General features: G+C 41.5%; 2 protein-coding genes across 4 annotated transcripts; one reads left to right on the top strand and one right to left on the bottom strand.

Moving 5' to 3' along the window:
• Positions 1–5,800: 5,800 nt before the first annotated feature.
• On the bottom strand, positions 5,801–32,197 carry g3bp1.S (GTPase activating protein (SH3 domain) binding protein 1 S homeolog). Of its 3 annotated transcripts, none has more exons than XM_018254243.2 (12): positions 32,058–32,197; positions 13,977–14,090; positions 13,323–13,404; positions 13,071–13,244; positions 12,804–12,894; positions 11,588–11,681; positions 11,260–11,476; positions 11,074–11,175; positions 8,892–9,006; positions 7,334–7,456; positions 7,101–7,210; positions 5,801–6,833 (listed from the first exon to the last, which is right to left on the bottom strand). In XM_018254243.2, exons 1-12 carry the CDS (start codon positions 32,135–32,137, stop codon positions 6,624–6,626), a joined length of 1,512 nt encoding a protein of 503 aa, XP_018109732.1. In that variant the 5' UTR covers positions 32,138–32,197; the 3' UTR covers positions 5,801–6,623. The 3 variants fall into 3 exon arrangements, with proteins under 3 accessions (XP_018109732.1, XP_018109734.1, XP_041443936.1); XM_018254245.2 differs by lacking the exon at positions 32,058–32,197 and adding an exon at positions 21,007–21,167; XM_041588002.1 differs by lacking the exon at positions 32,058–32,197 and adding an exon at positions 20,746–20,888.
• Positions 32,194–55,201, top strand: atox1.S (antioxidant 1 copper chaperone S homeolog). The gene is made up of 4 exons (XM_018254899.2): positions 32,194–32,315; positions 37,102–37,177; positions 39,581–39,732; positions 55,009–55,201. The coding sequence occupies exons 1-3, from the start codon at positions 32,217–32,219 to the stop codon at positions 39,703–39,705; spliced, it is 300 nt and encodes a 99-aa protein (XP_018110388.1). The 5' UTR covers positions 32,194–32,216; the 3' UTR covers positions 39,706–39,732; positions 55,009–55,201.
• Positions 55,202–66,253: the final 11,052 nt, after the last annotated feature.

Genomic DNA, 66,253 nt, shown 5'->3' with positions numbered 1-66,253 from the left:
GGTTCTGGGGAAAGCACATACATTTGATAGTCTTGTCCCACAACTGGCCGTCTGCAAGTAAAAATTCTATCAATGACTTCTCTCATCCCCAAATGTGAGGCAACCATTAGTAAGTGGCCAGACCGGTCTATCATTTTATTTTCACTCCTGCTCTCGTATCTTCTACTTTGACTTTTTTCCAAGCAGTAGGTAAAGGAACACAAATGAAACGGTTGTTAGGGTGAAACCTGTTCTTTTCTCCCCATGGGAAGGGTGTGCCATGTCAATGTTAGGCAGCTTGAACCCCACATTCTAAATACCAACTGCTGGCCCATGACAGATGTTTTCAACATGTGAAGGAACATCTTACAGGGGGCAATTTAGCAATATGACAGTTGGAAGTGCCCTACTAAAAACAAGACTGATATCTAACACGCCAGAATTGGGCAACATGTACAGATTAGAGTTCATTAATCAGCAGCAAGATGGCCCCAGCAACATCTTTATCACTGAGGGGGCAAACCTTTAGACTCAAGCTCCTGTTCTAGGGTCTGATTGGATGAAGATGAAACAGATATGCTAAAGTCAAGAACCCAAGTCCAAACGACCACATTTTAAAGGAGAAGCTACTGAAGCAATTTATTGCCATTAGATTAGGCACAGTATTTATTCTGCAGAATGCTTTACCATACCCAATTAAAAAGCTCTAGAACAGTGATCCCCAACCAGTAGCTCCCGAGCAACATGTTGCTCTCCGATCACTTTGTTGTTGCTCTCTGTTGCCTCAAAGCAGGTGCTTATTTTTTTTTTTAATTTCCAGGCTTGGAGGCAAGTTTTAATTGCATAAATACCAAGTATAGTGCAAGTAGAGCCTCCTGTAGGCTGCCAGTCCACATAGAGGCTACCAAATAGCCAATCATTTTCATGCTTGTGTTGCTTCCCAACTCTTTTTACATTTGAATGTTGATCACAGGTAAAAAAAAGGTTAAGGACCCCTGCTCTAGAAGCTCTGTTTGTTTAAGATAGCAGATGCCATATTCACTTGGTGTGACATCACTTCCTGCCTGAGTCTCTCCCTGCTCACTCATAGCTCGGATTACAGCAGGGAGGGAAATGAGCAAACTGAGCATGCTCAAGCCTAAGGCCTGGAGGTCTGATACAGAAGCCCATGAGTACACAATAGAAGGAAAAAAATGTGGTGTTTCTTTTGACAGAGGACTCAGAGCAACATTATGTTGAGGGTTTACTAGTGTATTTATATAGCCCTTTCTGATAAAGCTTACTTACTTTTAGCCTTTCCTTCTCCTTTAACAAAATCTGGCTTCCCGAACGTGAGGCCTTGCTGGAAGCCAATACAAACTTGCCTTTAAGCATCCATAGACACCTATGAAGGTTTGCGACTTTTGAAAGCATGAATCAATGTTTGAACATTTTGATTATCTAAAATATTTTTAACGTATGTTTGTTTGTCCCTCCGAGTACTAAAGTACAGGATATTTGGTAAATTATCTAGATGTTAAACATCTATGCAATCAAGAATTTAAAAATGTTGACTTTTTTTAGTTAATTTTGTAGTAATGGACAACTGCACTATGATGAACAGCAAATAAATAGAACTGCAACAATGACCATGTGCTCTGTGCTGTACTTTTTAGTTACACTCACATATTGATCTTAATAACATACCAATATTATAAGAATTCAAACACCATGTTTCTTAAAGGAGAAGGAAAGTCTAAAATTTTGTAAGCTTTATCAGAAAGGTCTATATGAAAACACTAGTAAACTAGTGATGCTGCACCGAGTTCTCTGTCAAAATAAACACAGCATTTCTTTCCTTCTATTGTGTACTCATGGGCTTCTGTATCAGACTTCCTTCTTTCAGCTTAAACCTGCATGGCTCGGCCTGAGCACGCTCAGTTTGCTCCTCTCCCCCTCCCTGCTGTAATCTGAGCCCAGAGCTATGAGCGGGCAGGGAGAGATTCAGGCAGGAAGTGAAGTCACAGCAAGCTAAAATGGCAGCTGCTTTCCTAAACAAACAGTGTCTACAGCGGTTTACTCAGGTATGGAAAAGCATTCTAAAGAATAAAAATGGCGTTGTAGCTTGCACTGTTGTGGCAAATCTATTGGCAATAAACTGCCTTGGTAGCTTTCCTTCTCCTTTAATGTCAGTGCCCAAACCACAATAATATCAAGTAAGATCACAAAGAGGTTTCAAATTCAAAATACTGTTGGATGAATGCACTGAATTCTGCCGAAATGATGTAACCATACCCCATACCTGCGCTACAAGGAGAAAAAAAAACACAAGCAAACAAATTGATGTTATTGCAATGCAATCATGTAACAGTTTCATAAAAGTGTAGAACAATGCACTGACTTTCATTCTTCAGGCTGTAGTGTAAAAGTTCAGAGCATTATTGAGTTGACGCCCATTTCAAGGCCCAGAATTTTATCAGATTTCAAAAAATCTTAACAGAAATAAATGGACCCTGATGCAAAATTCACATTTTACAAACAGGTACATCCTCCTTTCCAAAGATGACCTTTGGAAAGGGAATATAGTTGTTAGGGATGCACCGAATGGTTCGGGATTCTGCCTTTTTCAGCAGGATTCGGCCGACTTGAATCCTAATATGCATATTAGGGGCGGGGAGGGAAATTGTGTGCCTTTTTGCCGGAAAACAAGGAAGTAAAAAATGATTTCCACCCCTAATTTGCATATGCAAATTATGGCTCTGATTCGGATCGGTATTCGCCCTAATTTTTCAAGGGGTTCGGCCGAATCCAAAATAGTGGATTCGGTGCATCCCTAATAGTTGTGAAGTATATTTTACCCCTTGTTGGAAAATACGAGGATATCACAAGTAACCTCTTCCTTTCAGGACCTGTATAGAGTCTGGTGCTTGTTATGCATAAAAATGCCCAAATCTTTCTCAATAACAGAGCGCCCCCCCCCCATAACACACCACCATTTAGTGTTTTATTTCTAGAAAAATGTAATCTTTCACTTAAAGGGGTGGTTCACCTTTGAAATAACTTTGTAGAGAGTGATATTCTGAGACAATTTGCAATTGGTTTTCATTTATTATTATTTGTGGTTTTTGAGTTATTTAGCCTTTTATTTAGCAGCTCTCCAGTCTGCAATTTCAGCAATGGTTCAAATTATCCTAGCAGTGAATAAGAGTGGGCATGAATAGAAAGAGGAGTAATGAAAAGTAGCAATAACAATACATTTGTAGCCTTACAGAGCGTTTGCTTTTTATAAGGGGTCAGCAACGCCCATTAGAAAGCTGCAAAAAAAAAAAAAAGCCAAATAATTAAAAAACTATAAAAAAAACAAAAACAAAGCCAATTGAAAAGTTGCTTAGAATTGGCCATTCTATAACATACTAAAAGTTGCCTCAAAGGTGAACCACCACTTTAACCTCATTTACCAATTTTCTGCCCATTTTAGTCAAATAACTCTGCAAAGTGGAAGCATAGGACAGCAACATGCAACGTTTCGAGCGGCACTCCACTCTTTATCAAGCATAAATCACAATGTTAACACCTGGACTTAAATATTCGGACCTTATAGATTTTGTAGAGGAACTAAATGGATGTACTCCTACAATTAAATTTACTACACACAGTGATCAAGTCAGTATCCCCTTTTTAGATGTATTGGTTAAAACTACTCCACAGGGAGGCCTGGACACAGACCTATATGTAAAACAAACAGATAAGAACACGCTGTTAAGATATGATTCCTTTCATCCCCCACATGTGAAAAAATCCCTTCCTAAATCTCAGATACTACGTGTAAAAAGAATAGTTAAAAATGAAGAACAGCAATTAGAGAGGGTAGTGGAGATGAAGGAAAGGTTTAAAGCTAGAGGATATCCCACCAAAGTTATAGAAAAAGGATGCGGTGATCAGGAAAGTAGAGAATTACCAAATAATCCTGGTGAGCGACCTGTAATAAGTGTCATAGGAAAAAGAGAAAAAAGCAACAGGAGTAGACAGAACTTTAAAAGGATTCCATTTGTTAATCAGTACAATATGTTGAGTGGAGACATTTCAAAGATTATACGTAAGGATTGGAGTCTACTAACCAGGAATTTCCCTAATAAAGATATCTTTAAATCCCCACCAGTGATGTCTTATACAAGGGCTGAAACAATAGGAACACAATTGGTTAAAGCAGATTTGGGCCCTTCTATAAAACATACACAAACTTTACTGGCACCAAGAAAAAATGGGACGTTCCCATGTTGTGGTTGCAGCCATTGTAATAATGTCCTAAAGGGAGAATGGATCTACCATCCATTGAGAGGTACACGCATTCCCATTAGGGGTTTCTTTACCTGTGCATCCACGTATGTGGTGTACGGTATTAAGTGCCCCTGTGGGAAAATTTACGTGGGTAAAACCATTCGGTGTATACGTGATAGGCTAACTGAACATAAATCTGCAATTAGAAATGGGTTGAACCAGCCATTAGCTAAGCACTTTAATGAAAGTGGTCACACTATAAGTCAACTGCGATTTCAAATATTGGATACAGTCTCAAGAAAGAGACGTGGGGGAGACCGTGATAAAGAACTATTACAAAGGGAGGTCCAGTGGATCAGAAGGTTGGGTACACTAGCCCCTAACGGTCTGAACCATGAATATGATCTTCATCCATTTTTATTGAAATGATTTTAACTTGAAGTTGATTTTATTTTTATAGGTCGTTATGTGGACATTTTAAATTTCCTTACCCAGGTTGGGTTGCAATCTGTATTGGACATGCTACAGATAAGTTGGTCTATTTTCAACTAAGATAAATGAATCTGTAATAGAACAGGAAATTATGTATACATGTTTATTGATATTTTGTAACCATTATTGAAGAGAAACATATATTTTTTGTAACAATTATGATGTCGACATATGTTTGCTATAATGTGTGATGACACCAGGGGGCACTGTGCCCCAGGGTATTTAAGTCCAGGTGTTAACATTGTGATTTATGCTTGATAAAGAGTGGAGTGCCGCTCGAAACGTTGCATGTTGCTGTCCTAAGAAAAATAAAGACGGTTTTATGGAAAAAGGAGTGCTGTCCATTGGATGGAATTTGTATACTCTGGAGCAGCCAATGTGAATGGGCTACTGGACGCGCACCCAATATCGAAAATTTGGGCAGAAATGTGAGTGCGGTCTGATTTGTTTTCTAAGTGGAAGCATAGTGCATGGAACTTATACGTCTGCGCAATTTAGTATCCCAAGCAAAAATAGAGTTTTTACAATGCCAACTTCAAGGTCAATAATACACAAGTTCAAAGCAAAGGGCTAAGGACAGACCTCGAGGTAATCCACAGATATTTGATATATTGCTAAAAAGTCCTTGAGTTGCAAAATTAAGGAGACCGACACTTTGACAACTGCTGTCATGTAAACTATTTTTTTTATAGAAATCAAGTTCAATCATTCAGAGATGTAAAGTCCTATAAGGATTTGGAATCGTTTTGGCAGAACACTTTGGATTCAGCCAAGTCTGAATCCTGCAAAGTTCTTGGATTCAGGTAAATGCCAGATTCTGTGCATCCTTAAATATATTCCATAATGTAACATATCCGAGACAGCAAAATAAATTTTAAGCAAGGGATAAAAAAAAAAAAAAAAAAAAAAAAAATGTGTATAGAAATTCGACGAAAAAATTATCACAATGCAAGCCAATAGACGCGCTTCTATAAAATGTCCTGTGAACATGTGGCATATCAAACTGTACAAATTAAAAAGAAAAGGCTGCATCGTGATGCAATGGACACTCAATATTGGAGGAAGACGTGGCCAGGATTATTTCATGTGTTTTATTTTAAGTTTGCCAAGACTGGAATGAGAGATAAATAGAAGGCACAACAATTTTGTTTTGTTTTTTTGAAGTTTTTGTTTTTTACAAATACAAACTAAAAACATGAAGAAAAAAAAAAAAAAAAAAACCCTTTCAAGATAAAAAAAATATTTTTTTTTGCACAAATTCAGGCGTTATAAGAGTCAAGTAGCTAAACATTAAAACCTATCCCAAAATCTGAGTGGTACAACAGTAGTTTCACTTATTAACTCCTTGATCTCGCTGTATAAAAAGAACTTTAGTATAGAAATTCCAATGAACACCTTTTATTGTTTTGCAGTAAACAACATGTAGATTCAGTAGCCGGAGCGAATTCTTCACTGCTAATTACAGCTTGAATGGATATACTATCAAGACCTGAATACTTCGCCTTGAGTTAGGCTCTCCTAGAGAATGATTTCATTTGGGTGCCATGATAATATTCCATCAACCAAAACAGTTTCTAACCAGCTTTCAGACTGGTGGAAAGTTTTAGTCCACTCTTCTGAAAGTAGGGGGGAGGGGGAAGAGTTGTGTTTTAAATCCTTTTCTTCCATTATATTATGCTCAACAAATGCTGGACTCTGGGACATAGATCAAAAAGAAAAGAAAAAATATCCATAAAATTGCAACACAGGAGGGTTAGGACAGATAAAGTAAGCAGTCTGTCACGCAAGGGCAAAAATGCCAGTGTACCCCAAGCCCAATTTGCAGAAGGCTGTAGAACAGAGCTGTACCCCTTTCCTGGTGGAAACACTCAAGAAAAACAACAAAAAAAAACAAATCACTGGCGTGGGCCTTGAATACCCCTTCCAGCCCCAAAGCCAGGCTTCTGAGACATTGCACCACGAGGTGGTCCTCTCAGACCTCCCCCAAGACCACCACGTGGTCCTCCTATGCCACGGGGTCTGTCACCACGACGATCACCCTCTCTTGCTGCCCTCGTTTTCTTCTCTTCAACATTCAAACGTACATCTGCTCTGAACATTATAGGCTGTGGAACAGGAACACAAAGAAAGTTAAATATCGTTCTTCTATAGGCCTTGAAACAAGTGAAACTTGCTTAAGACTACATACTTATACTATAAACTTCATTAACATTTTTATACAAAAAAAAATTGCTTTATGCAGAAAAAAAGTTTTGACTCATCAGTAAAGCAACTGAAAAGTTTCAGTGTGTCATGACCATAGAGCAGTCTTAGGGTTCACATATATATCGACAAGAACTTCTGAACTACAAATGAGTTACATAAAAAATTACCCGATTTCCTAGGATCTTCTGAACTGGCTCAGCATCATCAAATATCACAAAACCAAAGTTAGGAAGCTTGCCTCCACTGTTTATACGAAGTTCGACAACATTCCCATAAGCTGTGATTTAAAGAGAACTCATTAGAACAAACTTTAAAAGAAACCTCGGGTTGTATACAGCTGTGGTTTACAGCCACATATAAGGCGATTTAGGACAAAATACATTTGAAAGTTAGGACTTACTCTGAAAGAACTCTTTCAGTTCAGTTTTATCTACATCATGAGGCAGGTTGCCAACAAATAGTTGATGGCTGTCTGGATACCTATTGATACGCCTTATTTCTGACTCTGGTTCTCCTTCTCGTACTAAAGGAAAAAAAAAAAAAATATTACATTTAAATAGCAGTAAAGGCCTAAAAATAATCCCATGTACCTGTTCTAAGCCTTAGGACAGACAAAACACGCGGAGATTCAGGGAGATTTAGTCGCCCGGCGACAAATCGCTTCTTCTTTGGGTTCTTTGGCAGAAAGGCAATGAGCATTTCGTCTTCCGAAGTCGCCTCACGAGGAAACTTCGGAAAACGAAGTGCTCAGCGCGCCATCCAGCCAGAGATTTAGATTCTAACTGGCGGGAAGGCAGTTTGGGGAGATTAGTCGCGCAGCAGTCGCCTCTTCTTCGTGCGACTAATCTCTCCCGAACTGCCTTCTCCCTGAATCTTCACGTGTGTGTCTGCCCTTTAAATTCTTTTCTTAAACAAAGTACAACAATTGGGAGTGGCAAACAAATCATAGTACCGTAGCTCCATAAAGGAATTAACCCCTAGGTGGAACAAAAAAAATTCTGCTAATTGAAACAAAAGCCTTAACCATAAACACAGACAGTGCCATTAAAAGGAGCTAGTCAAACAGCCATCATCTTCCTGCTTCTACCTGCTTTGTGCAGAGTAAAAAAAAAAAAAAAAAAAAAACAGAGCCTTTTCACTATACTGCACATGGGTCTGCTCGAGCATTGAAGAAAGATGCAGAATAGGATTGCTCGGTGATGTCTGCTGAGAAGTACCCAGGTCCGGGGGAAGTTTTCTGATAAGGGAAACTGCTTTAAATTTATTAAAAGACTAATTTAAAGAAGCCTAGTAGCCCTAAAAGGCGGTAAAGAAAGCATGTTGGGATCAAAACGGGCAATTTTAACATTTGCTCTAAATGACTGAGGGTAAAGTGGAAGTAGCAATCAGTATAACAATATCATAACCAAATTATCAGGATATATTTATATGGTTGTGAATGGAATTACTACTGAAGCAGCATCTGCTTTTAGCCAGTGCTGTGTTTGGAGAAAGGGAGCCCTAGCTGGGGGAAAAGCAATATTATTTATAAATGGCTAAATGTACTTGAATATTAATTTACATTGGGCTATTAATAGTTTATAACAGGGGTCCAACTTTTTTTTTTTTTTTTTTTTTTTTAACCAGTAACCAACATTCAAAGATATAAAGAGAGTTGGGGAGAAACACAAGCATGAAAAATGTCCCTGGGGATACCAAATGAGGGATCCATGTAGACTGGCAGCCTACAGGAGGCTCTGTTTGGGAGTACACACATTATGTTTATACAACCAAAACTTGTCTCCAAGCATGGAATTAATAAACAAGCACCTGTTTTGAGGCCACTGGAAAATCACCCAATAGGTTGGTGAGAAACATGTTGAACATGAGCCACTGGTTGGGGTTCACAGGTTTTGAATGTTTTAGTTACACAAAAAAAATGTTCCTCAACCCAAAAATATTCTATTCAAAACACTCACAAGGCCTGGGTCCTCTCGGAGGTGGTACTGTAGTTCTTTGTTCTCTTACTCTCTGATCTCGTTGTGGTGGCCTCTGTGCTGTTGTCTGGGCTTCAGATTTGGTGTCCGTCCGTGGCTGGGGCATAAGAAAAGTCAAACACATTTTTGATGAATGCATAATGTGCATTAGTTAGTTAAAAGTTTCAGTAATAGTCACTAAGAAAATGAATATATTTCTCTATTCTGCTCACATATAATTTATAAAAACAAGACTAGTTATGATAAGAAAGCACAGGAATATTGAAAATACTTTGCAACAGTGTTAGTTGTGCCATGCTAAACATAATGGGTAAAGGCATAGCATGAGCTCTATATGTGCAGCAGTAAGAAAAAAAAATAGCACTGTGTAAGAGAGAAGGGGATGGAGTTAGATGGGCAAGAATCCTTGTTTGTAAGCTCATATGCTCTTACAGCGGTGTTTGAGAGTTTGGGAAGTCTAAAATTTTCTATATTTTTCTATATTGAACGTCACGTGACCTATATTAGTCTGATTTTCAAACAAGTGCTAAAAGTAAATGAAGAAAACCTAGTTAAACAAATGAACCAAAGTTAAATTTAATTATGTATTTATTGGAAAAAAAAATATGCAATCCTTAAGATCATATAATTTGAAAGTTAAATCAGAGTCTGATGTCTTCAGTCAATGGGATCAGGTGTGTTTTATTTAAAGAAGGGGGATCGAGCAAAGCCTGATCACACAAACACCACATTTGTGGATGTGTATCATGATGAAGGACCTCAGAAAAAATTGCTGATGCCCACAAAGCTGGAAAAGGTTTGGACACCACCAATCAACAGACAGATTGCATACAAATGGAGGAAACGCTATACTGTTACTCTATCCAGAACTATCAACCATCAAAGATAACTCAACTACAAGGTGTTGAATAGTCCAAAAGGTTACAAAGGAACCCAGGGTCACTTCTAAGCAACTGAAAGATTGTCTCACATCGGCGAATGTTGATGTTCATGAGTCCATCATCAGGAGAACCCTGAACAGCAATGGTGTGTATGACAGGGTAGCAAGGAGAAATACATTGCTCTCCAAAAATATTGCAGACCATCTAGAGTTTGCTGTAGATGTGGACAAACTAGAAGGATAATGGAAGAATGTTTTGTGGACCGATGGAGCCAAAATAGAACTTTTTTGTCTTAAATGAGGAGTTTAACATTTAGAGAAAGATGCATTCCAGCAGGAACAACCTCATCCCATCTGTGAAACATGGTGGTGGGACTGTTCTGGGCCTGGACAGTTGCCATCATTAATGGCACAACGAATACCAGAGCATTTTAAAGGAAAATATCAAGACATCTGTCCATGAACTGAATCACAAGAGACAATTGGTTTTGTAGCAAGACAACGATCTTAAAGACTCAAGTCCTACCAAAGAACGGTTAAAGAAGCCTAAAGTGAATGTTCTGGAATGGCCAAGTCAAATGCCCTGACCTTAATCCAATTGAAATCTGAAAACACCTTAAGCGAGTATTTCATGAGAGGAAACCCACCAACATCAAATAGTTGAAGCTGTTCTGTATGGAGGAATGGACTAAATTTTCGATGTGCAGGACTGACAGTTAAAACTTATGTAAAAGCAGTTATTGCTGCACAAGGAGGTCACACCAAATACGGAGCAAAAGTGAATACGGATTCCCTTTATTTTTTTTGGAATAGTTTTTTCAAATACAAATATAGTTTTTGTTTAATTTGTTTAACTGCGTTTTCTTAATCTACTTTTAGGACTTGTTTGAAAGTCAATGATGTTTTAAGTCACATTCATATAAAAAAAAAACAGACAATTTTAAAGGGTTCACAAAATTACAAGCACCACTGTATATTAAAGAACAAAGCAATGCAAAATGGTCTGACAAGTTTACAATAGATGGAGATGGTTCTACAGAACAAAAGGGGCAGCCATTTAAATTTCATAATTTTGCAGAAAGGTAGAGGTTATGCAGCAGATAACAGGGATGGCTGATGAACAACAGAATTACAACTTCATATTATGTAGCATTTGGTGCCAAGGGGTAGTTTATTTGTAGGTTCAAGATCAATAGATACACTCTTCAAATGTTAATAATAAAAAAAAAGTCACCATGTTACAGGTCCTTATAATAAACCAACACAAAACAGGTAAAAGCTTACCTGGGATGTCTGAACTTTAACAACATGTGGTGGGATACCAGACACAGGAACTGCTCCACTAGGAGGAAGGTTTTTGCTGGTTACTGATGCCCATGAGAATGTCTACAACAAGACAATAACAATTAAGTCAAACAATTTCACAATTAGGAAAATCTGATAAAGATGCCGAAACTATTAGAATATTACCCTTGGGTCCTCTTGCACGACTGGAGCAGGATCTGCTGGGAGAGGGGATGGGCTTTTTTCTATAGTCACTGTTTCTTCCTCCTCCTCTTCTGGAGCAGGTTCCTCTGATGCTGGTTCACATTTCTCTTCCACTATTTCTGGCTCTGGCTCTTGTTCAGGTTCAGGCTCCAGTTCTGGTTCAACTATCTGCTCCTCCAGCGGTTCATCCAAATCATTGCTGTTTGAAGGAGAAGGGGGGGAAAAAAACACACCACATGAGTAAGTTCCACATGCTTTAGCTACCAAACAAACAAAGGTTATATAGTCATTTTCACTCGTGAATAAATACCTTCCTGGCTGTTCATAGTATGTAGCTTCATCAGCAGCTACCACCTCTGGGCTTTGCTGCCTCTCTTCTGGCTCTTCTACCTCTTCATCAGATTCTATAACAAAGTGCAAATGTTAAATGCAGAGATCACAGCTTTTAAGAAAAAAATTAGTTTTCTTAAAAGTATAAAAACTGGGTATACAGATAGTATGTGCCAAATAAAAAAATAATGCTTTGAAATATAGCTAGTTAGCTAAAAATGTTAAATAAATACTGGATTAACTGGATGCCTAACATAGTAGCCAGAACACTACTTCCTGCTTTGCATCTTTGGTTTTCACGGATTGGTTACCAGGCAGTAACCAGTGACTTGAGGTGGCCACATGGGTAATAACAGTTGCTTTGGAATCTAACCTGCATACAAAGGATCAAAAGCAAACTAACTGAACAAGAGTTTAGAGAGCCGAGAAGCAGGAAATGGTGTTCTGTTACGTTAGACATCTGGTAACTCCAGCCTTTATAGATTACATTTTTAACGAACTATATAAGAAACATTTTTTATTTTGCATAACCTATTTACCCAGTTTTTATTTTTACACTGAACTGTTCCTTTAAAGACAACCCAAATACAATCTTATAAGGGTGGTGGTGTTACAAAGAGTAAAGTTCTGTTTAAAAGAATGCACTGATACCGTACAAATGAACACTGCCAACTACAGTTATTCTAAATACTTTAAGTCCACAGGCTAGCATATTAAAATTTTTATGACAGAATTCTAAGAAGTCCATAGGCAGCGGTCATAAAATACATTGGTTGACCAAATCGCACTTGCTTCCAGCAGTAAGCCCTCAAATACATAAATCAGGGGCCAAATAGCTCTCACTACATTATAAACAAACATTAACATTATTTACAAATCATTCTAGTCTGTGAAACTACTTGTAGATTCATCCTAAGACTGAAAAATATTAATAAAAAAAGATTTTATTGGGTGAGGGAATCTAGTCTCACATTACTGCTTTCAGTTTGCTGGGGGTGAACATGAGTACTTAGAGGCTGTAACTCTTCTTGCCTGCCAGACCAAATGTACAACTGTATGTACAGCAACACACTAGACTATTCTAGTTACAAAAGACATATGCAGTTGTTGCATTTCAGTAGTGCCAAGTAGGTTTTGTTCTCCAGACTTTTCTATGATGAAGCTAGAAAACCAAGAGGGTTTGTTTTTACGCATACCTTCTGGAGGCTCTGTGTCTGAATCACCAAAAATTTCATCTTGATAGCGAAATATGTCATTGTGAACATAAAACTTGTTTGCCACAGAGCCCTGAATTGAAGAGAAAAAAAAAACATTAATCTAAACTAACGTCTACTGTATTAAATGGAAAAGTGACTTTATTTTCAGGAGTGGTAGCTTCAAAAGAGAACAATAAAGCATACCAATAGAGAACTTGCATTGCCATATAACATGAAATACATACAAGAGAATAAAATGCACCTTACCTCAGGTGCCAACACAAAGGTCTGCATGAACCGACGCATTGGCTGCCTGTTGTTTGACAGTTCTCCCATGACTTGCACCACTACCCCATCATTAAGAGTGGCATGCGCATCAACATGGCGGATCTTTGTGCGGCAATCCTTGAAATTCAAAGACATTACTTTCTTGTGGATGTCCTGCAGAAAAGGAGAAATTAATATTAGCAACATTTGTGGTCCAACTTAGAAAAGGTTATCATTTTAGGACATACTTACCGTCTGCCCATAGACAGCCTCCACAGGTTTCCCGTTGCTGTCGAGACCACCATGAACATAGGAAGAACTTTTCCCATAGAACCTTAAAAAAAAGAAAAATCTGATGGATTTGTTTTAAGCTTAGAGGAGCAGTTTACCATTCCAGGAAACGTTTCAGTTGAACTCAAGTCACTGACCATGACAACAGAACAGACCAACTACTATAGTCTCATGAATTTTAAGACTGCTTCCTAGTCACTAAAGTAATTTACTGCTTAGCAAGCACACAACACTTTAAATTCAAATCTACAGATTTGAATAACAAAATAAAACAATAAAGCCACTTAAAAAAAAAAGAAATCTGTTGTAGGTACCATTTTAGAGTGAACTCCAGACTACAGACAGAATAAAACATGGGATTTTTGGTTACCTGCGCTTATCGCCTCAAGTGTGGGCAGCAAAACCCCCCAAAAAATACCTTGCCACTATAATCCATTTGACTTGCTAAAGGTAAAATGTTATCAGTTGTGTAATATCACAATAGTATTGCCCTTTGCATTTATGCTCAAAAGCTCACTTTAAAATGGTCGCTCCACAGAGACTAGAATTGGGTTTAACAAATTTGGCTTTCAATTACAGCATTCTATGATAGAAAAAACAGATAGTAAAACATACCTGTGGAGAAAGTCTGGTGCCTGGTTGAGCAGAGTATAATACTGCCTAACAAATTCCCGCCCGACTAGCAGGGGACTTGGCTTCTCCATCACCATTTCTTTGGTCAACTGAAATCTGAACATCAAACATAGTTTAGACAAGTTTAGGGAAAACTCTGTTTCAAAATGCAAAGAATAGTTATTAGTATCACTGGCCAACCCATAATACATTCACATAGGGATATCATCAACAGGCCTTGGGCCATTTGATATGAACAACATAGCAATGGATTGGTCGGACTGATCAAAAAGCGCACAAGAGCTCTGCACCATAACCTTTGTTTTCTGTAAACCTGTAATGAATCACAGACCAAAAACTCAGAGCGGTTAGTGTAGACAGTGGTAAAAATTTTGCTGGCACAAAAAAGGTTAATGAAAAAACCACATCCGGTTAAAATTCTAGTCTCTTTGGACCACAAATATCCTCAAGATACTAAAAAAAATTCACTGATTTTCAACTGAAATATGGTTATTTTTAATGTAATTAAAAATTATACCCATATTTCAGTTGAAAAATCAGTGGGTTTTTTTTTTTTGTATCTTGAGGTTATTTGTGGTCCAAAAGAGTTTTCTGGCTCTTTCTAGCTTTAAAATTGATGTCACTAAAACAAATGCTCTGAAAGGCTATACATTAGTTATTGCTGCTTTTTATTACTCATTCATATCACTCTTTCATATTCCGGTCACTTATTCAAATCAATGCATAGTTGCTATGGGAACTTGGGGAAAGCAGACAGAAGGGCTCAACCCGAACCCGTCCACGACCCGCAAACGGGGCAGCTAGGTCGGCCGAACCCGCGGGTATCAGGCTGGCCCATACATCACTAGCAACTTTTACATTATATATTGCCATCGGTTTTCCTTACAGTACAAGTTAACACGACTGCACAGGCTAAAGGAACACTCATCATTGTTCACCAGAAAAACACTTTTTTCAGTTGTTTTCCATTGTTTTGTTTTTTTATCATATATTCAAACCTGAAGCTTGAAGTTTCATGTTCCTTTCTCTGGAGTTTCAGGATGGTAGCTCAAAAATCTAGCTGTAAATTCTGAAGTTACAAGAGTTGTGATAATCCACAGATTCTGCGGAGAAATGTATCAACTAAAGGCCCCCATACAAAGGCAGATAAAAGCTGCCAACAGACTGAGTCGGCAGCTTATTGGCCCGTGTGTGGGGCCATCCGACGGGCTTCCCCAATCGACATCTGGCCAGATCTCGATCGGGCAGGTTAAAAAATCCTGTCGGATCGCAGGCGGATCTGTTGGTTTATGTGGTCCCTCGATCCGACCTCCCCTAGGGCCCACGTTCGGATAAGCCCGATATCGCCCACTTCAATGTTAGCATATCAGCGACAAATCTCCTCTACTTCAGGGCGACAATCTCCCCCAGAACTGCCGTCCCCCTGCCCTCAGCTGGCTAAAATGAAAATCGCCGGGGGGAAGGCACATGCAGCGTTTTCAAAAGTGGCCCGAAGTTTCCTTGTGAGACAACTTCGGGAAACGAACCGCCGTGTGTGCCTTACCACAAGTGATTTTCATTTTAGCCAGCGGAGGGCAGTTTGGGGAGATTGTCCCCCCAAAGAAGAGGATATTTATTGCTGGGGCGACTAATCTCCCCGAATCTGCTCGTGTGGCCTGACCCTAAATGTAGCAAATTGTAAGAATAGCTGCCTTTAATGGAGATTCAGTTCAGCAGGGCCAAAGATAAAGTAAATTATCAACTAGGGATGTACCGAATCCACTATATTGGATTCGGCCGAACCCTTTATGAAAGATTTGGCCGAATACCGAACCCTAATTTGCATATGCAAATTAGGGGTGGGAAGGGGAAACATTTTTACTTCCTTGTTTTGTGAAGAAAAGTCACACGATTTCCCTCCCTAACCCTAATTTGCATATGCAAATTAGGATTTGGTTCGGCCAGAAGGATTCGGCCGAATCCTGCTGAAAAAGGCCGGATCCTGGATTCGGTACATCCCTAGTATCAACTAATGTAGCATTTAGAACAGTTTGCATAGTCACTTCCCATATCTGCTTCAGAAAGCAAAGAGGGTGAAAAATAAACATTTAGACTTCAATATTAGAAAAAGTCACAGATAAATAAAAGGTGATTGAAAAACAAAAGTCTAGTTTCTGGTGAACGATCTGAAAATGTGTTGGAATGTGAACAACCCCTTTAATGTTTGTGACTTCAGCACCTCTAAACCTGCCTGTATCACGTCACCGATTGTTACTAAGTAACCACACAGTAATAACGTTTAAGCCGTTTCTAGCAACAGTGCACAAAGACAACAAAATTCCTCTAAAAAGCGGACACCACAAGGAAGCCATGTCATGCCCTGGGAAGGGGGAAAAACAGAGAAAACGCTGAAGCAATATAAATAAACTAGATTACTATTGAAAGCTTAGCCAAGGCAGGCATGACTATTTATGGCAACTGGTAATGTCTCCTGCTCACATATCTCCTAGGTATTCTGTGTACAAATGCAAATTCAAAAGGAAGGTTTATAGACCAAGCTAAATTACATTATACGTTCTGCAAGGGTGCTTAGCCTTAGTCTGAGGCACAAAGTTGTAGTTATTTGATCAGTAAAATATCAAACAGATCGACACTTGAATACAAGTCTAATGAAGTCAGCAAAACCAAATGCCAATGCACAATCCCAGGAAAATCTAAGAAGACATTGCTGCTTAAGTAAAAGGCACAGCGATGTAAATAAAATATGGATAATCTCTATAAATCTATTAACCAAAAAGCAGTGTTACATCAGCAGTGCTTAAAATACAACATTTTATATTGCCTGAATTTAATCAAATGTTACAATTAGTAGCTTTGCACAGGGTAGGAGTGGGTTCGTTGATGACAGCTGATGCAAATCAGCTCAGAATAAATAAGCAGCTAAAATAGGTTATCGATACTATCTATAATCCTCTACAAATTTCAATATTATATTTGTTTGCAGTGCAATAGTAAAAAAAATATAGTGTACTTCCTGCACAAATTCTATTTAGAGTAGGAACACAGGACCATCTGCCAGCCAGGCAGGTTCATGAGTGGCAGCAAATTTTAACAGGAAGTTGGTCACATAGAGGTCTTGTAATCCATAGTCTTCCATGATCAACAAGGCTATTAAATCAGATCCCAATTTAGGTCTGACGTAGGGACGTCTAAGCTGCAGCAATTTCTGCTGTTGATAAAACTTTTGAACCTACACGTTGGCTCTCAGGAGCCTTTCCCCTCAATTAAGCGCTCTAGGGAAAAGCCCTTTCAGCAACACAAGGTTGTTGGGAGTAGCCCTTACACCACAAAACTGGGTTAAAAGAAAGTTTAATTATGCTGCCATATTGTTTGTGACCGTGGCGAGTGTACACTTTACAGTGCTAAGCAATTTCAGCATTGGCAAGCGTCCTAAACTTTGAAGTAGCCATGCTGGAAGGCAACAATTTAGTCACCAGGGCTATAAATTACCTATGAAAGAACCATATGGAAAAAAAATTAACCTACCTATAAATTCTGATAATTGTGTTTAAAGGAGAACTAAACACTTACTACTATGGTGCACTGCAGATGTGTGGGTTGAAACCGTTTCAACCCATACCTGACCCTAACCTATAATGATGTGCGGGTTGGCTTTTCCCGACCCTCACCCGTCCGCCACCCCATCACCCGTTTCCAACTTCCGGGTCTCTTTTATATGACGCCACAAAAGGAGCTAGAGGCGCGTTCCTATAAAAACTCAACCCGGAAGCCAGCATTTGGAAGGTCGCAATCCGGAAAGGAGCGAAAGGTTGGCCTGAACCCGGGGTTAAATCCGTGGGTCCTGCGAGTATTGGGCCGGCCCTGCACATCACTACTATCAATCGACTAGTCCTGATCCGAAAACTCGAGGTACATTTGAATATTGTTTCCCCTCTATTTTTGCGTGTCACTTTTTTTGATGCACATTTTTTTTCTCCCATTGGAGTCTATGGACTCATTTTAGAAATGAAACTTGGCAAAAATTTGGCTCATCAATACTATTAGCATCTTCAAATAGTTCAAAAGAACCTCTGCAATTAACTTCTACATCAACTTGGTAGATTTTAGGAGGAGAATAGTCGAATTAGAACTTGTTTGCATGGTCCAAGTGTGATAAATCTCACATTCAAATTTGCATTGGTGGAGTTTTTTTTTTTTTATAGAAATTTTAAATTTACCAGTAAATCTGCCCCTAAAAGTAGACCTCACATTAGTGAAGTATGGGCACTCCTGACCTTACACATCTAACAATGTATATAAACAAACAGCAGCCTGTCACTAGTGGGCTCAGACCAGCGACGCTAGGGTGGTTAGTGAACGGGTTCCCTAAACAGCAGACAACATCTTTTCTGGGGTATACCAGCAGGTTTTGGGCACCCAAGATGACACCCTACAGAATTGTGCCACAAACATCTCAATTCCCCCCTTCCTCGCACTTATTATAAAAATGCAGAAGAGCACAAAGAAGTTGGTGTTCTGCCAGCTCTGAACCCAATACAGCAAACACTTCAACTGTGCATACTCCTGGTCAGCAAAGAAAAGACTAATAGCCATATGGCTCTCTGCTTATTCCCCCAAGTAGTCAAGTCCTACTGTGGTGTTGGGGTGACATGAATTGGGAGGGAGTGTAATGCCTCAGAAGCACACTGGTAAAATGGATTTCATCCTCCTGTAACAAATGAGATCAGTGAGTAGCACTTCTACTCTGCAATATTAGGGTCCAGACTTCAATTCCACCGTGGGCAAGTGGTTTATATGCTGAACATCCATACAGGAGGATAAAATTGACCCTACTGTGTGTGAACATGTTCAGGCCCTTAAACCATAACTCCACTGGGGAAGAAACTAGCAGAAATTATATATTTAGATCAGGGATGCACCGAATCCAGGATTCGGCCAAACAGAATCCCAACTTACAATTGTAAATTAGGGACGGGTAGGGAAATCACGCAACTTTTCGTCACAAAAGAAGAGTTTTTTTTCCCCACTTTTTCCTTTCTGGCTCCTAATTCGCATATATACAAATTAGGATTCAGATTTGGTATTCGGCCAAGAACAAGGATTCGGGCGAATCCCAAATTGTGGATAGGGTGAATCCCTAATTTATATATTATCTACATAAAGCACATCATAAACGTGTTGGCACTACATTAAGGGCAGAGACATGCGCTGCTATTTCGGGAAATTGGTCGCCCAGCGACAAATCGCTTCTTCTTCAGGGAGACTAATCTTCCCTGACTGCCTTCCCATCGGCTAGAATGTAAATTGCCGGCAGGATGGCACTCTAATCACTTTGGATTACCGAAGCCGCCCAAAGTTTTTTTCGTGAGGCAACTTCGGAAAACGAATCTTTTTTACATTCTAGCCGGCGGGAAGGCAGTTTGGGGATATTAGTCGCCCCAAAGAGGAGATGTTGGCAGGTGACTAATCTTCATGAATCTGACAGTGTGTCTCTGCCCTACACACTCGCTATTTCAGGAGTCGCCCGAAGTTTCCTCGCCGGCGGGATGGCACTCTGTTCGCTTTCCGAAACTGCCCGAAGTTTCCTCGTGAGGCAACTTCGGAAAACGAAGGGTTTTTACATTCTAGCAGGCGGGAAGGCAGTTTGGGGATATTAGTCGCCCCAAAGAGGAGATGACTAATCGGCAGGTGACTAATCTCGCCGAATTTGACAGTGTGTATCTGCCCTACACAGTCGCTATTTCAGGAGTCGCCCGAAGTTTCCTCGTCGGCTAGAATGTAATTCGCCGGCAGGATGGCACTCTGGAAAACGAATTGCTCCGAGTGCCATCCCACCAGCTAATTAACATTCTAGCCGGTGGGAAGGAAGTTAGGGGAGATTAGTCGCCCGAAGAGGAGATCTGTTGCCAGGCGACTAAGCTCCCCGAATCTGACTATTTCGGGAATCACCCGAAGTTTCCTCGTTGGCTAGAATGTAAATCACTGCCGAGATGGCACTCTAATCGCTTTGGCTTTCCCAAGACCCCCGAAGTTTCCTTGTGAGGCAACTTTTTGTCGCCAGGCAACTAATCTCCCCCGAATCTGGTGTTATTTTGGGAGTCGCCCGAAGTTTCCTTGTTGGCTAGAATGTAAGTCACCGGCGGGATGGCACTCTAAATGCTTTGGCTTTCCGAAGCCGCCCGAAGTATCCTCGTGAGGCAACTTTGGAAAACAAAGTGCCATCCCGCCACCGATTTACGTTCTAGCCGGCGGGAAGGCAGTTCGGGGGGGGGTGTTAATTGCCCAAAAAAGAAGCGATTAGTCGCTGCGCAACTAATCTCCCAAAATAGCAGCGTGTCTCTGCCTTAACAGAAACTCAGCTGCTTGCAGGAGAATGGCAGTGTGCGTTCTGTGGGTATACATACACATTACAGACACCTCTCTATTGTTCCTTGGCTTTGGACTGACAAAAGATCAGAAACCCAGGAAGTGAAGAGGAACTACATTTCCCAAAACAGCCAATCACAATCAAAACATTCATGTGGGTAGGAAAGCCAGGCAAAAAAAATCGGCCAAGCCACACAACCAAATATAGTAGTTAAAATGGTGGCCATCCCTGGGGCCTAACAAAAGATCAAGCATGTAGCTCACCAGTAGCCTCCTAAGCTACAAACTGGGTCACTGACAACTAAAGGGCCTTTAGAAAGGGAGAGCAATGCAGGAAAACGAGGGCTACCATCGAAAAACAATGACATACAAGTTGTATAGTTACCCAAAAGGCCCCTGTAATGGTAGCGGCCCAGGGCAAACGCCCTTTCTGCCGCCCTAGTTGCCGTAAAACAAATGCACATGGGCTGGAATTCACCGCCTCACTTTCCCGAATCTCACACAGAATCCAATGTAGGCCGCGTCCACCTGAGGTAAAGCGCGCGTTACGTAGAGCAAAGATGTGAGGTAATGCAGCGACAAAAGCAGAAGGAGATGCAGAGCCCTTTCTAATAAAGCGACCGAGAGATGTTGAAGGCCTTCGTACCTGTGAATGGTCTGGCTTAGTGCAGGCTTGGCGCTCCGGAGAAGCCTAGATATTCTGTACCCCACACAGCGTCGGCACAAGCAGCGGCGTGCTCAGCTGCCGGCTACATATACTCACCTCGCACCCAAACTTGCTGTTCATGCCTACCCAATCAGGGGCTCAGATTAAGTATTTCATAATCCTATTGGGCACCTAGACGGAACATCACGCAGATAGACAATAGAAACAACCAATAGGATAAACGGAAACTCATTTGGTTACAGCCGACAGCCAAACGCAAGGCGCGATGTAGAAGTAAAAGACAGCCCCTCTCTTTCTAAAGGTTAACCAAGCGTTTATTGGTCGGGAGATTTCTCACCCACAATGATAGTGTGGTTGTTAAAGCATGAGGGGGGACCCTGTAACCTTGACCAGGAAACCCTAAGTGACTATAAAGAGAGGCGAGATCATGGTAACGCTAACCAATCACTGAGCAGATATTGCGTTGATAGACAGGACGGACACGGAGATTTTCTTAAAGAGAAACTGCCCTGTTAATAAAGCACATAGATGGTCATTAGGCAGAGAAGCGTCTACGTTACCACACGCTGCAGTTCCTAACCCTGCCCACAAATACTATGAAGACGGATAATCCAAAATATTCGGTTTATAGCTAGAACATATTTCATACCTTGTTTTTGTCACCTCTTACTCTTTTTTTTCCTGTAGGAGTAGAGGTTAGGCAAAAATGCCAGCTTTCCTGTTGATGTTCTTCTATCCTGTCATTCTATCCTGTCAGCATGAGCCAGTAAATACCAGCCGCATTCCACATCACACACATGCTAGACCATCAGAAAGATTCTTTTTAAAGGACCAGTAATATACAAAAAAATTAAAAAAAAATGTGTTAGTACACATCAAAAAATAAACACCAAGACAAATAAAAAAATTTAAGATTACAAAGCCTTTATTAAGAAATAACTGACTGAAACTCCACTTCCGCTCCTCTTCAGAAAAGGCGACAGGGCAACAATCCATCCTGCGGCGCTCTATTGCTCCTCCCTGGCTAGCTTCGAAATTCTACTGACAGCGTGTGAAGCTGCGGATCAAGACCCTGCGGGACGACACATGAAGACCCTGCGGTAGTGATGTTGCAGGTCAGGGTTTTCCTGACCCCCATGCTGCAGCCCGCACCCACGCTTCCGGGGGCCTTTTATAGACCCACGCCAACCCGCCCTGCCGATGACGTCACAATGACATCACAAAAGGGGCGGGGCGAGCAGACGCATTTGAAGGTGGCGGGTGGGGAGAGCAGGAGAAGAGCTCAACCCGCGGGTATCGGGTCGGCCTGCACATCACTACCCTGCGGGACCGACACATAAAGACCTTGCTGCTGTACGAGTGCAAGAAGCACCCACGGAAGACCGACTGGTGCAGGCAGCCAAAGATTCGGGACAGGGAGCAGTACTAGTGGCCCCGCTGGCTGTATCCCTCCCTGTGGAACCCAAGTCATGCTCTGACAAGGAAGCGCTCAGACTGGCATTGGCTGAAAGTGCAGGCAGTTTCCTGGGAGCAAGCGGTTCTTCCTACACACGCAGCTGAGCACTGAGGTGTCACCCGGCTGACTGAGAAGAGCAGACAAGGAGAGGGAATCACCTGGGCAGAGCGACTTCAGGAAAAACTCAGTCCGGTTCCGGTTGAGAGAAGCAGTCCTGATTCCGGATCTCTGTCCCCATGCCCTCCCGGTTGCACGAAGTTGTTCCCAGTATGTTCACAGCTCTGTGCGAGGCAAAGAACGGGGGGAAAGTTACGGCCAGTCTGGAGCTGCCTCAGTGCTCTCTTTATCTCTTTCCACTCTTTGTGCTTTATCTTTTGGCCAGTTCTCTATCCAGGTACAAATACCATGTTCCAGGCCAATATTCCTTAATTTAACCAGTAAACTTCTGTGTGGCACTGTATCAAATACTTAAGCAAAGTCTAGGTAAAGGTGGCCATACACGGGCCGATAAAAGCTGCCGACAGACCGTGTCGGCAGCTTATTGGCCGTGTATGGGGCCCCCGACGGGCTTCACCGATCGAGATCTGGCCGAAAGTCAGCCAGATCTCGATCGGATGGGACGAAAAATCATGGCCGGATCATGGCCGCATCTATTCGTTGATGCGGTCCCACGATTCAACCGCCCATTACTATTCGTTAGGATCCGATTGTTGGGCCCTAGGGCCCACGATCGGATCAGCCTGATATTGCCCACCTTGTGGGCATATCGGGGAGAGATACGCTCGTTTGGCGACATCGCCAAACGAGCGGATCTCTCCGTGTATGGCCACCTTAAATCACATCCACTGCCTTCCCAGAATTGATGTCCCTGCTCACCTTCTCATAAGGAAATTAAATTAGTCTGGCAAGATCTATTATGCATAAAACCATGCTGCCACAAATCTTATCCCTTTATGCCCCTTCGAAAAGCTTTCCAACCACTGATGTCAGACTAACCGGCCTATAGTTTTGAGGCTGAGAATGGGATCCCTTTTTGAATAGCGGCACCAAATTAGCAGTACGCCAGTCTCTCTCTGCATCGTGCCAGACCTCAATGAATCCTGAAAAATTAAGAAAAGCAGTTTGGCAATCACAGAGCTAAGCTCTCTAAGTACCCTGGGATGAATACCATCTGATACCATCTGGTCCTTTGTTTATCTTAACATGTTCTAGTCTCTTTTGAATTTCCTTGTGCGTGAACCATGCAACATTAGTTATATTACTAGAAATGGGACTATTAAGAAGGAAAACTTCATTAACTTGTTCCTCATTTGTGTAGACAGGCGAAGTTCAGATTTTTTCTGTTCTCATCAACCAGCTGACCCCCCTCTGATATTAAGGGTCCCACCCCTCCTGCTTAATTTTTTTTACTATTTACATATTTAAAAAATAATTTTGGATTCATTTTACTGCAATAACCTTTTCCATATAAATTTTAGCTTGTCTGATAGCTTTTTTTGCATGATCTATTGGCCTCCTTGTACCTGATAAACATTTAAGCTGTCCCAACTAACTTGAAATCCTTAAAAGTACGTCTTTTCTTACCCACCTCAACACCAACACTTCTATTGCACCACAAAGATTTTGCTTGCGACATTCCTTGCTTACGAGGGGAATATACGGACGTATATTTATTAAGCAGCATTTTAAAGACTTTTTGTTCTGTGTTTAACCCTGTGCAAAGCATTTACAGCGTATTAAGTTGCAGAGATGCCCTTATACTGTCAACGTTTGCACGTCTAAATTTTGTGTTTTAGTTGCTCCCTTATAGAGTTGTTTCAGCAACATAATCTCAAAAGAAAACCATGCTATGATCACTCTTCCCTAAATGCTCACCCACACAAATGATAGAGTTCAGTATTATTAGTTATTGCAAGATCCAAAAGGGACTGATTCCTAGATGGATCTTGAACAAGCTGAAATAAAAAGTTGTCATTTAGCATATTTACAAACCTACTTGCTTTTTCTGATTTGGCAATCCCATTACCCCAGTCAATTTCTGGATAATTAAAATCACCCATATTAATAATAACTTGACCTAGTTGCAAAGCCGCTTCTATTTGTAAAAGCAGCTGGGCTTCATTCTAAAGATCTAAATGTTATTTCCTACAGTTTCTTTTATGTCTCGTCTCTGTAAAATATATGTATTTACATGTCTTATGCTACACACTGCCTTAATGCCAAAAATTAGACTTTAAGGGGCCGATTCACTAAGGGTCAAATATCGAGGGTTAATTAACCCTCGATATTCGACTAGGAATTAAAATCCTTCGACTTCGAATATCGAAGTCGAAGGATTTAGCGCAGATAGTTCGATCGAACGATCGAAGGATAATTCCTTCGATCGAACGATGAAATCCTTCAAATCGAACGATTCAAAGGATTTTAATCCAACGATCGAAGGAATATCCTTCGATTAAAAAAGGTAGCCAAGCCTATGGGCACCTTCCCCATAGGCTAACATTGACTTCGGTAGCTTTTAGATGGCGAACTAGGGGTCGAAGTTTTTTTTAAAGAGACAGTACTTCGACTATCGAATGGTACTTCGACTATCGAATGGAATCCTTCGATTCGAAGTTGTAGTCGAAGGCCGAAGTAGCCCATTCGATGGTCAAAGTAGCCCAAAAAAAACTTCGAAATTCAAAGTTTTTTAACTTCGAATCCTTCACTCGAAGTTAGTGAATCGGCCCCTAACTCTCACATAAGCCATTATGGGAGGAGACATGCAACTCACTCCTTTATGTCTCGGTGGTCAACTAGGCATCCAGAACCGCTGGTTTTATAGCACAGATACAGCCTAATAGTTCAGCAAAATATAAGAACATGGCTTCTGAGTGGGTAGGACTTAGAGAGCAGCGAAGCAGAGAATTGGATAATAGTTACAATTCCAAGGCTAATGTGTGTTTATTTACTGTCAATGGGAAGTGAGCCACAGTGATGTCAATACTGGCCTTCCTATTGTTTTGTTTATTCATTATTATAACATTAGCAACAAAGCACAAGGACATTACTAAGAAACCTTTTATAAAGATATACAGGTTATTCATATTCTCTTTTATATTAGAAAAATATCATTATTAGTCACTCTGATATAGTAACGGGAGTATTCAGGAAAGCAAATAAATCATAAATCCCCAAATATCCATCTTCAACTGCACTGAAGGGCAGTCCCATAATCTGGGAATATACAGTATGTATCAGGCATCACGGGGAGGACTATTTACTAAATCTCAACTTTAAGGGCTGAACTAAATGGTGCTCGTTCTTCAGATCCGACGCAATGAGAGGAAGCGCAGACAGCACGTCGAATGCGCTGAATATAATGTAATACAAATGCCGCATCTACAAACTGCGTGCATCCAACACGACAGTCGGATGCGAACACTGCACGTTGTGTCTTCATCCGACAGTCAGATGCACGCAGTTTGCAGATGAGACATTTGTATTACTTACATTATATTCAGGGCATCCGATGTGCCGCCTGTGCTTCCTCTCATTGCGTCGGATCTGAAGAATGCGCACCGTTAAGTTTGGCCCTTAAAAGAAAAAAAAAAAAACTATCGAACTCCCAAAGCTGAATCCCCTTAATGTACCAATAATTATGTTAAAAAACTTGAATTTATCAGAATATCGAACGAAAACCAGCGCAAGCAGGCCTAAAGTATCCAGAATCCGGAAGTCAAAAAACAGGTTCCAATTGTTAAAGCTTCATATTAAATCTCGAAAAATTCGATATTTTTTTTCCCTCATAATAGTCGAGTTTTTCCCTTTTAAAAAACTTTGAGGTTTAATAAATAGGCCCTATTTAGTTGAGATGCCTTTGTAACAACAAGAATAAAAAGTCACAATTCATAACAGGGCAGTCAAATGAGAAACTGGAATGTATTCTGCTCAGAAAAGTATATTTAAAACAAAGAGTTGGAATACTGAATAGCAGATCAGAGCGCCCATTTCTATATGCTGGAAGTCCCACTTCACAGCTAAAATAAACTAGTCTTGTTCCTTCTCTCTCCTGCACATCCCACTAATGTTTCTTTAAGAAACACTATTCAAGGAGAAGGAAAGGCGTATTTACTTGGGGGTGCCAAAAGTTAGGCAACACCAAGGGGCCCATTTACTTAGCTCAAGTAAAGGAATAGATCGTAGGAATAGCGTTAAATCCTTCGACTTCGATATTCGAAGTCGAAGGATTTACATTCGGCAGTCGAATATCGAGGGTTAATTAACCCTCGATATTCGACCCTATGTAAATCTGCCCCCAAGTGATTATATTCAATTACCTGAGACCCCGGTCTGGGGTTCTTCCAGTGAGCACCACGGAGCGATCGGCTTCCTTCAAATTTCCCGGGGCAGACGCATTCACAGTAGAACAAAATAGCCGATTTCTTTGTTAAAGTTAGGCTTTTCGCACAAAGAAAGTAGAAGAAAGAAGCTGATCGCTCGGTGATGATCGCTGGAAGAACCCCAGGCCGGTGCAATTTTCACCTGATAGGAGCACAGGGTGCCCAGGGTGTCAGTTAAGAATATACAATCACTTGGGGGTGCCTAACTTTTGGCACCCCCAAGTAAATACTGCCTTTCCTTCTCCTTTAAAGACACTCCTTCCCATCGTTAGCTTATATCTCTTGTAGCTTTCTAACATTTCAGTGGTTCCCCCCAAAAATATGTCAACTGCACGTGTAACTTCTGTTCAATAAAATCTAAGTTAGTAAAAGAGAAAAGCACATTTATTTACATGTTTATATGTGGCAATACTGTACATTTAAGTTAGTGCTGTTAAATGGAAATCTCGTTTACTTCAAAATATCTTTTAGCCTTTTTTACCTAGCAACAAGAACACAAAAAATATGAGATTCTGGTTTCTTCAGTCTGCTTTTTGGTTCTTGGATAGGATGCATTTGCCATTACACTTTACTCTCATTCCCCCACCTTCCTTCATTTATCCCCTCCCTAAGAGGAAAACTAGGATTGAATTTGGCTGGTGAGGCTGCTCTGTATTTATAGCACCCAATTCTTATTCTGCTATTTATAAAGTAGTTGCATGGCAAACTGTCAGGCTTTAAATCCCAGTATTAGAGAGAAAACAGGGCAAGTGAGGCAACTAGAAGTCTCCAGCCAGAGGTATCTTCCATTTATACTGTCTTAATATAATCAGCAATTTATGAGATTGGAGTTTATTATGCTTATGTTTAAACAAATGCCATAAACCTTATTGGATATGGCGTTCTCCTATTTTGACGCTTCCTAAATAAAGGGTTGCTAGCAAGAGATCCCGTACATGTACAAAGGAAAGGGCAAATATGAAGTTTTGGTAATGTAACACAGTTATGGATTGTTCCTATTTAAATAGGACAGTGCAGAACAGGGGAGAGTGGGCCCTGAATAAAATAAAGACAGATTCTGGGCATCTGGAGACTGGCAGGGCAATACTCATGTGTGGGTGCACCTGAAACCTACGGAATCCAGTCAGTTTGGGTCACAAGTAGTGCTGCTGGTGTGGGCTCAGGCAGGTGGCAGGTCGAGCTGCTATTAATTCTTTATCAGACTAAAGCTGGCCATACTGTAGATGCAAAAAGATTCCCCATCTCCCGACCTGCCACTAACCATTCAGATCAAATAAAGTAGTTAAAGAACAGATCAGCCGATGTTCTGCCCCTGACAGCAATCGTACGATAGTTATGTCCAACAAAAGCTGGTGACAGTCTCACACTGAAAATCGTCCAACCGGCAATACATGCAGAAATATTATCGGCAGCCAACAGAAATATTTTAACCCCTCTGATCGACCAAATGACCAATCTCCGTGGGACGAAAAATGACAGGACTCCCTACACACGGTCCGAAAATCGTACGAATCCGATCGGATATTTGCGTCTATGGCCGGCTTTACACAGGTGATTCTTCCTTTTGCAAATGGTGGAAAATGGTGATTTATTTGGGGGTCAAAGAACAAGCAATATTTTGGGGCTTATTCTACCTTTTTCAAGCTTGCTCGGTCTCACATACTGAACAAAAGCAATCACAATAGTACTTGTAAATATAATGCATACGTCCATACAACAATTCTTACACCCTGTCAATGGGTATTGCACATTTTTTGTGGTTGTTGTATTTCCAGTTTGTGAGAGACAAGGCTTTCCACCATAGCCAGTGGTGTAACTAGATTGCGCTGGGCCTCCCTGCAAAAAAAATCTTCAGAGGGGCCCGGCGCACTCTAATCCCATACTCCCTGCCACTTGCAATCCCGCCTCCACCCCGCGCCAAGTCACATGACTTGGGACAGCTGGGAAATTGACAATATGTCTAGCCCCATGTCAGATTTCAAAATTGAATATAAAAAAATCTGTTTGCTCTTTTGAGAAATGGATTTCAGTGCGCTGGAGCAGCACTATTAACTGATTCATTTTGAAAAAATGTTTTTTTCCCATGACAGTATCCCTTTAAGCCATTGCCCATAGCCCCTGGAACCTTCTCCTGTGCCCACCACCATATAGGAAATAAAGTTAACAAGCCCTGGAAGAGAAACAGTACAGAAGTTCTATCAGAGTAGTGTTTAGAACTAAGAATTACTCCAGTAATATAGGTATGGGACCTGATATCCAGAATGCTCGGGATCTAGAGTTTTCCAGATAACTGATCTTTCCATAATTTGGATCTTCATACGGCAAGTCTACTAGAAAATCACAAACATGAAATAAACCCAGAATATAATTAATAAGGATTAATTATATGTTAGTTTGGATCAAGTACAAGGTACTGTTTTATTTTTACAAAGAAAAAGGAAATCATTTTTTAAACTTTGGATTATTTCGATAAAATGGAGTCTATGGGAGACGGCAGAGCATTCTAGGATACAATATGCAGTTTAATGTAAAAAATTGTGTTTGGTGATTGCATAAATAACACCTACAGCAAAAGAAAGTGCACTTGCCTCATGCTGTATTCACATTTTTTTAATTAGAGGTAAAATTATATAGTTATAGAAATTTGAATAAGTGCAAAGGAATTTTTGCCTGCTGCAATTCATATGGGCTAAATTTCTGCACATGAAATCATTTAAAATACCACTATATGTACTTTTCACATTATTATTACCCAGGGAAACTTCTGGGCCTTCTGCCGTCCAACCACCCCAACCCCCCTTGCTCAGGAACTGGGCTTTATGTCATTTGGATCTTCATATCTTACGTCTGGTAGAAAATCATTAAATGGGCTGGTTTTGACTCCAATAAGGAATAACTGTAGTTTGGATCAAACTAGGTACTGTTTTATTATTACAGGGGAAAAAGGAAATCATTTTTAAAAATCTGGATTATTTGATTATAAATGGAGTCTATGGCCTTTCCATAATTCGGAGCTTTCTGGAAAACAGGTTTCCGGATAGCGGATTCCATACCTGTATAGTCATGTTGCTCCTGATTATTCAGGGGCGATCTTGGGGCTGTTGCAGCCTGAGGCAGCAGCCCCCGATGCACCCCCCCTCCCGGTCCACGCTTAAAGGAGAACTAAATCCCTGCGTACCAAAGCCCCCTAAACTGCCTGCCATTGCCCCCCTCTCTCTCCCCGCACTAGGCAATTAAAAAAAAAACCCTTAAAGGGGTTGTTCACACCTTTTAGTATGATGTAGACTAGAGAGTGACATTCTGAGACAATTTGCAATTGTTTTTCAGATATTTAGCTTTGCATTCCGCAGCTCTTCAATTTTGCATTACAAACAATCTGGTAGCTAGGGTACAAATTACTCCAGCAACAATGCATTGATTTGAATAAAAGACTGGAATATGAATAAAAGACCTTACTAGAAAGATGAGAAATAAAAAGTAGCAGTAATAAGTGTGTAGCCCTACAGAGCATTTGCTTTTAGATGGTCATTCTATAACATACTAAAATCTACCTTCAGGGTCAGGGCACACAGGCAGATCGCTACGTTTTTCCGAAGTCGCCTGAACTTTCCTCGTGAGGGCAGAGACACGCTGCGATTCAGGGAAATTAGTTGCCCGGCAACAGGCCAGGCCGGTAAAATAGCAGCCGGGTGGTAATCCTAGCCATAAAGCAATTACAGGCGGCTTCGGAAAACAAAGTGCTCCGTGTGCCTGCCCCCAAACGATTTTGATTTTAGCCGGCGGAAGGAAGATCGGGGAGATTAGTCGCTCTGAAGATGAGGAGATTTGTCGCCTGGCGACTAATCTCCCCAATCTGCCTTCCCCTGCCCTCCGCTGGCTAAAATGTAAATCGCCTGGGGGCAGGCACGCGGATCGCCACGTTTTCCGAAGTCGTCCGAACTTTCCTCGTGAGGGCAGACACGCTGCGATCGGGGAAATTAGTTGCCAGGCAACAAATCTCATCTTCTTCAGGGCGACTAATCTCCCCGAACTGCCTCCCCTGCTTTCCCAGAGTTTTCCAAAGTCGCCCCCAAAGTTGCCTCACGAGGAAAATTCGGGCGACTTTGGAAAACGAAGTGCTCAGAGTACCATCCCGCCTTACACAATTTACATTCTAGCCTGCGGGAAGGCAGTGGAGGCAGTTCTGGGAGATTAGTCACCTCGAAGAAGAGGAAATTTGTCGGCGGGCAACTAATCTCCCCGAATCGCAGCGTGTCTCTCTGCCAGGGTTGCCAACTGGCCGGTATTTTACCAGCCTGGCGGGTAAAAATGGTGGTTGATCCAAATGTTATTAATAGGGAAAAAAGATAAATATATAGGAAGGCCGGTATTTTTTTTCCTGAAAAGGTGGCAAACCCTACTCTCTGCCCTGAATAGGCTTGCCACCTTTTCCTAAATTTTTTACCGGCTGGTGGGGAGGCGGGAACAAAAAGGGGTGGAGCGTGATGTCAAAAGGGGCGGGGCCGCGGCGCAGAGATTTCAAGACGGAGAACTAAAGTTAAGTTTCCAGGGGGATTGGGGGTGGGCTGAGGGGGTCTATTTAAGGGTATTACAAATTTACCAGCAGCTACATTGAATTTGTAATATGACCTTTATATGTATTTATCTTTTTTCCCTATTAATAACATTGGGATCGACCATCATTTTTACCGGCCAGCGGCCGGGTGGTAGTCCTAGCCCTGAAGCAATTACAGACGACTTCGGAAAACGAAGCGTTCCATGTGCGATTTTGATTTTAGCTGGCGGGAGGAAGATTGGGGAGATTAGTCGCCGCGAAGAAGAGGATATTTGTCGTCTGGCGACTAATGACCCCGAATCTGCCGTGTGGCAAGACCCTAAAGGTGAAGCACCCCTTTAACCTGTTCATCCCTTCTCCAACATGTCCCTACTCTGTGTTTAAGGGATTATCATGATCATAGCCCACAAGCTGCCAGAGATCACAAAGTGGACAGACTAAAGAGCTAGTAGCTAAGTAGGGATAAGTAACCTTCAGTCTTGCTGAACTAGCAGCTCTGCTGACACGGAGTAGCTGGCAGTTGCAGTGCTACAAGTTGCTCAGGGTACAGCACATCTGAGCTTTTGCCCTTAAGTAGCTCCAAACTGCACAGAGATAGGATTGGGTTGTATAGAGAGAAAGTAACCCCAGTACATACTTTCTGCCGGTCTCTCCTATGCTGAGGACTGTTCCTTCCTCATTTGGGCCATGCGGACCAGAAGATGGCAGCAGCATCATTTCCTACGGCTTTTCAGCTAAAAGGATCCCGGGCTCTTGCTCTCTTTCCTACTTACAGACCCTCCTCCTTCTCTTAGTCATGGGACAGGAAACAGGGCTGGGCCTGATCAGGGTTTCCCTTCCAGCAGGCAGAGCTGAGCTGTACAACAGAGATCATAACGCAGCTGTGACCATGCCGGTAAGTGATCTGCTAGTGTCGTTTAGCAACATTAAGATCAGCGCTGCCCACAGCACTCTGCTGTTAACAAAATTCTTGTTTGCAACAATGTTGCAGTTCAGTTGTTTGCTTTATTTATGGTGTTTGTTTGCACGGCTCTAAAGTCTCACTATTTCTGTTTATTGCAACACAATGAATTGTAGCCTATGGAGGGATTCAAGTGCAGTGGGTATAGGCAGACAAGGGAAATTATTTAACTAGATCCTCTCCAACAGTCTGTCTGACTGTCTGACCATTCTGGAAAGTCTGTTTGCATTTGGGGGTACCAAATGTTATGCACCCCCAAGTGATTGTATTGACTTACCTGAAACGCCGGGCTGGTGCTCCTATCGGCAGAAAACTGCACCGCCACGGAGGGATACTCTTCCTTCTCCTTTAAAACACAATTGTATAGAGAAGCCTACCCTCATTCTGTTTAGCTACTAAATGCAATGCCAAATGCTCACCTGCTCTCAGCTGCTTATTTTTGATCTTGCCCACTCCCGCACCTTGTGTCTCATTCCCTTCCCCTTTAGATTGTAAGCTCTTCTTTGCACAGGGCCTTCCTCACCTTTTGTACCGGTACTGGTTGTTATGTATGTAACTCCATATGTTATATCTGTGTAATTCATATGATTTCTTTGTATAAGCACGGCGGGGGATTTCCGGCAGGGTCAGTCCGACCCTGTCCCCAACCCCCAACCAGTGGCTTGTGAGCAGCATGTTGCTCACCAACCCTTTGGATGTTGCTCCCAGTGGCCTCAAAGCAGGTGCTTATTTTTTAATTCTAGGCTTGGAGGCAAGTTTTGGTTGTATAAATACCAGATGTACTGCTAAACAGAGCCTCCTGTAGGCTGTCAGTCCACATAGGAACTACCAAATAACTACTCAAAGCCCTAATTTGGAACTGCCAGGGACTTTTTGTTTCATAGTTTTGTTGCTCCCCAAATTTTTTTATTTGTCTATGGCAGGGTATTTAATGGCGTTTTGTAGCTGCCACTAAGTATTTCTGTGTATCTTCACACATGACAAGTCGTCACCGCAGCAACTTTTGAAAACCCTGATCGTGATGACTTAGCACCTGAAGGTTAAAGTGAAGTCGCTGCGACTTCACCAAGACTGAAGGATGAGAATTTGACTAAAGGTGGCCATACACGTAGAGATCAGCATGTTTTGAAAAAACAAGCAGGTCTCTCCCCAATATGCCCATATTAAGGTGGGTGATATCGGGCTGATACGATTGTGGGCCCTAGGACCCAACGATCGGATCATAATGGGAGCTATACAGATGGTCGGATCGCGGGACCACATCAATGAACAGATGCGGCCGTGATCCAACTGGATTTTTAACCCTGCCTGACTGTCAGCCGGATATCTATCTGTCGGCAGCATTTATCGGCCCGTGTATGGGGCCCTTGAGCCCTTCTTCTACCAGCTTAAAGCTTAATTATGGTACAGAAGCTGTTCTTCTTGGAATGTCGACGCAGGGCTACTGCTCCGGTCCCCATGTTTTATCAGGATGAAGTCAGGGCCCCATAGTGATGGCAACAGCTAACTTTTGTATTGCTGGCAAACATGCATATGCACATACGTGAGTTATGTCTTTGCAACATTGCACTAAAACTGTTCTGTTATGGTAAGAGACGGGGTAAACACTTTTGTTTTGCCCTAGATGTGGATGAAATAGCAAAGCTTTGATATGAGCCAAGAGGGGTCCTGACCCCTCCCCGACACGCACACAAATTCCTGTGTCTCCTGTACAGTGTCATTGACGTAAAAAATTCCCCACGTCTGCATTTGTTATATGGTCCGAGCATGGAGCCACAAGCCTGCGATTGTGATTGGTTGGCATCTGCTGAGTATTGTAATTAAGGTGCTTGTATAGAGATAACATTAATAGGAGGTTGCTTGTGGACTTTCATTGTTATATATGCTTATTATGGGGAGCAGTAATATATATCTGCAGGTTGTTTGCATAGTTGTGACCCTGCACTTAAATATTTGCTTCTGTGCCATTGTGAAATAGCCATTGCCACCCCAATTAACTTCTAATTAGGTACATGTTTCCATGTCATGTGTTTTCCAATCTTATCTCAACTTTTACCCACAGGGAATTGCTTTCCTCCAAAGCCCTTGTTTTTGCTTCCAAATCCGCTTTAGCTCTAACTCAGATCTAGATCTTTCCTATCTGAAGGCTGCACATAGATGTGCTACACATACATCGCTCATCTAAGCTGCATAGTGATTATTTCATTCCCCTCTAGGTGAATTATTAGGAAAATAATGTATACTGCTATCCATGTTGCAGGGCTGAGAATCTGAGAATCTGGACAGGTTCTTCTGAAAAATTAGGAAAGTTAGTCCGTTAGGTCCTTGTTTCTTGCCCATCGCCTTACAGTCTCTCCACTGTTCAAGGAATATCCAATTAAAAAAGGGGGGCCACTGTTCAAGGAACAGTCTGAACAGATTCTGCCTTGCCTGTAGAATCCATTGTAGAAATGCATGGCTTATAAAGGTGTGAAACTAAGGGAACAGGAGAAAGCAGACCTAGGAAAAGGCAGGTATATTCCCCCAAGTGTACCCATTGCTTGTACATAAAGCAATATTTAGCAAATGAATAGCAGAGCATTATATATAGTTAACCTATGGGCAGTTTTGAGGTCACTGCACTTAGATCACGTTGCTTTTCATTTACTTTTTATCAGGGTTCTATGGTAACAGGGAAAGTGTTTCATGGACTAGGTGTGTCTTAAGTAGGGATGCACTGAATCAACTATTTTGGATTTGGCCAAACCCCCGAATCCATTGCGAAATATTCAGCAGAAGCCGAATCCTAATTTGCATATGCAAATTAGGGGTGGAAAGGGGAAAACAAATTAGGATTCCGCTTCGGTGGGATTCGGTGCATCCCCAGTCTTAAGGTTGTAGTCAGCAGTAGCCATGTAACCAGCAGTGCCAACAGGTTTGGTCAAAATTCTGATTTCCCAAATCCTATATCAAAGCCACAGCCTGGGCTCTAACCCCATAATAAATAACAGGAGCTAGAACCAATTTTTGAAACCGGACCCACAACCCACATTCTTACCCGCTACCCAATCGACCCGCAAGTGCCATATCCCCAACCCGATCCGTGACCCGCTGACCATCAAGAAACAGGAAGTGCTGTCGTTGCAAACCGGAAGTGACATCATTAGAGGTAGGCGTGGTCAGAAAAAAGTTTTTAAAACATGCATAAAGAGGGAAAACTCGCTATTGAGAAGACCCGCAAACCTGCAGAACCACCGACCCGCGTCTATACCTGCACCCGAAAGTTCAACCCGCAGGTTACCAGCTTTTTTGCAGTTAACTTCTGTCTACCCGACCTGCTGCAGGACTCATCAGGGACCATCATAATTGAAGCCACGGGGAGGAAGAATTTGGGGGATGTTGCTGACCTATCCCAAAGTCACTGCCAAAGCCAGGACAAAGATCTTTTGCACCCAAGGCAAGGGGGCAATGTGAGAGCCAGCTTGTGGTCCTACTACACCATTACAGATACAGTGCAACTTACAAAAAAACAGAGAGGAGAGATAACATGACACCAAAACTGCAGTAAACCACAATAAATGTTTTGTGAGACTATGCCCCCCCTTCCCAAGAATTGTTGTGTCCTACACAGATGCATAGAAAAAGATGAACGCAGCACATGCAATGTTTCTCCAAGCTTTGCCTTTTCAGCTCTTATTGGGTTACACCAGCTAAATACTATTAGGCATGGCCACCATTAGAAATCATGGGGCCCCGTACAACAATATTTTCGGGGCCCCCTGGGCCCCGCCCACCCAGACCCCACCCACTCCACATCACAGTTAAAAGACCACACAGACATCAGCGCTAAAAAAGTAACCCCCCCATACACACAAGTTATAAAAAGCTATTGATGGTCAGGGCCCCCCTTATAAGTTTAAAAAAAAAACATTGGCACCCAGGCCCCCCATAAAAGTTTTTTTTTAAAAAAAACATTGGCGTCAGGGCCCTCCTTACAAGTTAAAAAAAAATTGGGGCCCCAGAAATTTCTTTTTAAAAAAACATTGGCGCCAGGGCCCCCCTTACAAGTTAAAAAAATTAGGGCCCCAAAAAAATATTTCTTAAAAAAAATTTGGAGTCAGGGCCCCCCTTACATTATATAAATATTTAGTACACAAGAGCCATGAACATTGTGTAAATGATATCCGTATATATGGTGCTTAGTGATGTCCGCAATTATACTCTGTGTTTGATGATATCATTTCTGTAACTTGACTCACTGGAACTTTTGTATTATAACAAATAATGTACCCCATGTTGTAAAATATTAAGATATTAGACGTCACCTTGGCGTTCCATGACCTATATATGACGATATATACCTGTATATACTATTTGATAATGGGGATATATTACTTGCAATATATACAATCTAAAATATAAGGCTTATTCATAATTAATTTAGATTCTTATAACATGGCAGCATAGAGACCAGTGCATTCTGCACCAGAATTAGTTTGATGTGTAGATGATTTCCAATGATGCCTTAGCTTAGCTTCTCAACAGCTGCCCAGAGTACACAGAGCATGTGCAGTGCCACTGACACTCTAGGGCCTGGTTAGATGCTGGGTAAAGCTTTGAAGTCCTGGATCATTACTGTTATAAGGCTGCAGAGCCTATTTGCTGGTACAGTATTGGAACATTTGACTTATTAATTTTTTAGGCTTTATTTCTCCTTTAAATACTTTTTTTTTTATTTCAGAAAGAAGAATTCTTTGTAGATATGACCTGCGAAGGCTGCTCCAATGCAGTGAATCGTGTACTTTCTAGGCTACAAGGTAAGCAAAGCACTGATTTAACTCTTTAGTTCACTGCATTGCTGGATAACAAAAACAAATCCTTACCCTTTATGGTGGAAAACTTGATTTGTTTTTTTATAGAAAAGTTAACTTAAATTTTGGCAGGGTGATATGGGAAGGAGTCTACTATAATGATGCCCTGTCTGAAATACTGCTGAAATACTTATAGAATACCTGCTTGATATCCGATTATGCCCATTGCTCTTTTATAAACCACTGGTAAACTGGAATCCATTTGGATGAACTGCACCACAATAGTCAATGCACACAATATATCTCTTGAAATGTAGCCTATATTCTGCTGGGTCAGTTCATAAGAATATCTAACAAAATTCAGTTTATTCGGTGCATCAGATTATTCGGTGCATCAGAAAGGTAAAGGGTTAAATGCCATCTTTAATAATTGCAAGCCAAGCCATGTTGCTACTAATCATGCAAAGTGTCTATAACTTACATGTAGGGCAGAGGCAAGAGTTACACATGTTGTTTAGTTACATTTCCCAGGGGTTTAATTAAAAAGATACATTTAAGAACAAACCCTGTTTGATTCCTATGGGCCTACATCTGTCGGATGCCCTGTTCAGCCTGTACGGCTAAAAATAATGTATAATATACTGTATGCTGAACTTACCAGCCCAGAGGTTCAGCAGCTCTATGGAGCTCCCAATCTTGGATCATATTAGGCAGCTTTGAGTGTCGGTGACTCTGCACATGCTCAGTGAGCTCCGTATGTTCTGAGCTTTTGTTGAGAAAAGCTAAGTTTAGGGTTGTGGGACAACAATAAGCAAGTGAGGTTACATTTGTCATAGGAGCTTATGCTACAGGACTATTAATTCATTTACAATTCACTGGTTTTCTATGCTCCCAGGTAATGTGACCGGTAACAGACAGTAGCCCAGCGGTAAAGAAGATGAGGGCTAAAGGAGGCATCATCAGGGGCACAGATATAGGGCTAGGGTTGCCTTGGGCTGGTACAGAAGCTCCTTTAATGAAAATATATGCAAGGCAAATGTAAATCTGAAGTGCATTGCTAATTTGATTCTTTATACAGTACCTGGCTGGAAATGGGATCAATACATGTAATAAGGTCTGGGCAAATATGGGTGTAATTTAGGTGCGGCTGCATAGAATCCGTGCTCAGGGCGTGGACATAAAAATATAAGCTGCTATTTCTATAATCAGTCAGAGATTTGTTATTTGTCTCCTTACAACATCATTGCCAACATCAATGTTCCCTCTAGTTCCTTCGCGGCTATATCTGCCAAAAATTCTTTTGCGTGCCCATTTTATTAGACTTGTGTACTAATTTTTTTTTTTAAAACTGTGTGCAGAGGTCAGAATAAATGCAGAATGTTGTGTTTTCACACCAAAAAATCTATGTGCGCACCACAATTTGTTGTGTGCACTGGCCTTAATGTACAAGTACACAGCTTAGGGGGAACGTTGTTGCCAGCATGGCTGACCATGTGTCGGCTTGTGCTGAGAATTCTTAAGCAGCCTACCAGGGTTTTTCCTACGTTTTTAAAGGAGAACTAAAGAAGTAGACTAGAAATGGTGTACATAATGTTATTGGCTTCTGTACCAGCCCAAGGCAACCACAGCCCTTTAGCAGTAAAGATCTGTGTCTCCAAAGATGACTGTTCCTTATAGGGATGCACAGAATACACTTTTTTGGATTCTACCGAACCCCCGAATCCTTTGTAAAAGATACAGCGGAATACCGAATCCTAATTTGTATATGCAATTGTATATGAGTGGGAAAACATTTTTTACTTCCTTGTTTTGTAACAAAAAGTCACGCGATGCAAATTAGGATTCAGATTTCATTCGGCCGAATCTGAATCCTGCTCAAAAAGGCCGAATCCCAAACCAAATTCTGGATTCGGTGCATCCCTAGTTCCTTCCTGCACTCCTGCTTCTGACTCTTGAAACAATGTAGCAGAAGTCAGCTCTTCTCCTCCTCCTCCTCCTCCTCCTTCATGCTTTTCATGTTGGGTTTACATCCCCCCTTAACACCAGACCCCTGTGAAGATAATCTATTGACATAAGGGGAATTTCTTTGAACCACCTGCAAAAAAAAAAAAAAAAATTATAGACACCCTACAAATACACCCAACCCCTCGTCCATATCCTCGTGCAGTCTGAAGCCAGCAGCAACTTTAAGCATCAACAGGCAACTTGGATCTTGATAGTATCTTTATTCCACTTTGGTTGCTATCAAACTTCCAAAGTGGCTGCTTGGTTCTACCTAGAGGCTACTGAATAAAGCCAAGCGTAAAACATCAAACAAATGACATTTATTACTTGAGGATTTAAAAAAAAAAAAAAAAAAAAGCAGAAAGGACAAGCTATATGCATACTTTTTTCCTTTCTTTCTAACAGGAGTCCAGTATGAAATCGATTTACCCAACAAGAAAGTGGTAATTGAATCTGATCTCGCTGTGGATCTGTTGCTTGAAACGCTGAAGAAAACTGGAAAGGAAGCAAAGTACCTGGGGTGCAAATAACTGGCAGTATGGACCAAGTACCTAAAGGTAATGGTAAAAGATGGCAGCTATTTTGCTAGCCGTGTTAGCTTTGTGCTCTCAATTAAGCCTATTTTATCAAATATGCCCCCAAAATGAACCTAATAAATAAGTCTTGTGCTGAACATATTTTTTGCTTAATTAAGGTATTAATTACACTAAGGGCAGAGACACACGGCCAGATTCGGGGAGATCGGTCGCCCTATAGTATCACAATAGCCTTCGATATTATGTCTGTCCATGAAGTCATCCAAGCCACTCTTATAGTCATTAACTGAATCAGCCATCACAACATTCTACAACCTCATTGTCCTCACCTACACTGCTTCAAATGAAAGTTCTTTTCCTCTAGTCTGAAGGGGGGGCCCCCAGTGATCCACTTTATGGGTAAAAAGGTCCCCTGCTATTTGTCTATAATGTTCTCTAATGTACTTGTAAAGTATAATCATGTCCCCTCGCAAGCATGCTTGACAAAGGGGCGGAGCCCCCAAACGATGCACCACCGCAGTAAAAACGTTTGCAAGGGCTTGCGTGCTAGTGTGGTTTTTTAGCTTCAGCCCTAGCTAAATGCCACTATGGGCCCTTAAATCTGTTCCAAACCTTCCATCAAATATATCATTTAGACATTAGTCTAGATTTAGTAAATAAGTATATGTATGTATGTATGTATAACTTTATTTGTAAAGCACGCAATAAATATACATAGGACACAGAGCTCATATAAGGACACAGTGCTTAAATGCTATGTGGTAAGAGACACAGTGGAAAGAAAGTCCCTGTCCCATAGAGCTTACAGTCTAAGATTAGTATTCTCAATAATTAGTTATCGTATGATCTTTTTTTTATTTTTATTACACTCTTCCTCTGTAGAGGAAGAGTATAATAAGCAATATATCTTGCTTGCCTCTCTGAATGCAGAACATGTAGCAGGGATGCACCAAATCCTTAAATCTTCATATACAAACCTTTCGGTATTCATCTAAATTGAGCTATAGCTGGTGCGCCCCTGCTAGTCATAAATGGAGGTACTGTTCTATTAAACTCAAGCCGAAAATCAATAGAGCACCTGCAGCCTCCAAATTGTACTCTCTGCCCATAATTATAAGTTCCCTTGCAGTGACTGAAAGCGATGAAGGTGGACCCTCTTTCACGTTCTATGTTATGATACACGCTGAGCCACTGGTTGCAATGAAAATATAGGTTGCATTCTCCAACTATCACATTTTGCATGGTCTCAATTTGCTTATGGATAGAAGAAAGGGATTTCCTGCTAAGGGATCCATCCTTAGGGTTGCCACCTTTTCTGGAAAAAAATACCGGCCTATATATTTATCTTTTTTCCCTATTAATAACGTTTGGATCAACCATCATTTTTACCGGCCAGATGGCAACCCTATCCACTCTTCATCATGATTTAGCATTCCATTTACATAAAACTGCCTCTAAATCCTTCCACTATTCACAGTTGTGTGTTTTACCAGCAGAGGGCGCTGTGTTTATAGAAATGCATCAGAGATGGGAGACCTCTGCTTTGCTTTTTAGGGAATGAATATCATTGATCCTTACTGGAAGAAAAACCATCCATTTACATGATTTTCTAGTAGACTTAAGGTATGAAGATCCAAATTAACGAAAGATACGTTACCTGGAAGACCAAACCCCAGATCCCGAGCATTCTGGATAACCTGTCCAATACATGTAGTGCAGCCAAAGCATAAACTGCTTCTCCTATGTTTGTATGCATTTTGTAATGCATAAAAAGACGTTTAAAAATGTTTGTTAATAGTGTACTGGCTATAGGGGCTCTTAGGGCAGAGACTCGCGTGGAGATTAGTTACCCGGCGACAAATCGCCTCTTCTTCGGGCAACTAATCTCCCCACAATGCCTACCAGCTGGCTAGAATCTAAATCGCCGGTGGGATGGCACTCGAATCATTTCATTTTCCGAAGTTGCTTAGCGAGGAAACTTCAGGCGGCTTCAGAAAACGAAGCACTCAGAGTGCCATCCTGATGGCGATGTATATTCTAGCCCGTGGGGAGGCAGTTTGGGGAGATTAGTCGCCCGAAGAAGAGGCGATTTGTCGCCGGGCAGCTAAATCTCCCCGAATTTTGTTCATCTGCATTCAGTCCAGCTCTTCTTAGCAAAACAATATTGTGGATCAGATGTAGTTACAGTATATACAGTGGATAACCATTATATCTTGTAGCACTTGGGCAATGCCATCATGGAGTGTGTATGCTTTGCCAGTGTCTGCATGGGTTTTATTTCGCCCTCCAAATACCTACCATCTTATTAGCTCAAAATTATATTGACCCCGTTTTCACGATAGTTTCCCTTTAAATAACAAGAGGAAAGTTGAAACTACATGCCCTATTTACTCTGGTCCAAATCCCAAAATACTGCATCTTCAACCTGTCGCGGTCCTGTAGAAGTCAATGGCAGAGGTTCTATTTTCAATTTGAAGATATTATGGTCTGCGCTGGGTTTCGTACGATAATCCTAACATTTCGTGCTTTTGCACACGATTTTTTGGGAGTCAAATCAGAAAAATTCAGATTTTTCGTGTGACAATCCCAAAAAGTTAAGTTTTGCTCATGGTTTTTTAATAATGAATAAGGGTAAATATTAGATTCTAGTTTGGTCTGACTTTTTTTTTTATTTAAAACATCAGAAAAATTTGGAATTTGATAAATAACCCCCTAATGTACTTTTGATTTGTTAACATTGTTCTTCTGGTATGTCATTTTAATGACCCTAGCCATCACTTACCCTAATAGCATTTAGGATTTTCAGTTGCAGGATGGAAAGAGGCAGAATTGGATGGCTAATAATTAAAAAACAATAAAAAGAAAATAAAGTCCAATAGAATAGTGTCACCTATAACTTACCAAAAGTTTGTTGAAAGGTGAAATTCCCCTTTAATGTTCTGTCCCTTATTTTAGATTCAAAAGGCTCCTGCCCCTGCAGTCATATTGTACAAACGTCCTTCAGCATTCTTTTAGTGTAGAGCTGAAATAATATTTGCCAGAGAAAGTGGAAAAAATTTGGAATCAATCAAGCAAGGAGACGCAACTGCATGAATTCCTTTATTCCTTGCGGCTGTGATTGAATCCATATGCATCTCAATCCAAGCTCAGACTGGAGCTCTATCATCTCTGCTGCTTTAAATATGCCAGATACCCTATGCTTATGAGCCATAGTTGGAAATGATTAAAGAATTGCAAATGAGTTCTGGTATGGGAACTGTTATCTGGAAACCTGATATCCAGAAAGCTCTGCATTTGAGGAAAGCCAGACTCAATTTTAAGCATCATTAAAAATGATTTCATTTTCCTCTGTAATAATAATAAACCAGTACCTTGTACAGAAATGGGACCTGTTGTCCAGAACACTCTGGGATTTTCCGGATAAGGGATTTTTCCATAATTTTAATTTCCATACGTAGTCTACTAAAAAAAAATATATACATTAATTAAACCCAAAAGGATTGTTTTGCCTCCAACAAGGATTAATTATATCTTAGTTTGGATCAAGTACCAGGAACTGTTATATTATTACTGAGAAAAAGGAAATCATTTTTAAAAATGTGAAATATTTGATTAAAATGGAGTGTATAGGAGATGACTTCTTTCAGAGGATTTCCGAATAATGGGTCCCATACCTGTTTTTGATCTTAGCTATGCTGCATGAATCCATGTTGGTAGCAAGACCATTTTTATTATCAAGGGTCGAATTGAAAATTCGAAATTCAAATTTTCTAGTGGTTTATATGGTCAAAACTGTCAAATTTGACTCGGGAGTTATTCAAATTTGATTCGAGTTTTTAAAAAAAATTCAAATTCGATTTTCGATATTTCTCATACTTTGGCCCTTTAAGAACTCAAATTCGACTATTCGCCACCAAAAACCTGCTAAAATTGCTGTTTAAGTCAGTGGGAGACATCCAGGCATCAATTTGGAGTTGTTTGCAGCCTTCCTGATTTTCGAGAAAAAAACTTGAATCGAGTTTTTTAAATTTGAATCAAATTCAATTTTAAGTTTTTGGTTTCGAAAACTCTATTCATCCAGCTTTTAAAAATCCAAATTTTATTAATAAATTTCTATAAAATTTTGGATATTATGGTCTGCATTTGGTTTCATACAATAATCCAAACATTTTGTGCATTTGTGTGCAACTTTTCAGGACACTTTTTTTATTGGGTTTAATGTTTTAACAGTTTTTTTTTTTTTAAAGGGATACTGTCATCGGAAACATGTTTTTTTCAAAACGCATCAATTAAAAGTGCTACTCCAGCAGAACTGAAATCCATTTCTCAAAAGAGCAAACAGATTTTTTTATATTCAATTTTGAAATCTGACACGGGGCTAGACATTTTGTCAATTTCCCAGCTGCCCCTGGTCATGTGACTTGTGCCTGCACTTTAGGAGAGAAATGCTTTCTGGCAGGCTGCTGTTTTTCCTTCTCAATGTAACGGAAGGAGTCTCAGTGGGACATTGGTTTTTACTATTGAGTGCTGTTCTTAGATCTACCAGGCAGCTGTTATCTTGTGTTAGGGAGCTGTTATCTGGTAACCTTACCATTGTTCTTTTGTTTGGCTGCTGGGGGGGGGAAGGGAGGGGGGTGATACCACTCCAACTTGCAGTACAGGCCCGGACTGGCAATGTAATTTTTCGGGCAAATGCCAGAGGGGCCGCACTATATTTTGTTTAATTGGGCCGCTCCCGAGCGACAGTACTAATTTAGAATTTACTTTTCACCGCATCCGGGCTCTAGGACCCAGCTCCTAGCTCCAACTATGGCCCCGCCCTTCCCACTCGTCTCTGCTCTCTGCTGCTGTTGCTGCCGTGCACGAGTGGTGTGGAAGCTGAAAGTACAGGGCCTGTCAGTCTCCTGTCTCCTGCATCAGCTCAGTAAGTACAGTCAGACTGCAGCACACACACTACTGTAGAGCAGCAGCCAGCAGATCCACGTCTGCCCAGTAGTTACTGAGGCTGTGGACAGGTGTGGATTATATTGTTTATGCTGACTGCTGGTCTGCCTGTGCTGGGCCTGAAGCCCTGAATGTAATGCTCCCTGCCACAGTAACATTCAATTATCCATTTTTTAAAATACAATTGGGAAAAAAAAAATAGGAGCAAAAGGAGGAGAGGCTGATCGAATAAAAAATATAGCTATATATATAATATAAATAGGAGTGAAGATGGGGAAGCAGAATAAGTAATGAACAGAGAGAAAGCTGGAATAAAGAAAAACTAAATGCTGAAGGGTGGAAAAATGTAGGGGCATGAGTGAGAATTTGAAAAAAATAAAGCAGAAAGGATCCATCCTCTTTCCTTTTCTTTCTGTAATTCGTGCGACAGTGGGCTGTCAGAGTATGAAATAGTTGGTGGCCACTATGTGCCATGAAGTGCTGGGGCTAATGGAACAAGGAAGAGATAGATACAGTACAAAGGCAGGGTTACAGCAACAGTTAGCAGGAGAGAGACAGGCACTGGAGTCCCTGTGGTATGCCAGTTGGCAACTCTAGAACTGCTGCAGGCTGAGTTATACAGGGAACTCTAAGTATCACTCATGTACCCCCTATTGTACTTGATAAGGATATTAAAAGTCACTGAGGGGTTATTCTGTGACCATATAAAGGCACAAGGCTGCAGGCTGAGTTATACAGGGAACTCTGAGTATCACTCATGTATTATAAGGGATAATGTACTCCCTACTGTAAATGATAAGGATTTTAGAAGTCACTGAGGGGTTTTGTGACCATATAAAGGCACAAGGCTGCAGGCTGAGTTATACAGGAAACTCTGAGTATCACTCATATATTATAAGGGATAATGTACCCCCTACTGTAAATGATAAGGATATTAGAAGTCACTGAGGGGTTGTTCTGTGACCATATAAAGACACAAGGCTGCAGGCTGAGTTATACAGGGAACTCTGAGTATCACTCATGTATTATAAGGGAAAATGTACCACCTACTATAAATGATAAGGATATCTGAAGTTACTGAGGGGTTGTTCTGTGACCATATAAAGGCACAAGGCTGCAGGCTGAGTTATACAGGGAACTCTGAGTATCACTCATGTATTATTAGGGATCATTTACCCCCTACTGTAAATGATAAGCAAACATAAATTTAAATGCCCATTGGTATGTATCTTATAGGATGCATTATTAGTTCTCCTTTAGCACAAGCCCAGAAACTAAAATGTACTCCTTTTGCATTTGTTTATGACTTATAATATAAAAAAAATATATAAAAAAAAAATAGAGAGAGAGAGAGAGAGAGAGAGAGAGAGAGAGGCAGATGCAGATGTTCCGCACACCATAAGTGGCAAAAAACCTGGGTGCTAATCCAAAAGAAAAATGGATACAGGTGCAGGGTGGGACAGCACTCCAAGGATTTGAAGACAAGGATATAATGTCAAGAAAGTGAGCAGGTTTATTCAATCCGACGTTTCAGTTCCACACAGGAACTTTCTTCAGGGAAATACAGAACACAGTGCACAGTGCAGGGTTTAAAACAGCATAATGGCGCCAAATCTGGTTGCTAGGCAACCGTATGCAACATGAAACATGCTGAGCTTAGTGAAAAACTAACTGGTGTAAAACATGGTGGTTTAAAACAACAGTACAGACCTCCTCGCTGGGTATAAGCCAGAAACAGAGAGTAGGGAGTAGTATAAGCGTAAATGAATGTACACAGAGCTAGGGGGCGTGTCCAGACGCCCAGGCAGTGATCAGTGGAGGTGGGGGCCCCTTGTGGCCAATCAGGAGACAGTGGGGCGGAGCGGAGTGTTAGACCCGAAGGGAACACCCACAGGTAGTGACAACAGTCATTCCCTGGCAACCGCAGGCCGGAATTTGCATAGCAGGTACTCGGGTGTGTAGCAGCATGACAGTAACACACTCAAATGAGTGCGAATACTCTCAGGTCTGCGCATCACTCCCCACCTACATCCTGGCACCGGAACTTTATTCTGCTAAAGCAGCCGCACCACCTTCCTGTGTGCCCACGTACTGAAAACCTTGTGTCGCTCATGTGTAAGGAGCCAAACCTTCCGCTCCTTCGCCCGATACTCCCATAGGTCTGTACCTAAGCCCAAAAAGCGAGTCATGGATCTGACTGGGATTAAAAGCAACAAAGTTGCAACACTTAGCTGTGCCATGTATCCAGCTAGATTAGGTGGAAAAGGTTACTACAATATAAGGAGGGAAAAGACAACAGATGGATAATAACAAAAAGGGAAATGTTGCAAACGTAAAAGGGACATGACAAAGTCCAATGCAGCGGATGTTCTAGATAAAACATCCAAGTGGCAATAGTTCATTAAGGCCACGTGGGGCCACAGTATCCAATGTGTAAATCCATCTGGATTCCTTCCTCAATAATGCTTGGTCCCGGTTGCCCCCCCTGGGCAAGGGTGGTTGGTAGTCAATGGCCATACATCTGAAAGTGGGCAAAGTGTGTCCCTCGGCTAGAAAATGTCTAGCCACCGGTTGAAGAGCCTTGCCTTCTTTGAGTGCTTTGCTAATAGATGAACGGTGGTTGGCTATGCGCTCCTTCAGAGTCGTGGTGGTTTTACCAATGTAATACAGGCCACAAGGGCACGTTATGAGGTACACGATGTAAGTCGAACAACACCCGAGTCTACTCCGGATTTTGAACCTCTTCCCCGTATGGGGGTGAGGGAAGTCAGGTCCTGTAAGTAAGCAGCGACAAGTAACACAATCCGGGCACCTGTAGCAGCCAGCCTTCTTCTGAGTGGTGAGCCATCCGGGCTCTGTATTGGTGATCCCCTTGAGGCCGGTTATTACCAGTAGGTCTCGCAAGTTTTTTCCTCTTTTATAGCCCATCAGAGGTTTCTCGGAGGAATGAAGGCAAAGTGACTCATCCATATTCAGCATGGGCCAGTGTTTGTTAATGCTGGCCTTCAGCTGCCCAGATGCTGTGGAGTAAGTGGTGGAGAAAATCAAGGTTTTTTTTAAAATGGGCTCCTTGATGGAAATAGGCTGGAGAAGTTCAGCTTGGGTGTGTTGGAGTGCCCTCTCAAGTTGTTCATATAACATGCCAGGTGAGTAGCCTCTGTCAAGGAATCTATCCAGCATCTCTCGGAGCTGCAATACAGCTGTGGATCTGGAGCTGTTGTTGCGTATCACACGCAAAAACTGTGAGTATGGGATCCCTCGGATGGAGGCCGGAGGATGGTGGCTGCTGGCATGCAGGATCGAGTTTCTGTCAGTTGGCTTCCTAAAGAGACGGGTGCCCACTTCTGGGCCTGATAGAAAAATGTTTAAATCTAGAAAAACAATGTCTTCCTTGCTATAATTGAGGGTCAATTTTATGGGGCTGTCAATCATGTTAAGCCCCTGATGAAAGGATATGAGTGCCTCCTCCGTGTCTGTCCAAATCAGGAGAAGATCATCTATGTAGCGGAGGTAGGTGAGGATTTGTTGTCCCAGTAACGGGAGAATGTACTTTGTTTCAAAGTCAAGCATATAGATATTGGCGTAGGACGGAGCCAGTGCACTTCCCATTGCGGTCCCTGCCAGTTGAAGGTAAAAAGAGTGTTCAAACCGGAAAAAGTTCCTGGATAATGTCAGTTCTAGGAGGTGTATCAAGAACTCAATGGGTACATCTATGGAGGGAGAGGATACAAGGGCTCTCCTGCAGGCTTGAATCCCCTGGTCATGGGGGATCACCGTATAAAGGCTTGTCACGTCCATGGTGGCCAATATGCTGTTCGAGGGGATCGGAGGAAGTTCTGCTAGTTTTCTGATGACGTGGCCCGAATCCTGGGTATAGGAGAGCATGGTACTGACTATTGGCTGTAGATAATGGTCCACATAGGTAGAGATGGATTGATACAGGGAGTCCACTGCTGAAATGATTGGTCGCCCAGGAGGGGCTGACAGGGATTTGTGAACCTTAGGTAAAGTATAAATGATCGGTGTCCTGGGGTACTGTGTAGTGAGGAACTTGTGGGTGTCCGTATCGATCCATCCAGCGGTCTTGGCCATTGATAAGAATGAGTCAAGTTCTTTTTTAAAATTGTGGGTAGGGTCGCCAGGCAAAAGGCGATAGGTGGTGGTGTCAGAGAGTTGGTTAAGAAGTTCTGTTCTGTAATAGGATAAATCCAGAAGCACGATTGCCCCACCTTTGTCCGCCGGTCTGATGATCAGGTCCTTGTCAGCTTGAAGTGTCCTGATAGCCTGTCTCTCTCGTGGGGATAGATTCTGTCGTTGTGGAAAATTCTGTTTGTTGGTACACATCTCTCGACTGAGGATCTTGCCAAATGTCTTGATCGCTGCCGGAGGATCTATCATTTATACCTACATGTTCACCAGACCCATTGGATCTTCTTGTGGATATCCATAGGTTCCAAAGGAAACTCCGATTAAAAGAACACTTTAAAGATTCATCCGATAAGCCTACCCCGAAATTTCGAGCTAGGAGTAATTTTGACCCTCCCAATCCTCCGGCAGCGATCAAGACATTTGGCAAGATCCTCAGTCGAGAGATGTGTACCAACAAACAGAATTTTCCACAACGACAGAATCTATCCCCACGAGAGAGACAGGCTATCAGGACACTTCAAGCTGACAAGGACCTGATCATCAGACCGGCGGACAAAGGTGGGGCAATCGTGCTTCTGGATTTATCCTATTACAGAACAGAACTTCTTAACCAACTCTCTGACACCACCACCTATCGCCTTTTGCCTGGCGACCCTACCCACAATTTTAAAAAAGAACTTGACTCATTCTTATCAATGGCCAAGACCGCTGGATGGATCGATACGGACACCCACAAGTTCCTCACTACACAGTACCCCAGGACACCGATCATTTATACTTTACCTAAGGTTCACAAATCCCTGTCAGCCCCTCCTGGGCGACCAATCATTTCAGCAGTGGACTCCCTGTATCAATCCATCTCTACCTATGTGGACCATTATCTACAGCCAATAGTCAGTACCATGCTCTCCTATACCCAGGATTCGGGCCACGTCATCAGAAAACTAGCAGAACTTCCTCCGATCCCCTCGAACAGCATATTGGCCACCATGGACGTGACAAGCCTTTATACGGTGATCCCCCATGACCAGGGGATTCAAGCCTGCAGGAGAGCCCTTGTATCCTCTCCCTCCATAGATGTACCCATTGAGTTCTTGATACACCTCCTAGAACTGACATTATCCAGGAACTTTTTCCGGTTTGAACACTCTTTTTACCTTCAACTGGCAGGGACCGCAATGGGAAGTGCACTGGCTCCGTCCTACGCCAATATCTATATGCTTGACTTTGAAACAAAGTACATTCTCCCGTTACTGGGACAACAAATCCTCACCTACCTCCGCTACATAGATGATCTTCTCCTGATTTGGACAGACACGGAGGAGGCACTCATATCCTTTCATCAGGGGCTTAACATGATTGACAGCCCCATAAAATTGACCCTCAATTATAGCAAGGAAGACATTGTTTTTCTAGATTTAAACATTTTTCTATCAGGCCCAGAAGTGGGCACCCGTCTCTTTAGGAAGCCAACTGACAGAAACTCGATCCTGCATGCCAGCAGCCACCATCCTCCGGCCTCCATCCGAGGGATCCCATACTCACAGTTTTTGCGTGTGATACGCAACAACAGCTCCAGATCCACAGCTGTATTGCAGCTCCGAGAGATGCTGGATAGATTCCTTGACAGAGGCTACTCACCTGGCATGTTATATGAACAACTTGAGAGGGCACTCCAACACACCCAAGCTGAACTTCTCCAGCCTATTTCCATCAAGGAGCCCATTTTAAAAAAAACCTTGATTTTCTCCACCACTTACTCCACAGCATCTGGGCAGCTGAAGGCCAGCATTAACAAACACTGGCCCATGCTGAATATGGATGAGTCACTTGCCTTCATTCCTCCGAGAAACCTCTGATGGGCTATAAAAGAGGAAAAACTTGCGAGACCTACTGGTAATAACCGGCCTCAAGGGGATCACCAATACAGAGCCCGGATGGCTCACCACTCAGAAGAAGGCTGGCTGCTACAGGTGCCCGGATTGTGTTACTTGTCGCTGCTTACTTACAGGACCTGACTTCCCTCACCCCCATACGGGGAAGAGGTTCAAAATCCGGAGTAGACTCGGGTGTTGTTCGACTTACATCGTGTACCTCATAACGTGCCCTTGTGGCCTGTATTACATTGGTAAAACCACCACGACTCTGAAGGAGCGCATAGCCAACCACCGTTCATCTATTAGCAAAGCACTCAAAGAAGGCAAGGCTCTTCAACCGGTGGCTAGACATTTTCTAGCCGAGGGACACACTTTGCCCACTTTCAGATGTATGGCCATTGACTACCAACCACCCTTGCCCAGGGGGGGCAACCGGGACCAAGCATTATTGAGGAAGGAATCCAGATGGATTTACACATTGGATACTGTGGCCCCACGTGGCCTTAATGAACTATTGCCACTTGGATGTTTTATCTAGAACATCCGCTGCATTGGACTTTGTCATGTCCCTTTTACGTTTGCAACATTTCCCTTTTTGTTATTATCCATCTGTTGTCTTTTCCCTCCTTATATTGTAGTAACCTTTTCCACCTAATCTAGCTGGATACATGGCACAGCTAAGTGTTGCAACTTTGTTGCTTTTAATCCCAGTCAGATCCATGACTCGCTTTTTGGGCTTAGGTACAGACCTATGGGAGTATCGGGCGAAGGAGCGGAAGGTTTGGCTCCTTACACATGAGCGACACAAGGTTTTCAGTACGTGGGCACACAGGAAGGTGGTGCGGCTGCTTTAGCAGAATAAAGTTCCGGTGCCAGGATGTAGGTGGGGAGTGATGCGCAGACCTGAGAGTATTCGCACTCATTTGAGTGTGTTACTGTCATGCTGCTACACACCCGAGTACCTGCTATGCAAATTCCGGCCTGCGGTTGCCAGGGAATGACTGTTGTCACTACCTGTGGGTGTTCCCTTCGGGTCTAACACTCCGCTCCGCCCCACTGTCTCCTGATTGGCCACAAGGGGCCCCCACCTCCACTGATCACTGCCTGGGCGTCTGGACACGCCCCCTAGCTCTGTGTACATTCATTTACGCTTATACTACTCCCTACTCTCTGTTTCTGCCTTATACCCAGCGAGGAGGTCTGTACTGTTGTTTTAAACCACCATGTTTTACACCAGTTAGTTTTTCACTAAGCTCAGCATGTTTCATGTTGCATACGGTTGCCTAGCAACCAGATTTGGCGCCATTATGCTGTTTTAAACCCTGCACTGTGTTCTGTATTTCCCTGAAGAAAGTTCCTGTGTGGAACTGAAACGTCGGATTGAATAAACCTGCTCAGTTTCTTGACATTATATCCTTGTCTTCAAATCCTTGGAGTGCTGTCCCACCCTGCACCTGTATCCATTTTTCTTTTGGATTAGCACCCAGGTTTTTTGCCACTTATGGTGTGCGGAACATCTGCATGCCTCTCTCTCTCTCTCTCTCTCTCTCTCTCTCTCTCTCTCTCTCTCTCTCTCTCTCTCTCTCTCTCTCTCTCTCTCTCTCTCTCTCTCTCTCTCTCTCTCTCTCTCTCTCTCTCTCTCTCTCTCTCTCTCTCTCTCTCTCTCTCTCTCTCTCTCTCTCTCTCTCTCTCTCTCTCTCTCTCTCTCTATTTTTTTTATATATTTTTTTATATTATAAGTCATAAACAAATGCAAAAGGAGTACTGTCCCACCCTGTATGTGTATATATATATATATATATGTATGTATATATATATATATATGTATGTATATATATGTATTCGTGTGTAAATAAAAGACCAGCATGCATTTCTATGTGGGCTGCTTTGATTTTTTTTGCCAGGGCTGCTTTTTACTCCCAGTCCGGCCCTGCAGCAGTAAAGAGTGATTGAAGTTTATCAGAGCACAAGTCGCATGACTTGGGGCAGCTGGGAAATTGACAATATGTCTAGCCGCATGTCAGATTTCAAAATTGAATATAAAAAAATCTGTTTGCTCTTTTGAGAAACGGATTTCAGTGCAGAATTCTGCTGGAGCAGCACTATTAACTGATTCATTTTGAAAAAATTTTGTTCCCCATGACAGTATCCCTTTCAGTTACCTTAAGATAAAGAAAGACCCCTTTTCCAGACAACCCCATCTCCCAAGCATTTTGGATAACAGGTCCCATACCTGTAATGGGTTCATTAAGTGTCAATTGCAGAAAACACATATTCACCCCTATAGCGTAACTATAGGGGCAACAAACCCCATGCCTGCAGGGGGTCCAGTAAAGCTCCTGGTCTGAACTGCCCAACTCTACCTGCAAATGTACTTTACATGGGAACCACTGGATGAAAAACTGCAAATAATCAGGAGTATAATGCTATATACCCTGGCTCCCCAGTCATCTCTTGCAAAATTAAGTAGAAGAGTAGATATGAAATCTTAAATAAATAAAATCTGGCTGCCATCTTTAGCTGCATCAGACCATTCTTTTGGCTCGATGGTAACAATCTCCAAAAATGAGCAGATTTGATTCCAGTTTGCGTGCTGCTGCTTAACCAACACCAAGATGCACAATTCTGCAGTCACAGAGGCAGCTGTGGGCCCAAAGAGTTATACTGGCGGATACTGATTTGGTTGCAAATGGCGGTTCTCGGCGAAGACAAAAAGAGTGTGATAATTTTAAAAGGGCCTGTGAGAAGTACTTCTCATTTAAGTCCTAGATGAGAAGGAGAAGGTTAAGTTGAATTCAATGCAATTTTTTTATAGCAGAAAAAAGGACAAAGTAATTGACTCTACTTGTGGTACAGATAACCACAAACCCTAAATATACCCAAGCCATTTGCACATGATGTGTAATGCTGTAGCGTGGCAGGCTAAAAACAGTCTATGGAAACTCTGAAAAGTTTCTGCCCTTTCAGAGTAGAATTCTACTTATATAAATGTATGATTTTGTTGGTGGGGTTGCTCAGGTTTCAACACATCCAGAGAATAAATGATCAGGTAAAAATGGAGAGGAAGGGTGATGGAGTACAAAGTTTTGATGTGTTGAGAAGAGGAGCATAGTGTAAAGTGAGTTCGTAGGTGGCGAGAATGACATAATGAGTAATTTGTGGTGGGGATGGAGAAATCCAAAACACAGAGATATATTATATATACTGTACGTAGCCAAATCTATGTGGACAGTCTAAAATGACCTTCACAGTTGGAAGCAATGCCAGCACAAAGCGTATTCGTAGGGAACATGGTGTCACATACGGCTCCCCAAATTCAGAATAAGTGCTAAGCTCCCTGGTCACGGTCAAGGTTTTGGACAGAAGGCAATACCAGGCTCTCACAGATTAAACGATAAACCATAATCTAGCAGGTTGAGGTCGGTATTAGGGTTGCCACCTGTCTGGGGAAAAATACCGGCCTTCCTATATTCTTGCCATTTTTTCCTATTAATAACATTGGCATCAAGCAACATTTTCACCGGCCAGGTGGCAACCCTAGTTGGTACAGGCACAGTTCAAGAATAGTCAGGCAGGCTGCGGTCAGTACAGGCGGAGTTCAAGGATAGTCAGGCTGAGGTCAGTACAGGCGGAGTTCAAGGATAGTCAGTCAGGCAGGGATCAAAACAAGGATATTCACAGACAGAATCGCAACTAGGAAACTAATCAGATTAGACCTAACAACGGGCAACGATTTCTAGCCCGATGCCCCTTTGAATGTTTTTTTAAATTTAAAAGTTTTTTTTTTTTTTTTTATAATTTCCTTATTTATTTATTTATTTATTTTAATTTCGGTGCATCCCCATGGCCCATGAGTTATCACACATGGGATTTGATGGGTTGTTTGAGGCAAACAAACCTAAAATGACCATGTGCAACCAACCCCAAAAAATGGAGTGGTAAAACGGTCACAACAATTGGATTCTGGAGCGGTGTAAACTCATCCTCTTCAGTGATAAATGTCACATTCTGGTAGAAATGTCTAGCTTTGGCAAATGGCATGAAACCTTACATACATACATGGGTTTGCTGAGAATAAGTCAAACTGTGGCAAGCTGATGCCCAACCTCACTAATGCTGTATGGAAGCAAACCCACATCTAGTAGGAACCTTCCCAGGACAGTAAAAGCTGTATACCAGCAAAGGAATGATATTTTGAGCATGCATGTATTCAGTTTTGCCTATATATCATATGAACGGATCTATTTGTATGTAATAGTCTGAATTAGTACTTTTCTAAATTACTGTTAAATTTTTATTTATTTATTTTTTTACCTTTTTTTTGCAGAATGAAGACAAAGTTTCACATTTGTGGGATATTCATGTTTGTCTGAAGAGGAATATTTATACCTATAGTGCAAAAGACTTTAAATATCCAACAAGGGGGCTGCACCATGCTCTTTCCACCTGTTTCCTAACTCTGTTACTGTGGGTTTCTGTCATGTGCATAATGAAAATAAACATTAATTTGCTGCTCTGAACCAAAGCCCCAGTGGATGTAGATGCCAACGTTCCCAGTGACAAGTGCCTTTCCAGCCTGACACATACAGGTCTCTGTCATTTACACTGGGAATTCAATTATATCAGAAATGAGTTGTGTACCTGCATTCTCATTCACGTTCCTATCCTCGTATATGAGATGCAAAAGTACCCGAAAATCATGTGCAAACCCAATGTACAACTTTTAAAGGATACATGCTGGGGCAAAGTAATAAAGGATGCATAAAGGATTCTCATGATACAAATCCATAGAAATCAGGTCCTACACATTTTATCACATTGCCCCAAACTGTTCACTATCCAGGGTTAAGCACAAATCCATTGCAATCAATGAAGCAATTGCTTCACCCATAGTTGTCCGAGTTAATAAGAGTTCCACAAAACGCATGTTACTAATAATAATCTAGTATAATTATAAATTCTCCACTTGAAAGCTTTCTGTTGGTAGCTTTTTTTTAAACAAGCTCAACCCTTCTCCCCAGCACATCCAATTGGAAAGTCAAACTTGTCACATTCCTAAAATACAGTTGGCTAAAACTGCATTGTATATTCAGTATACCTTCCAATGGTAATGAAGCAAAAGAAAACTATGAATGTACAACTTCAGTCTTCTAAGGCTAAGGTCACACTGGGCGATATGGGGAGATTTAGTCGCCCGGCGACTAATTGCCTCTTCTTTGGGGCGACTAATCTCCCTGAACTGCTTTTGGCACTCGTTGTGATTCGTTTTCCAAAGTCGCCCGAAGGCAACTTCGGACGACTTCAGAAAACGAAGCACCCTACACACCAGACAGAGTTAATAACAATTAATAATGGGTCCCTATAATACAAAATTATCAGAACCCACACATGACCATGTCCCAATTATGCCAAAAATACTGCCCATGAACCACCCAAATGGCTCACTCTCCTGCAAGGCCCTTCCCAAACAAATCACTGCTTTCTTGGGGCCCTCCTTAAGGGTTGCCAAATGTCCTTTTTTGAACCAGAATAGCCTTTTTTTTCACAGGCTGACCTATTAAAAATCAGCCAACACTACCCCCCAAGTCATAGCCTGCTCCTGATGGCACAAGCCTGTCCCTTCTTAATGGAGAAGTAAAGCTGAAGTAAAGAAGTAGGTAGAAATGTTGGACATTATGTTTTGTGCTTCTTTATCAGCCCAAGGCAACCACAGCCCTCTTTTACACAGCAGTAAAGATCTGTGTCTCCAAAGATGCCCCAGTAGCTCCCCATCTTCTTTTCTGTTGATTCACTGCACATGCTCTGTGCTGCTGTCACTTACTGAGCTTAGGGACCTACTCACAATATACAGTACACATATAATATCAATGTCACAATATTAGGCTGATTAGTAATTAATACAGATAAATACTACATGGCAGCACAGAAACCAGTGCAATTAGCATCAGAATTTAATAATCAGCAAACCTGTAGCATCATCTTATATTACAGGGGAAGCTCATTTTCTGCTGGATAATTAGTGACGAGCCCTAAGCTTAGCTTCTCAACAGCTGCTCAGAGCCCACTGAGCATGTGAGTGTCACAGACACTTTCCAAGATGGTGACCCCCTGTGACAAGTTTGAAGTCCTGGATCATTGCTGCTATTGACAAGCTGGAACTTTAGGCTGGTGCAATAAGTTAAGTATATAAAACAAGATTATCATCCCTCCCCAATGCCATTAGCTCCACCCCGATCTAACCCACCCTAGCTCCTGTCTGGATTTTTAACAATGGAAAACGTAACAACCCCACCTCCCTCTGCCACTGGGGCCCTGACTTCAGCAGTCAGCACCCCCTGAACCCCACCGATTGCACCCATGACATTTGGGCAGTGAATATACAGAAGAGGTGCAGCTTACCCCCTGGTACATATTAAATTTACACCCAGTTGTAAAAATCACTAAGCAGCCATGTTGCATGCACCTAACCAAATATCCATGCAAAGTGACTTGTTTTAAAAGGGGGCATGGAAATTCCAATATAGTGCACAGAGCATTAGTTACCCTATGAATCAGAGCAAGATATTGTACCCCCCACTTTGTTGCTCATATATACTCATTTACACAAGTCTGGATGCCACAGTCTTTGCATGGGATGGGACTGGAGTCCATTTCTTACTACACAAGTTGACTCCCTTATGTTTAGGGCTGTGGGGGAGGTTTGCATTCATTTCACCTCAAATTAAATGCAGAGAATGAGAATGCCCTTTTATTTAAACAGCTGTTCTCAATGGGAGAATGCAGATTGTGGATGTGTTTGTTTCCATGTAAGCCATGCCCACCTCCCCCCATGTTGATTCTTTTGAACTGGTGGGATCTTCAGCTCTACTTTTTCATCCTATAGTCATCCTATTATGTCTCTGGGTCAACCAGGAGACAGGACAGCAATTGGATTGGACAAATACAGTGGTGTAACTAGATGTTACTGGGCGTCACAGCAAATTAATTTTAGGGGTCCCCAACATATCCAGAGGTTGTGCTGTTTTACCAATATATGTTGAATTTGCTCATTAATTAGGGCTTCATTGGGCCTCCTATACCTCCTGGGACCCCCTGCAGCCGCAAGGGGGGTTACACCCCTGGACAAACATAATAATGAAATATTAATATTCAGATAGGGGTAAAGTGTAACCATAACAGCGAGGGAAAATAACACCTCAATAGCTGCTTTGCCATAAAATGACTTTATCAGTGGACACAACTTTATAGATGCTCCTGTAGTAGGGTATAAAGTATATTAACATGGTATATCAGTGATCCCCAACCAGTAGCTCATGAGTAACATGTTGCTCCCTTGTATGTTTGTCTCAGTGTCCTCAAACCAGGTGCTTATTTTTGAATTCCAGGCTTGGAAGCAAGTTTTTATTACATAAAAACTAAGTATAGTGCCAAGCAGAGCCTCGTGTGGGCTGCCAGTCCACATAGGGGCTACCAAATAGAGTTTCCATCTATTTTTTGGCCGGTAAAAATGTTACTTAAAGGGAAAAACCATAAAATATAGAAAAGCCGGTATTTTTTTACCAGAAAAGGTGGCAACCCTACTACCAAATAGCCAATCACAGCCCTTATTTGGCTCCCCAAAGGACTTTTTCATGATTGTGCTGCTCCCCAACTCTTTTTACATTTGAATGTGGCTCAAGGGTAAAAAAAAAGTTTTGGACCCCTGGTATAGAGAATAATGTACCGCCTGTTATAAAACATAATGATATTATAAATCACAGAATTCCATGACCATAAATAGGCCAGGTCCTTTTATTCAAGTCATGGAACTCAGAGAGCCTTCTAACATCCTCATATTTTACAGGTGGTACATTATTAATAATGCACAAGTTTCAATGAGTCACGTGACACAAATTACACCAGTAAACATTATTATAATCGACAGTATCACTAAGCACTTTATATCATTAACAGGATATTCATGGCTCTTTTATAGGTACCCCGATATTTTGAAGATATTATTTTGCACATCGCAATACATTGTGAGACCGCTGCGCTGGTTCTTTTTCCTGTTCTTTTGACATGTTAGGGAAAACTTCCCAACTGTCTTCATTTAATGAGACAGTTCTTCACTCTGCTACATCTTCATGGGCCAGAATTTAATAAAATGATGATATCATCCAAAGACGTTAACAAAGCTCTTGTGCTGCCTGCGGGCTTCCATTTGGACCTCCCGGAATAGGCTAAATTTTATCCATGCAGACTGAATATTGGCTTTGTACATAGAGGTATCCAGTGCTATCATTCTGGTTTCTGGAGCAATTTATAGTTCTACTTTACCCCTGCAGGGCTGTTTAGTGTTTCCTAGAGCCTTGGCTGCTCTAACGCTCATGAACTTTTTTTCCTGCAGCCCAAATACTACTTTCTGAGGCTAATTCTACTTTCTACTTGGTTGTTCTACATGCAGGCTGCTGGGGTGGAGGCAATGACAGTGTGTGAGGCTAGAAAAGCAATGTCTGTGCAGCAACGTGTCAGATCATGCCAGAGTCACACCCAGAGGCTGAGCTGTCATACAGTTCAATTGTACAGCTGGCAGTCAGTTTACGGAATGCAGTAACTCACACACATTTTTGCAGGCGGTATTTTCTTTGTCCTAATTCTATTTTATTAATGAATCCAGGCAGCCTCCTGTTATCACATGGTCACTACCTTACTCTAATTAAATTTATTTGCTTTTTTATGCATACTTTAGTTTTACTGCATGCCTTTTGGTCAAATCAATTGGACATCAATTAATGTTAGTGGTTTTATTTGTGTAGCCTCAGCTCAGCTTTCGTAGGGCTTGAATAAATGTATAAATATATAAGGGGATCATATAATAATCTCTCTAATGCTTTATTTACCAGTTGACGCAAGGTCACCCATTCCGATTAGAAGAAAAGAGGTTCCGCCTAAATATTGGGAAGGGGTTTGATACAGTGAGAGCTGTGAAGATGTGGAATTGTCTCCCTGAATCAGTGGTACAGGCTGATACATTAGATAGGTATAAGAAGGGGTTGGATGGTGTTTAGCAAGTGAGGGAATACAGGGATATGGAAGATAGCTCATAGTATAAGTTGATTTTATCTGATCCTCCATGCTACACAGCGCAACACTATGCAACAGCACAAGCTTTTGTAGGATGATACAAAATCTAATGCCCCTAGGCTAGAATGTAAAGTTGGATCAGATAAGTCAGATGGAGTCTTTAGTTCATGCGTTTACACCCGACAGCCAATATATTTTAATGAGGAAAAAAAGACTTTCCGACACCATCCATTTTTATCATGTCGGATCTGATTTTTGTATCAGCCCCATTGTATTTGAACCCACACAACATCATCAGACTTGTAGGATGCTTTTTGTTGATCCGACACCATCCTAGAAAAGTGCTCATGTAGTTTGAAAGAACCTCCTTTCTTCTAATTGGAATCGGTGACCACGTTTCAGTTGGAAAGACCTACTGGTAAATAAAGCATTAGAGAGATTATTATATGATCCCCTTATATATTTATACATAGTTATCATATAACGCCTTAAGCGTCTCTTTTCCAGTGTGAACATCCCCAATTTGGCCAGTCTTTCCTCATAGGCAGGTCCGGACTGAGAATTAAAATAGGCCCTGGCATTTCAGGTACACAAAGGCCCAATCAGCCCACATAGAGGCCCAATCAGCCCACATAGAGGCCCAAACAGTCCCCACCAGCCCACCAAATACTGACTTTCTATGGGACCTTATAGCAGCCCCTCTGGCATTTGCCAGAACCCACAGATTGCCAGTCCGGGCCTGCTCATAGGTAAGATATTCCATAACTATTACCATCTTAGTTGCCCTTCTCTGTACCCTCTCTAATACAATAATGTCCTGTTTGAGTGCTGGAGACCAAAACTACGGCATATTCTAGATGGGGCCTTACCAGTGCTCTATACAGTGGAAGAATGACCCCTTCCCCTTAATACAGCTCAAGACCTTATTTGCCCTTGATGCTGCTGACTGGCATTGCTTGCTACAGCCAAGTTTATTATCTACAAGGACTCCGAGCTCCTTCACCATTATGGATTTGACCAGTCCAAAAAGCTCTGTTTAAAACCCAACTTAATTTTTTCTTAGAGTGCCTTTCACCAAAACTTACTTACAAAGGACAATATAGTAATATCTGGCAGTCACATGGAATAACATTTATCTTGATAAATTCGCAATTTATTTTACACAGCTTATACCGTTTTTCTGCAATTCTATTTTAAACATTATAATAAATAGGCCCCTAAATCTGGGGAAAGAGTAATGCACCTTTCTCACGTGTCCCAAGCCATTTTTTTTCTAAAAGAAGCACTGGCTCAAGGTTAAACCTAGCAATTGTGCTCATTGGGAAGTGCTTAACAATTTGGTACTTCCAGTGAATAGGGCTTTTGTTTTCCTTTAATATATCTTGAATACATTTGAAGCATAACATGCAGTATGTTCCAACACCCTGCCTGACCGATTGGGCTGGTTAGAAAAAAATATCCTGTGTCCTGCAATATAAGCATTGGCCTAAGGCTAAAAAATCAAATCAGCTCAGGTGAATTTGGTCTATGATATGTGTGACCAACACCTTGTACTAAAGATTGTACTAAAATTGTACTAAAGATCCACTATTTTGGTGACCTTACCCAAAGCAGATCGTTGGGTGTATCACCAGCTTTAAAATCATATATAAATATATACCCTTATGTAGCCCTGCAGAAGTAAACACACTGCAATAACTTGACTTCTCCAATATTTTTAAAAATGTAAAGGCAGAAACAATTAGCATGCAAATTCACTTTAATAATTGTAATTTTAGTTATTGCTGCGGAATAGTATAGATGGAGTTGACTGACTCACCAATTTTTCTATATACTGTAATAAGGGCTGCGTTAAAGCCTACATTTTATCCCTTTTTAAACAAGACGGGTTACGATAGATGCATTCTGGTTGTACAGAAACCAATGCAGTCTTCACAATATACCCAAAACAACTGTGCACTACACAAGCAGAATATGGATTTGAGATGTGTCCAGTTTTGAAGGCATAAAACGGTAACCATGTCACCAAGAAGGGTCATTGCTTTTAGCTGTGTGCTGTGACACTTATTAACAGGAGGGGAGAGAAGAGAAATTCCATTTGCAAAGAAAGACAAATAATGGCAGTCAACAGTTGTGACATTTAGGGGGTTATTTATTAATGCACGAATGCCAAAAATTCTTAGAATTTAAAGTTTTTTCACTATGACATCTGAATTTTTAGGGGGGAAAAAACCCCTGTGGACGGGAAAAAGTCAAAATCTGAAAATCTGGCATCTCAGACCTACTTGTATATAAATCAATAGGAGAGTTCTCTATCCTATTTTGGAAGTTTCTGTGCTGGAATTAGTCTGAAAATCCCACTATTTCTGACTTTTCGGGCAAAATCCGAAAAATTTGTGTTTTTCCAGTAAAAGCCCAACAAAATCAAGCGGTTCGGGAAAAAAACTGCAAAAAAGTTACGGATTTTCGCTAATTTTTTTCATGTTTGTCCCCGATCTGATTAAATGGTGATTTTTTTTTTTATAATAAATAAGGTCCAGTCATGATTTTTAGTTTGGTTGGATTCTATTAATTAAAATAATCAGAAAAAGTTGATAAATAAGGCCTCCCAACTTTCAACAATGTCAACTTTATAAGAGGAAATTGTCTCATATAACAATAGCACCAGGAAAGAGCTGAACTCTCTCACGCAGATTATTGTTATTGTGAAAAAAAAGTAGGTGTCTTTGTACTCCTGGGTATCCTCTGATTAATGATTTTTGATTTTTTTTTCTGGAAAAAAGGATTTTTGTAAGGCGCTTCTACCAGACTCAACCCTGTGGCTTAGCTACTGAGACCCGCAGCAAAATCTTTTTAGAGTTCTAACCCATTTTGCCCACATATATTGATATTCTTGAGATATTGTACATAGCAAAATAGCAACAGAAGTCTGGGCCGCAGCTGTAATGTACAGTAATAACTGGTGATGGGCGAATAAAGTCAGCAGGCGCGAATTTCCCACGAAAAAATCAATGGGGGTCCGAATAATGTTCTAAAAAGTTCTTTGCCGGCAAATTTATTCGGCGGCAGCAAAAGGCGGAAATTCGCCGGCAAGAACTTTTTAGAACATTATTCGGACGCCCATTGATTTTTTCGGGGGAAAATCACGAATTTTAAGGCAAAGCGAAACGAGCCAAATTCGCCCATCACTAGTGATAACACTTTGGGACAAATTTACTTAAGGTCACATGTCGAGGGTTAATGGTCGAATAGTCGAACGATTTTTAGTTCGATTCGAAGTCGAAGGTCGAAGTAGCCCATTCGATGGTCGAAGTAGCCCAAAAAAACATTCGAAATTCTAAGTTTTTTTCCTCTATTCCTTCACTCAAGCTGAATAAATATGCCCCTTTATGTTAGGACTAACATAATCTACAGTTCCCAGCATCCACCTACGTTACTCAGGCTTGTAGTCCATTAAAAGGTAGAGAGCTCTAGGCCAGATTTAAAACAACTGGTCACCCCTGGGATAGCCACAGGCCCCAGCATTACTAAAAACATCCCCTGTACCCGTTGCACAATAAACTGTAGCATTCTTTTCTCTGCTCTGTACAGAGCTACCATCATTGGTAATGCAGAAGAGGCCCCATTGCAGAAGGGGCCCTGAGATGACTGGGGAGTAGCAAAGGCAGATCAGGTGTCGATGTGCATGTGAGTGGCTTATCTTAATTTTCTTTTACTCGTTAGAAGGGCCCACCATCCGGGGTGGACAGGTGACCAGTGGGCAAATACATGGAGCCCACCCAAACGAGAGAAGGTCTTACTAACTTAGTAACTGATGACAGTTCTGGCTTGATGATCCTTGTTACCATATTACTCCACTACAGTTTTTGTACTAGAAATGTTGCTTGGGATACACGTTCCTCAAGCACTTCCAAAAAAAATGTCAATGGGGTTATCACTGGGAAGCCTAGAGTGAGAGTAGGTTGCTGTAACTCAAGCTATATAAAGCAGCAAAGGGGGAAAAAATAGCCTTAATACAAAACAAAAAAACCAAAGTTATTTTAACGGTCTGAGAATGGAATTGCCCTTAACTCAACTAAAGTCTAAAATAGAATAATGTTAGAAATGCTGTAGTTTGTATGCTAAATATAAATATGAACTTACTGCACCAGAAGCCCAATGTTACAACTCACCCTGGTAGTCTAGTGGTGGGATGGCAGGGACGCCCGCCACGTCAACCAGCGCCGCAGGCTCCGGTTCCTTAGGGCGCGTGCGGCGCGCCTCCTTGTGATTTAAAGGCGCAGGCGCGAAAATTCAAAAGGTATTTAAAGAGACATTTTCTTTTTGCACGCTGCCTGTGATAGGATATGTACCTCGTGCTTAGCTTTTGCTATTCTGATCCTGAAACCTGTTATTGACTACCTGTTGTGACAACTGCCTGTTCTTGACGATTCTACTTTCTGTATCCTGACCCCTTGCCTGATATCCGACGCCGATTCTGCCTTATCCCTCTGATTGACTTCCTGGTTTGACCCTTGCCTGCCTGCCTGACTACGTAGAAGCAAGAGCTGAGACCAGAGTGCTTGGCATCGGTTCTAGAATTAGGGTGCCAACCGTTACACCCAATTAAACAAATGATTTATGCTTTTAAAGTTGGTAGAGGGGGCTGTCAACTTGTAACTTTGTTAAACATCTTTGCAATAAAAAGACTGTGCACATGCTCAGTGTGGTCTGGGCTTCAGTTGGGAGGTCAAGCTTAGGGATCGTCATAAATGATCAAAACAGCACAAGTCAAATAATATCTGCCAGAAGCCAATATAACAAGTCTGATAAATAATCAGAATATACAGACTGCACTGGGTCTGTGGATACAAATCTACACAGTTGTCACAGGGAAACAAACAAAGCTGCTTGAGTATGCACAGCAGTTAGGGAGCGTCTGAAGTTTCCGAGCTGTCAGAGTAAGTAAAACGAAGGGTGAATTTCACTTTATACAGTCAGGTTTCTTATAAAAACTGCATTTTTTAATGAAAGTATATTGGCGATAGGTTTCTTTTTTATTAAAGAAAGTAAAAATGGGATTTTATTTTTTTGCCTTTACATCCCCTTTAAAGTGGCTTGGCATGGAGCAAAACAAGTTGATACAGGACCGGGCCATTTTATCTCTGTTTCTTTCTCTTGTGGTTATTAATAGCTTAATAGTGTTATATGTCGCTTATTAAATATGTGCTAGAAAGTAGAAAATGAATAAATCACTTAAACCTAAGACCCCAATACATTTAATAATTATAATATAGGGATGTACTGATCCAGCTGAATCCAGAATCCTTCACACAGGATTTGATTCAATCCAAAATCCAAATCCCTATCTATCTGTATATATATATATATATATATATATATATATATATATATATATATATATATATATATATATATATATATATAAACTCCCTTTTGTACATTTGCATTTGGTAAGACTTTAAAGGAATCCTAATCTCATGCCGGAGACGCCACGTACACTAGTGCACATCACAATTATAACCCTGCCATTTGGTTCTGTTTACTAGATGGGAAGCGAGCTCCAGGCCAAATCTGGGAGGATTTCTTCTCTGCCACGTCCTCAGCCCAATCAGGTTTTTGCTGTCTGCTATGTAACCAAGCTCTAACCCAGATGTTTTTTGTCTTGTAGAGACATGTTGCAGCAGCTGCTGTCTTCCTTCTAGGGAGACAAACACAATCAATCTCTGATACCAACTTCTGATGTCCTACAGCAGCCATAGGATGTTCAGAAAGGTGCCTTTCCATCTGCTGGGAACTACAACTGACAGAATCATGCGCTAGCCATTGTCTGTCTGCAATAACAAAACTAGAGGTTACTGAATCCACAGCCAAGGCATTACAACCTTCCACCTCCAAACCTTGGAGAAATTTTAAATAATGAATCTGCTTCACAACCGTGGAATACAATTCATGCAATGTCCAAAATATTATGAAGTGTTAATGCATGCAGGGTACAGTGGTCTTAAAGCATCTGGGTTTACATCCCATCTAAAGTGGTGCGTCAGGGACCTTCTAGCAGCTGATAGCTCTGATTCCTATAGTGTCATCACTCTGCTGTAATGAGATCGACCCCTCCAAAAACCTTTTTCCTACACACATACAGCCCAACAAATTTGGGCAAAAACCCCACTAGGGCCTGCTGGTATTTGATTGTGTTCCAGTATAGACCCTAGAGCAAAATTACTTTAGGACCCCCAAAGACAGGTCATGTTTCACATGTTTCATACTGAGGATGCTAGCAGTTGTAGTAAACGCTGAGGCCATACAATTCTTTCTGATGCAGACCAGAGAAAATATTGCCTGTGCCCCATTCACATACCTCTCTATACCTCTACATAGCTCTACCCAACAACCAGCGATGTTCCTCTACTGTTATGCCCCTGCATTTACCTCCTCCAGGGTACAGCAGTGCTCGAAAGTGCAAAACCTCCAGCTAAATGTATAAATCTGCATTTTATTATCAC

This window comes from Xenopus laevis, chromosome 3S (genome assembly GCF_017654675.1).
Source record: "Xenopus laevis strain J_2021 chromosome 3S, Xenopus_laevis_v10.1, whole genome shotgun sequence".
NCBI lineage: Eukaryota > Metazoa > Chordata > Amphibia > Anura > Pipidae > Xenopus > Xenopus laevis.
Note: the sequence above shows the minus strand (reverse complement) of the source record. Positions and strands in the feature narration are given on the sequence as shown.

What these genes read in the sequence shown, in the direction of transcription:
- g3bp1.S (XM_018254243.2), bottom strand. Translation starts at nt 32,137, where the DNA reads ATGATGCTGCTGCCATCTTCTGGTCCGCATGGCCCAAATGAGGAAGGA. An exon ending in ATAGGAGAGACCGGCAGAAA is followed by an intron (nt 14,091 to 32,057) that starts GTATGTACTGGG and finishes TTTGATGTTCAG; the next exon opens with ATTTCAGTTGACCAAAGAAA. An exon ending in ACTGAAAGAGTTCTTTCAGA is followed by an intron (nt 7,211 to 7,333) that starts GTAAGTCCTAAC and finishes TTTAAATCACAG; the next exon opens with CTTATGGGAATGTTGTCGAA.
- atox1.S (XM_018254899.2), top strand. Translation starts at nt 32,217, where the DNA reads ATGGGACAGGAAACAGGGCTGGGCCTGATCAGGGTTTCCCTTCCAGCA. An exon ending in ACGCAGCTGTGACCATGCCG is followed by an intron (nt 32,316 to 37,101) that starts GTAAGTGATCTG and finishes TTTTTATTTCAG; the next exon opens with AAAGAAGAATTCTTTGTAGA. An exon ending in TGTACTTTCTAGGCTACAAG is followed by an intron (nt 37,178 to 39,580) that starts GTAAGCAAAGCA and finishes TCTTTCTAACAG; the next exon opens with GAGTCCAGTATGAAATCGAT.